The sequence below is a fragment of the Hibiscus syriacus genome, unplaced genomic scaffold (genome assembly GCF_006381635.1).
Source record: "Hibiscus syriacus cultivar Baekdansim isolate YM2019G1 unplaced genomic scaffold, ASM638163v2 tig00116997_pilon, whole genome shotgun sequence".
NCBI lineage: Eukaryota > Viridiplantae > Streptophyta > Magnoliopsida > Malvales > Malvaceae > Hibiscus > Hibiscus syriacus.
In genome coordinates, this window is record NW_024063513.1 from 2,384,344 (window position 1) to 2,443,742 (window position 59,399).

At 35.4% G+C, this 59,399-nt stretch overlaps 3 protein-coding genes, 1 long non-coding RNA gene and 2 pseudogenes across 6 annotated transcripts in view; 4 read left to right on the top strand and 2 right to left on the bottom strand.

Moving 5' to 3' along the window:
* Window positions 1-570, top strand: part of LOC120194205 — a 1,113-nt gene extending 543 nt beyond the window's left edge. Inside the window, exons 2-4 of the long non-coding RNA XR_005522953.1 lie at window positions 1-64; window positions 140-209; window positions 497-570. The exon at window positions 1-64 is cut by the window's left edge and continues 1 nt beyond it. This is a non-coding gene — a long non-coding RNA (uncharacterized LOC120194205). The remainder of the gene's footprint in view (window positions 65-139; window positions 210-496) is intronic.
* Window positions 571-3,997: 3,427 nt separating this feature from the next.
* On the bottom strand, window positions 3,998-5,197 carry LOC120194288 (annotated as a pseudogene).
* Window positions 5,198-5,710: 513 nt separating this feature from the next.
* Window positions 5,711-7,535, top strand: LOC120194170 (glycine-rich RNA-binding protein 4, mitochondrial-like). The gene is made up of 4 exons (XM_039196561.1): window positions 5,711-6,061; window positions 6,186-6,254; window positions 6,329-6,435; window positions 6,555-7,535. Exons 1-4 carry the CDS (start codon window positions 5,899-5,901, stop codon window positions 6,600-6,602), a joined length of 387 nt encoding a protein of 128 aa, XP_039052492.1. The 5' UTR covers window positions 5,711-5,898; the 3' UTR covers window positions 6,603-7,535.
* A 10,390-nt stretch (window positions 7,536-17,925) lies between these two features.
* Window positions 17,926-23,064, bottom strand: LOC120194289 (annotated as a pseudogene).
* On the top strand, window positions 22,972-27,236 carry LOC120194149. Of its 3 annotated transcripts, none has more exons than XM_039196539.1 (10): window positions 22,972-23,110; window positions 23,209-23,259; window positions 24,953-25,069; window positions 25,168-25,593; window positions 25,679-26,112; window positions 26,217-26,241; window positions 26,399-26,458; window positions 26,541-26,630; window positions 26,698-26,808; window positions 26,874-27,236. In XM_039196539.1, exons 1-10 carry the CDS (start codon window positions 23,063-23,065, stop codon window positions 27,180-27,182), a joined length of 1,671 nt encoding a protein of 556 aa, XP_039052470.1. In that variant the 5' UTR covers window positions 22,972-23,062; the 3' UTR covers window positions 27,183-27,236. The 3 variants fall into 3 exon arrangements, with proteins under 3 accessions (XP_039052470.1, XP_039052468.1, XP_039052469.1); XM_039196537.1 differs by having other exon boundaries at window positions 22,976-23,110; window positions 26,217-26,316; XM_039196538.1 differs by having other exon boundaries at window positions 22,976-23,107; window positions 26,217-26,316.
* A 21,901-nt stretch (window positions 27,237-49,137) lies between these two features.
* LOC120194085 (BEL1-like homeodomain protein 4) lies at window positions 49,138-53,593 on the top strand. The gene is made up of 5 exons (XM_039196483.1): window positions 49,138-49,580; window positions 49,698-50,710; window positions 52,094-52,485; window positions 52,571-52,631; window positions 52,804-53,593. Exons 1-5 carry the CDS (start codon window positions 49,286-49,288, stop codon window positions 53,293-53,295), a joined length of 2,253 nt encoding a protein of 750 aa, XP_039052414.1. The 5' UTR covers window positions 49,138-49,285; the 3' UTR covers window positions 53,296-53,593.
* The last annotated feature ends 5,806 nt before the right edge of the window (window positions 53,594-59,399 follow it).

A 59,399-nucleotide genomic window follows, 5' to 3' on the forward strand; every position in this document is an offset into this window, starting at 1 on the left:
CAATAAAGACAAATGTCATTGGCACACTAAACATGCTGGGACTTGCCAAGCGAGTCGGAGCAAGGTTAGGGAATGCTGTTCATTATAAATACATTACCCCTCTACACCGGCTCTACTTAATTGAAATTTTGTGGAACAGGATCTTGCTCATATCTACTTCAGAGGTATACGGAGATCCCTTACCCATCCACAACCAGAATCATACTGGGGTAACGTTAATCCAATCGTTAAGTTTTTTCAATTGAAGTCTGAGCCACTTTTATGAATTCACTCATCTTGCTAGACAGTTTTTGCTTGAAACTTCTGTACTTGTGAAGATAGAATATCTTCTCTAGAAGATAAATTCTTGCCATTAATATATTTAATTTCTTTCCATACGAATCTGCTGTTAGTTGATACTGTGTAATGTCGAATTGGACTTTGGAAGTTGGCTTGTCTGGATGTTTAATATTATGAGAGTATTATTTTGGCACTGAATGCTTCTTTTGTCTTATAGGGGTTCGGAGCTGTTATGATGAAGGGAAAAGTGTGGCTGAGACTCTAATGCTTGATTATCATAGGCAACATGGGATAGGTAAAATTTTCTAGTTTGCCTATACGATGTTATCCTATAATTATTATTCTTGACATTGTCCTTTTATGGTTTATCTAGAGATACGCATTGCTAGAATCTTCAACACATATGGACCACGGATGAACATCGATGATGGATGTGTTGTAAGCAATTTCATCGCTCAAGCACTTTGGTAAATTTTTTCTTTTAATGCGTTGTATGGTTGTTATCAATATCATTGCTCTTCCTTTATTCTTGGTTTTATTGCCAACGAGACAACCATTAGCTTATCAACTACCAGCTTAATTGTAAAACTACAAGACAGCTATTTCCTATATTCTGTTACTTTTTAGTCATCATATGAACACCTTTTCCTTGTTTTTCCACTGAGCTACTGTCTCTCATTTGACATCCCTTTTGCACTTTGTAGTGGTTGTTGAAAATTCAACAGAACATGGGTTGTTAAAGAATTTAGCAGTCGCCTGCTTGAAAAAAAAATTCGGGGGCTGAATTTTGTTGAATTTTTGGCATGAGAAAATTATTTTTAGTCATTGGACTTTAGAGTATTTTCAAATATTAGTTTTTAAGCTTCAACTATAAATATCCTTACCCATTTAGAATCATTCCAAATTATTTCTTTCTCCCAATACTAGAGAGCTTTCTTGTGAGTAGTGATTGTTTTATAAACACCTAGACATTTTCTCTCTTAGTAAAAGATCTGCAGCAGTCCGGAGACGTAGGCATAATTGGCTGAACTCCGTTATCAATTTTCGGGTATTATTTTTCTCGCTTTTATTTCATTAAAGATTTTTTGTACTAGAAAAATCTATATCAACCTCTCAGGAAAGCAACCAGAGGGCATGAAGAATGAAGACTGGGCTCTTCTCGACAGACAGGCCTTCAGAGTTATCCGACTGACGTTATCCCGAAATATTGTTTTCAACATAGCAAAGGAAAAGACCACGGCGGGTATTATAGCGGTTCTCTCTAGTATGTATGAGAAGTCATCGACCTCAAACAAAGTTCACTTGATGAGACGATTATTCAATTTGCGAATGGCGGAAGGGGCATCAGTGGCTCAACACCTAAATGAACTCAACACTATCATAACCCAGTTGAGTTCCGTGGAAATTGATTTCGATGATGAAGTTCGAGCTTTAATTCTTTTATCATCTCTAACAGATAGTTGGAATGTTACTGTTACAGCAGTTAGTAGTTCGTCGGAAAACAGTAAATTGAAATTCGACGATGTTCAGGATCTGATATTGAGCGAAGAAATTCAATGAAGAGAATCGGGTGAAGTATCAACCTCCTCAGCCTTGCACATGGAGTCTAGAGGGAGAACTTCAGAAAGAAATTCAAATCGTGGCATATCCAAATCCAGAACGGGAAAATCAAGAACGGGAAAAAAATTACCTGTTATAATTGTGGTAAGAATGGTCACTTTAAAAGAGATTGCCGAGCACTAAAGAAATATACCGGCGTATAGGAAGCCAACATGACAGATGAGACAGGTGATGCCATGATTCTAAGCGTCAATAATCGAATTGAATCATGGATCTTGGATTCAGGAGCATCTTTCCACTCCACCCCATGCCAAGAAATCATGGAGAAATATGTCAGTGGTGATTTTGGGAAGGTTCATCCAGCTAATGATGAAACCTTGAATATCGTCAGAAAATGAGACATTCGATTAAAATTATCGAACCAGACCACCTGGATGCTGAAAGGAGTGAGACATATTCCTGGTCTCAAAAGAAATTTGATTTCTGTAGGACAACTTGATGAAGAATGATATAGCACAACCTTTTCAGGCTGTGAATGGAAGATTACCAAAGGAGCACTCGTCATTGTTCGTGGTAAGAAGACTGATACTCTCTATGTAACCTCAAATTTAGAGAATATCATTGCAGCCGCAGATGTTGATGGAAAATCAAACCTATGGTACCAAAGGCTTGACCATATGAGCGAGAAAAGGATGAAGACGCTTTTGTCAAAAGGGAAGCTGTCGGATCTAAAGAATGTAGATGTCGGACTATGTGAAGATTGCATCTTTGGCAAACAAAAGAAACTCAATTTTGCAAAGATTGACAAGACACCTAAGGCTGAAAAATTAGAGTTGGTTCATACTGATGTATGGGGATCATCTCCAGTTCCATCTCTTGCAGGCTCATTATATTATGTCACTTTCATCGATGATTCAACAAGGAAGGTGTGAGTTTATTTTCTGAAGAAGAAAAAAAAAATCTTTGATACCTTCAGAAAATGGAAGGTCATGGTGGAAAATGAGACTGGTTTGAAAGTCAAGCGGTTGAGGTCTGACAATGGAGGAGAGTACAGAAACAGTAGATTCAGAGATTTCTGCGCAAACAATTGGATCAAGATGGAGACAACATTTCCCATGACACTACAGCAGAATGGCGTAGCAGAACTCATTAACAGAACTCTGAATGAACGTGCAACTTCTCTGAATGAATGTGCAACTTACCAAATTGCTATGGGCTGAAGCTATCAATACTGCAACTTACATGATCAACCGTGGAAGCTATCAACGTGCCAGAAGCAGAATGATTTAAATTTTATACTGATTTTTTTATATAAATAATTATTCACAGTTATTGTTATATTCTCTTTTATTTAATTGTTTATGTTATCGTTATATTATTTTTTTAAATCTCATATTCCAGTTGTGATAAAGTCAATTATTAATTTGATACTATCGTTATAATTTTTATGTTAGTGTTGATGATACTTATTATTCATCACTAAAAGTAATATTTGTTTATATTTATTTTTTAAATTATTTAGTAGGATTTTTTAAATCATTTTTATTTATGGTCATGTTTTCATTATTTAAAAGTTAGTTTATAAGTAGGGGAAAATGGTTGGGTAGGGTAGCATGATTTGTCTATTTTAGTATTTACTAGATTTTTTTAAGATTATGACTTTGTTATGAATTATTTTAATTTGTTTAACAAATTAACCGCTCTAATTTGTTTAAAAAATTACATTTATTATTTTTCTTAATCATATCCTTTTAAAATATCATTATTATTCCTCCTAAATTTAAAATTATATCAATATATTTTTAAGAATAATAATGAAAATTTTAAGTTTGAAAAATAATTGAAGGTTAGCTTTTTTTATCTACTATCAAATATCAAATAAAATAAGTCTTTTGTAGAATTCAAATTCTTATTTAGAAAAATATATTAAGACCTAATGAAAAAAAGTTTCTAGCCATTCAAAAAATTACTCTCATCCATACCATCGTTTTTTTGGAACAAAGTGCAGCACATCAATTTAAATTATTTAAGAGAATCGCATTGTAGACAAGAGATGGGGGTCGGGGGATTTTGGAATTCTTTAATTCTGTAACTAAATTGCATTGCATACGAGATTATAAGATACAAGAATCATTGACTTATTTATAATGTAGTTTTTTGTCAACGTCGTCGGCAGGAAGAAATGGCGCTCATATCTTTCGAACAAGGAGATTAACGCCAAATTCCGGCTCGGTCAGCAATGCGTATTGAGGCGAGTAGCGATAGCTTGGAGCGATGGTGAGGATGAAGTTGGACACGATGATTGCAAACAACACCTGAAGTTCAGTCATCGCAAAGCTCTGCCCAGGACACTCTCGAGCCCCTAAACCGAATGGAATGTAGGCTTGACAACTTTTGCATGCTCTTCAAATGCCATTGGCAAACCTCTCAGGATCGAACTTTGTTGAATCTGGTCCCCAGAGTTTAGGATCGGTGTGCGATTCTAGCATCCATAACCAAATATTAACCCCTTTCGGGATTTCTACGTCACCCAGCTTCAGATTTTGCAGGCCTGCCTTGAAACAAATGCTGTTGCTGGATAAAGTCGCAACACCTCAAGAACCACCATTTTCAACTGCAATAAACACGAAGAAATTTAGAGTTTTGAGTCCAGAATCTCGAGTCATAGTTATATTACGTACCATTTTCATCTTGTGAAGCATGTCAAAATTCAGCACGCCATTCTCGCACACTTGTGAAACTTCAGCACGGATACGAGTCTGTCATTCAGGATGTAAAGCCAATAAAATCAGTCTCCATATCGCAGAAACTGTGCGGTAACTTCGGACGCAGGGATGCAGATGTCCTTGCAGTTGTCGGCTATGAACTGATCGGCTGTTATAGATGGCTCCAGATTACCTTTCGAACCTTCAATCACCACTTGCAACAAATCTTTACATGCGGTCTCACTCTCAGCGTGCTTCTTTACTATCCCCATAATTATCGAATGAATCTCCTTTTCAATCCTCCAAATCTCTCTATTGTTTTTAGTGGGAAGGTATCTGTGGGGGGAAGATGAATAATCAGGTTGAGCATTGTAATAGATTTTTGAACTCAATTTGGGAGCAAACTACCTGAAGAAAGGGATACCACTAAGTATTGTTGGCGAGCTCATGGCATTAATGAGAGCTAGAGATTTTGGGAATATTTCCATTCCCTTTTGCCACTCATCTCCGAAAACCACTTTCGAAATGACATAAGAAGTGAAGCTTCTTACACAGTCATCCACTCTGATGTCTGCAATCCCACCATTAGCTTCAATTATATCCCCTCATGATTTCACCAGTTCCCCACCGGACTCCACCATTAGCTCCGTCATATCCTACGGCCAAATATCTGGGATGTTTTCCGACGATTTGATATGAGTTGAGATGGTCAAGGTTGTGTGATATTTATAGGAAAGAAAGAAAGATTTTGATTGGATGACGCGTGATTACCCGGATTCGCCACATGGAGATTTGTCGCCATTGGATTAGGAATTTGTATCGACGGATGGAAAGATGCGTGAGGGCTAGTTTTGGTGGGATGTAAAGGCAGAGACGTGGCAGATGTCATTGGCTAATATCATGTAACTTTTTTTTTTGGGGAAGAATAATATTATGGAACTTGGATAGTGACTGAGCTGCGGCTGGGTAGGTTTCGGAATTTAATTTTTTCATGACGAATTTTGCAGCGAAAATCAATTTTCTCCCTCCATTATTTAATTGCTATAATTAAATTTACAATAAGAAAAAGTTAGAAACTTTATAGTAAAAGAAGCGCATATCAGCGAAAAATGTATTAAAAATTGTTTTTATTTGTTTCTTGTGGTGGTTTCTCCCAATTTGATGCTTTGAGCCACCCATGCTTTCGCTTCTTCCGAATTTCTAAAATAAAATAAAAATAAAAACACTGATACGGTAGCGGCCTGATTTTTTTTGTTACTGCTTTTTTTGTTGTCGATTTAATTTGTGTTCTAATTTCGTGATTGCAATGAGTTTTAAAGTTTGCCGACCAACTGTTTGATGAAATGGAATCCTTATGAAAGTGATCATCGGCTTAGTTGTTGACTCCTTATTTGTCAGCTGTCGGCAACCGTACACCATAATGCAGAGTATAAACGGGACAGTTCGTGTTTTTCGTAAATACCCATTGGCTAGATCTCTCTGGGCTCGCAATTCTTGCTCAAAATTATTTGTTGGAGGTCTCAAAAATTTCCTACTCTTTTTCTTGTTCTCTTTATCCGATTTGAAGGGAATGTATGTTTACTACTTTCTTCTGATTTTACTATTATATAATTGGTTTGTGATAAGTTCTATTGACTGTAGGGCTTTCATATGATACCAACGAGACTGTTTTGAAGAATGCTTTTGAAAGGCATGGTGAAATCATTGAAGGTACTTTTCCTGGATATTTATATTTTGACGTGATTTTGTGCTTTGCCAGGTTAAAAAAGTTTGGGCTTTAACAGTTCGTGTTATTGCTCATCATGTGAGTGGGAAATCAAGAGGGTATGGGTTTGTGCGTTTCACTTCTGAATCTTCAGCCATTGCTGCTCTTAAGGAAATGCATTCCCAGGTATGTTTAAAGTAATTAATTCAATAACTCAATTTTAATTCTTGACCCATATACATTTCTATTATGATAAATGAGCAGTTGGGTTGAGATCTGATGTTGCATATAATGGTTGTTTTTAGGTATTGGATGGTCGAAATATTCGGGTTGAATTCGCACGCGAGGGATGATTGATTGGTATTTATCATTCAAGAGGTTTGATTTCTTCCTCGTTGGTAGTTATTGATTTTCATTCAATCAATGTAGGAAAACTTGGTTTCATGTGTTGAGTCTGTGAATTAACTTACCAAATGTCTTTGATGGGGATGACTTCCTATTTGATACCTGAGAACTTTGTAACACATTTTGAACTCTTTTCAAATGAATCAGACCTCCCCAGTTGGATTTGATTCATTTGAACCCATCTCATGCACTAATAAAGTGGATGAAAAAACCTAATCCTCGGAACAACGCAGTTTTTGTAGTATATATATAGTATCATGTGCTTCAAGTCTTTGACAACCAATTTCACTTCAGTTGCTTGTGGTTGAATGCATTTCTCGTTTATTGAAGGCAGAGTTTATATATACCTTACGTTTTGATGATTGCAACTCGTGGCACAGTTTATTATTCTCAACTGTCTCCTCACCATCAGCATATATCAGATATGGTTTTAATTTTGTTATAGCATAGCCATAATTCTGAATCGAATATGATGTTAGCGGCCTTAATTGGGATCCAATTCTGTATTTGAAAGGGAAAAGCAAATTTTCCCTGGATAACTCGGGTGAATGATTTTAGAAATATGACAAAAAGTGTGGGGAGTTGGTACTTATTCTCAATCAGCGTCTCCATAATTCTAATTTTGTGCTGAGGATTATACTTATGTTTTGCCTATGATGTTTGATCTCATGAAATGTCTGTGCAATTGGCTGCCGGCGTTTCCTGTGGGCTAGAACTGGTGCACCAGAGGCAGCGGTACGGCCTTCCCGGTCTTCTCTAATGCCCACATCAGATATGTACCAAGTGTCTCTTGCTGTTCTAAAACTTGCTCTTAATAGGTGAACCCCAGCCTCAGGTGGTTAAGACTCGACATGCTTGAGATCCTTATATATGAATTGAAAGGTCCGAACGATTAACTTTTATTGTGGAATATTAATAAATATGATTTTACCTATGAATTATTTGTTATATATGACGAAATTTAAGATCAAAAGTTGAGTTTGAGTTAAAAAAAATTCAAATAGCAATGCTAAATCTGTAGATTGTACGTTCTGCTTTTGTATGTCAAACATAAAACAAGAATCCCAGCAAGAAAGTTGTAATAATACTAGTTTCAACCATTAATGTTACATTGCTTATGCTAAAGTTTCAGCCGTAAGTTATATAAAAAGCAAGCAAGCAAATGTTTATTTTGAATGTTTATAAGGTAACTCAGGTGTTAAATCTGTCGCTAATACGCTGGAGCCACAATGAACCCCATTCTTAACGAACTGCCAAAAGAGTGTCTAGTTGCCCAACTGATTGAAATTAAGCTACAATTCAACGATCATGATACATCTCAACCTTCACCCCCATCCTCATCTTCACAGTTGAGGCTGCCATCACCTTCGACCTCGAACGTCGTTGATACCAGCATATGGAGAAATTGCAGTTGAGACAGGACTAAGACAATTGATAATGAGTAAGGGAAAGCCGTGTGCTTTAAAGGAATTTTTTATGGTTTGTGGAGAAAGCATCTTCCAAGTAAATACTTCAAGCATGAACTTTATGGGCTATATTATTAACAGGGGTTGGTTTAAATGGTAAACAACTTGATATCGCTTAAGTAAGGCCTCAAGTTTGAGTCTTTGTGTATTCAGAAAATCCCTGATATGAGACTCACCTACCAAAACCAGGTATGCAACGCATGTTGATCCGAATTAGTCAAGAAGAAACCTTGAAATCAGGATGAAAAAAAAGGCAATAAAAAAAACATTATCGGTCATATTAAATATACAGTCCTTTCAACTTTATTTTTAATAGAGAAAATAACCTCAGTGACCAAAAATGCCTTATAATATACGATTTTAATCAACTTTTTTTGGATTTGCCAAAATGACCAACTAAATCGCAATGCGATCGATAATTCGCAACGCGATCTCTGATATCGCAAATCAGTTTCCAGATTCGCAACGAGATTCTGACTATCGCATTGCGATTTCCCAAATTCGCGTTGCGATTACGTAATCGCATTGCGATTTTCCTAATTCGCATTGCGATTTACGTAATCGCATAGCGATTTAGTAAATCACAACGAGATTCTGACTATCGCAATACTGAATTTCAAAATCGCAACTTGATTTCTGAATTCGCAACAGGTTTTAATTTCGCAACACAAATGTTTTGGGTATATAAATACGCAACAGCAGCAACTCATAATCTAAATCCCTAAATCGCAACTCATTACATCTCCATCTATCACTCTCTCCGGCGATATCCGTTCCTATATCCAACGACATCCTTCCCCATCCGGCAACAGGTTTTAGTTTCGCAGCTCGTTTGTTTAGTAAATTAATTTACAATAATGAAATCATCTAATGTTGATCATGTTTGGATAGATTTGTGTTTTGGAGGGTCATGGGAGAATGTTCATGGTGTTTTACAATATATGCCTTTACCCATGAATCTTCAACTAAAACTGTCATTAAAAAAGTTAACTTATGAAACTCTAATGTTACGTGTTGCAAATAAATTGAATTTAGAGCCCCTAAGTGGATTTAGGCTATCTTATCAGAGAAATGGTAAAGTTTATTTGTTAACTGACAATGAAAATGTTGAACGATTCATTGCTTACATTAGTGTTTCAAGTGATGATGTTACATTGTATGTTGTTGAACCTAGAAGTAGTGAAGTTGGGTCAGTAGCGGGTAAGTTTTTCAACCCCAGTTTATGGTGCTCAAAATTTAATGGTTCCACCACAATTTCATCACCAAGCAAATATTGTTTCACCATATTTCCAATACCAAACACAATCTCAAAACCCACAACCTTTCCCTAATCCAAATCCCAATCAACTTTCAGCACCAAATTCCGATTTTCGTATTGACCAGTTAGACGAAGATGAGCCAACAAAAAAAATTGTGAGTACTAGTCAGTATTCGAAATTTGATCTTGGTCAATACCCGGACTTTGATCTTGGTCAATACTCGGATTTTGATGATTTTTCAGAAGAAGAAACAGACCATGTGTGTAATGATTTTGATATTGGTCAATACCCGAATTTTGATGATGAAACAGCCGTTGCCGAGAAAGATGTTGTTGATGATAATGAGGAGAAAGTTACGACTGTAAATGAACATGTTGAACATCCATTCTGTAATTCATATAACACTGAAGAATAAAAAGAAGAAGAAGAAATCCCCAAAGAAAAGTCCCCGAAGAAAATGCCACGGGAGTATAACTGGAATATGCCAGAATTACTTCAGATACCGGAAGAAGAGTTGGTAAAGATAGCAATTGATTGTCACACAAAAATTATTCGTATCAAGAAAGATGATTGTTTTGATACAAAGGATGACTTGAAGATAGCTTTGTATACGAAATGTGTGGAAGATGGCTATCAACTAAAAGTTAACAAATCAAGCAAAGATCGTTTCGAAACAAGGTGTATGATTGACAAAAACTGTATGTGGCGTATGATTGCAAAGAGGATAAAAGATTGCGAAATGTTTCAAGTTAGGACTTTTATTGATAAACATACATGTTCAAGAACCCAAGTTTTTCCTCACCATAGACAGGCAAAAAAAAAGGTGTTGGGTGATTTTCTAGCTGAGTTAATGTTTTTGAATGGTAGGGTATATCGGGGACATGAAATTATGACTGACATGAATGCTCGGTTCAAGATTAGTATCTCATATTCTCAAGCTTGGAGAGCCAAATGTTATGCCTTGGAATTGTTGAGGGGGTCGCCAGAAGCATCGTTTGCCCAACTGCCGGCTTATTGTTACAATTTAAAGCTGAAAAATCCTGGGTCGGTAACTCATATCAAAACAGATAGAGATGGACGCTTTGAGTTGCTGTTTATCGCCATTGGTGCTGCGGTTAGTAAATCAATATAATTTTGTTGACTCATTTTTGTTAGTTACATGCATTTCACATTTAAATGATTATATTTCTTGTGTATATGATTTTGTAGATTCGTTCGTTTATTAATTGCATGCGCCCAGTTATTATAGTCGACGGAGCACATTTAAAAGGTCGATACCTTGGAGTAAACTTATTAGCAGTAGCCATGGATGCTAACAATGGGATACTGCCAATAGCTTACGGGGTTGGAAAATCTGAAACCTCTGATTCATGGACATGGTTTATGGGGCATCTTAGGAATTGCATAGATCCTATTAGCAATCTGACAATCATATCCGATAGGGCAAACTCAATTGACAACGCTGTTAGAAGGTGTTTCCCAGATGCTTTTCATGGACTTTGTGGTGTTCATTTGTATAAAAATCTAAAATCAATGTCTGCTGGTATAAAAAATCACAAATGGACATACTGGAAGGCTGTAAAGCTTATCGGGAAGTGGATTTTAATAAGTATATAAACTGTTTAAGACGTGTTTTGCCTCAGTCTGCTCAAACACTAGAAGATGTCGGGTTTGAAAGATGGTCAAGAGTATATCAACTTGGAGCAAGATATGGTTTTATAACGTCTAATAGTGCAGAATCAATCAACGCTCTAAGTCGTCATTCTCGGAAATTACCCATTACTATGTTAATGGAGTTTTTTCGAGCCTCTATTCAACAGTGGTACTACAAGAAAAGAAACCATGCATGTATTATTTCTTTAAATTCGTAACTTATCATATATTTTACTAAGTATTATTTATTTAAATTTACAGGAACATTGGAACATCGTGTTACACCATGACAGAAAAAAAGATAACGAAACGTGTTGTGAAGTCAACGTCATGGAGAGTTGAACCATGTTCAAACACTTTGTTTGAAGTACTGGATAATAACTTAAATGGGCTTGTCGATCTAAATGCAAAGACATGTAGTTGTATGAAATGGCAAACATCTGGTTATCCGTGTGGCCATGTTATAAAAGTTTCTCTTCATCTAAACCAAGATTATTCAAGCGCATACGTTATGGATTGCTACACTACAGAAGTATATCAACAGACTTATGGCGAGATTGTCTACCCTATTCCACATCCTTCTGAGTGGGACATACCAGATGACTTACAAATAGTTTTGCCACCAGCCATGGACAGAAGGCTACCTGACCGACCAAAAAGTCACGATCGTATACCGTCTAAGGGTGAAGAGAAGAAGAGATCGATATGTAGTCGGTGCAAGGAAAGTGGTCATACAAGGTTGACATGTGGATCACCAGTGCCATCACAATCATCTTTTCCTCTACCAAAATATGGATCCTCATCAAAATTCAAAGCTCATATGGTGTCAAGCAAAAGGCAATCAAAATTGCAATCATCTTTAAAATCACAATCAAAACCGGCTTCACCTTTTGGGACTGTTAACTTAGGTGATTTTTAAATGCAAACGTTTTATTATGTAGATTTTATGTGTGAACTTTTAACATTTTTAGTTAGGCATGTATTAGTAACTTGAATTTGAAAATTGCTATGACCTGTTTAGTTGTTATCACTTATTAGGCATTCATTTGACTATCGCAACACGGAAATGACGTTCGCAATCATCTTAATGTCTATCGCAACGCAAAAATGACTATCGCAATGCGAAATGAAAATCGCAACGAGAGAATCGCAATACGAAATGAAAATCGCAACGAGGGAATCGCAAAGCGAAATGAAAATCGCAATGCGAATTTAGTTTCGCGTTGCGATTCCCTCGTTGCGATTTTCATTTCGCATTGCGATAGTCATTTTTGCCTTCAACATAATGCAGATTGAAATCAACAAAATCAACCATTACATTTCAATCAATTAAACAAGCACAAATAAGAATTATGTTCACATCAATTAAACAAATCAACTTTTACAAATCATCTTTTACAAATCAATTAAACAATCAAAAAATAAGCAATAATTCTTATTTCCTCATCTACTATTGAATCATCTTTTGCAGCCATACATCATTTTCACGCAGCTCACTTCTGAGATTAACCTGCATAAACCAAACATTTGCTCAAACAACACTTTCTACACATCTAAAACCTACAAATAGCAAATTATTGAATTCTAGGTACTTAACCAAACATTTTCAAACCAAAAGCCTATAAACTTACCAATTGTTTATGGACATTTTTATAACGCGGATGCAGGTAGGCAGCGTCTCGTATATATCGATCTAGCCATATAATACCGAAACCACAAGCCTACTGCAGCTCTATCTCTATCGGTGGGAGGTAGATACTTTATACTTCCTGTGATCAAACGCTCCAACGCCAAGCATACGAGAGGACCACAATCCCCTCTGGGTCCTTTCGTTTGTTGTGGTGCGGTCTCGTCTCTGCTAACTGTAATATTGAGCTTCTTTGGCTTCTTATTTCCAGAACGAGTTCAATAATTTATCGCATCCAAGAATTTAGCCAAATGAGAGCTTCATCCCTTAATAATATCTCTTAAATCAGCCAATGATATGTAATTTATCATGCTGTCATATACTATTGCCTTAAGGGATGGGAGCTGAAGCTCGACGAGAAGCCAATGTTTACGTTCCAAAACAGGGATAAACACCTGCAATCATAAGTAATAATTCATTCATTTGCGCACTTATTTATGAATACCTTTAAACTCAATCTAAAATAAATACTAACCTTATCGACCTCCCACCATGCAGGATAAAGTTTAGCTTGTCCATTGCCCAACGCAAATGATTCATCTCTTTGATTCTTCAAGTGAACGGCGTTAAAAGACGTCGATATAATTGTATATCGTGTATTTCTTTTATTTTCCTTAAGTTTCCTAATTATTAGAAGACGTGACACCTACGCATCGATATGCTGTTTTACAAAAAAATACATATATTAGTAACTTACATAAATTTAAAAAAAAATCAAATTGAAATATAAGAAAAATATAAGACTTAGCCCTCCATCGAAATAGCCATTGTCTTCGACCCCTAATAATACGCCCCACCAAGACCGATCAAGCAACAAATAGATATCATCGTTGAGCTTGCATATGTCAGTGAAACACCCCTGGCTCCCCTCATGTAGATAAAAATCAACTGCGATCTTAGCCCAAAGGGTGTTATCCAGAATTGTGTCTGGTAGTTATCTCCTATCCACTTCAGATACCGGTATGGTACTGGCCGGTAACTCATACGAGAGCCAACTCTCATCCATCATGTCCGGCACGTCAGAGGGTTTCTCAAGAATCTTACATATGACGTCATGTGAATCGGGCTCTTGAATGGTGGGAGGGACCTCTTCAACGATGACAGTGGCCTCTTGAACGGTGGGAGGGGACTCTCGAGGAATGATAGGGGCCTCTTCAACGACAGGAGTGGACTCTTGAGGGATGACAGGCGAGTTGGGCCTCTTCTTGCGGTGTCTTCGCACTATTGGGGTGTACGGAGACTTAATAGCACGTGCACGCCGTCTGATGCGTGAACTCTGTCGTGCAAGAAAAACCCGACGTAAAGCATCCACCTTATCGGGCCGCTAAATAATTAAATACAAAAATCAGTAAATAAACAGACATGATAGTTAAACAGTGAAAACAAAGACAAATATGTTTCAAACTTGCATTGAATTCACCCAAGTCATTATTCTATCACAGTTCACAAAATGCATCAGATAACAAAGGCAAATATGTTTCAAACTTGCAACACTGTCAACTTAGTATTTGTATTTGTCTATTGGTTGAAGTAATGCAATTCATTCAATTTCAATTTGCAGAAGAATAATAGTTTCTGGAACTTAAAATCGCAACGTGAAAAATGACTATCGCAACGCGAAATGAAAATCGCAACGAGAGAATGAAAATCGCAACGCGAAATGAAAATCGCAACGCGAAATAAAAATCGCAACGAGAGAATCGCAATGCGAAATTAAAATCGCAACGCGATTATAGTTTCGCGTTGCGATTTTGTCGTTGCGATTTTTATTTTGCGTTGCGATTCTCTCGTTGCGATTTTCGTTTCGCGTTGCGATTTTCCTTCTCTCGTTGCGATTTTCATTTCAACCAAAAGACAAAACAGTGTTGCTAAAATATAGATTCAAGAATAAACTATTTCTTCTTCTTCTACAAATTGAAACTTGAATGGATTGTATTACTTCAACTAAAAGACAAAACAAAGACAAATACTAACTTCAGAGTATTAAAGAATACACAGTTTAGCAGAATTGACAGCAAACGAACAAATTTACTTTCAACCAAAAGACAAAAAAAAGACAAATACTAACTTCACAATGTTAAAGAATACACAGTTTAGCAGAATTGGCAGCAACCGAACAAATTTACTTTCAACCAAAAGACAAAACAAAGACAAATACTAACTTTACAGTGTTAAAGAATACACAGTTTAACAGAATTGGCAGCAACCGAATAAATTTACTTCAACCAAAAGACAAAACAAAAGACAAATACTAACTTCACAGTGTTAATAAACAGTTTAGCAGTATTGGCAGCAACCGAATAAATTTACTAAGCAATCTAAGTGAAATGGTTAATCTAAGTGAAATTACGAGTAAATTTATCATCAAGTTAAATATGGAAAATCTTAAACTTACCTCGTTGCGTAGAGTATGAACCTCATTCTGCAACGATACTACCATCTCACGTAGAGCGGCAACCTCACCACGTAAAGTAGACACCTCCACACGCCATGCACCATCGTTATCGCGTAGAGTACCGATCTCCTCACACAAGACATTGACCTCATCACGTAACTCCCTTGACTCATCCCGTGGAGGTGGAGGTGGAGAACAGGGAGATAGAATTCATGGCATCTTTGCCGCTCGCCTATCATGAGGTGATGGTGGAGAAGAGGCTCGATGATGTGACGGGATAGATGATGGCTCTCGTTGTAGAGGTGTATAGTCGGGTCGATCAGGTGATGGCTCTGGGTGAGGTGATGGCTCTCGAAGTGGAGGAAGTGGAGGCTGCTCATCATTCGTGCCATCAAGAAAACACTGACTAGCTTGCCACCAATCAGTGGCAAGCTCAGCCTCCGTGGGTGTCAGTCTCATTAATGGAGTATTGACCTCCTAAAAATATAAAAACTCAAACAAAGTTAAACATCTACTATTAATAACTTGTTTATATATGATATTATTTGTGTTAACTTACATTATTTATTGTCGCATATGGTATTAAGTCTTCCCAATCCAACAGACGTTTCCTCTTCCAGGAAATAGCCCTAAGAATATCATTTGAAGTTTTTAATGCATATGTCCGCATGCTGGGGAAAGCCTCGAATATCCAAATCTACAAACAATATAATAACAAACATTAGTAATTGTTAAATAATTAATTATAATTTTGAAAACATTATATAGAAATTCTTACCTTAAAGGCCCAAACAAAGCCTGACAAAGTGTATTTCGACCCATCGCCACGCAAACTTTTGCGGTCATCAAAGGCAGACGACAACTTAGTCCAAGTAGCTTTCCATATATATGAACCCCACGAAAACAGATTCCATGCATTTAGGTCCTCTACCAATAATATTAGCTCCTGAGGAATAGGTTGTCTGGCCTCTCTGCCTAAAAAGCCGGTATACAAAAGTAGCAGAAAGCATACTCGGACAACATCGACGTCATTCATCCGAGTAAAACCATCTTTCTTATTAAACAATTTCTTCAGGTCGTCGACGTGTAAGTTCGACTTCTCTATTGACTCATCAGGAAAAACCCTGGATAACCATGATGGGCGGGTGATATGACGAGTGTACCGGCCTACATCATCATGTCCGAATCGTAGACCAGTGATTAAGCAGAACTCCTTCCACCCAAAACAAGTATACGCCGGTGGAAAATGAAACCATATCTCTTCCTCACCACGTTGTATACTATCGGGTAGATCGCTAGTCATGGTATGAAGCCACAAATGGGTCAAATTAGCATCTCCACCCGGATGTTGTACTCTCAGCCATGGCCCGAAGCAGGTTTCCTCAAACAATTTTCTTTGTGCAGGTGAAAGCTTCGAAGCAATTGTAGTGGCTAGGCTAACTTTATTCCTTAATGTCAATGAAGCCGAAAAAAATTTCTACAAAAACAATAAACATACCAAGTTAGATATACCAAAAACTAAACTGTGAAGATATACCAAAAACAATAAACATAAATAGTAGTTTATTCTTGAAACTAAAATTTGCAACACTGTTTTGTCTTTTGGTTGAAATGAAAATCGCAACGAGAGAATGAAAATTGCAATGCGGAAATGACTATCGCAACGAGAGAATCGCAACGCGAAATGAAAATCGCAACGAGAGAATCGCAACGCGAAATGAAAATCGCAATGCGATTTTGGTTTCGCGTTGCGATTATCTCGTTGCGATTTTCATTTCGCGTTGCGATTTTCATTTCGCGTTGCGATTTTCATTTCGCGTTGCGATTTTCATTTCGCGTTGCGATTTTCATTTCTCTCGTTGCGATAGTCATTTTCGTGTTGCGATTTTCATTTTCATGTTGCGATTTTAAGTTTAGAAACTATTCTTCTTCTGCATTACTTCAACCAAAAGACAAAACAAAGACAAATACTAACTTCACAGGGTTAAAGACTAAACAGTTTAGCAGTATTGGCAGCAATCGAATGAATTTAATAAGAAATCTAAGTGAAATGATTAATCTATTATTGAAATTACCAGTAAACTTATCATCAATTTCAATATGAAAAACCTAAAATAATGCAAAATTTTTAAAATAAAAATAATTAAAAAAACTAACCCTCGGAGGTTGATTTTTCATTTCTAAATGATTGTGAGGGATTTCTGACCGTGAATGGTTGTGAGGGATTTCGCCGGCGATGGGGACGGAAATCTTCGGAGATGGGGACGGATTTCGCCGTAGAGAGTGAGAGATGGAGATGGGACTGAGTTGTGATTTTAGGTTTTAGGTTATGAGTTGCGATTACGAGATATACTGTGGACGGTTCAGTTTCCGATATATTAAGAAATTCGTGTTTGGAATTTGAAAAAAAAAATATGCGTTAATACGAATGACACTATGTAAATCGCATTGCAATAGTCAGAATCGCGTTGCGAATCTGGAAACTGATTTGCGATACCGGAGATCGCGTTGCGAATTATCGATCGCATTGCGATTTAGTTGGTCATTTTGGCGAATCCAAAAAAAGTTGGTTAAAACCGTATATTATAAGACATTTTTTGTCACTGAGGTTATTTTTTCTTTTTAATATGATTATAATGGTAAATGGGGGTAATTGATACACTAACCAGAAACCCTGGGAATTGGCATATTTCGAATTTTTTATTGAATTTCTATTGCTTTCCGCCACGCCATCACGGTATTAACTTGGATAATTAAACAAACAAGCGAGGGTTGGGATTGATTTTGAATATAGTATTACAGTAGGTCAGTAAATAGCAGCAAACAAACAAAAATAAATTCATGCCCAAACGATATTACCCATAAACTTAAGAGCTGGAACACCTCGTATCTCTAAATCAACTAGAGGTGCTTCAATTATCCTCAAGTTGGCAAGTTCTGGGTCATTGCGGATCATCTCAATGGCACGCATTTGCTCCTGTAAACACAGATTTCAGCTAAATGCACAGCTTTTACACATGATACTGGACCACCAACTTCGCATACAAAGCTGAAGAAGAAGAAGAGAGAGACATATATTACCTTCCTTTTCGTAGTGCAAAACTTGCAATCGGATACAGATGGAGGTAAAATCTGATTAACGAAAAGCTTGTGAACTGGTACAAATTCTTTCCTCAAAGATGCATGCAGCCTAGACGACTCATTGACTGCCATTACCTGCATTAATGAACCAATTAGAGATCAAACAACACATTGAGCAATTTAAAATTAAACTTCATTCTACTTGGTTTTGGCTTTGATAAAGCCAGCCAGCATAGAGGTAGTTTTTAAGTGTTTTGGAGAATAATGTATATATATATATATGCATTTTTAGTAGTTCTACAATTCAAATGGTAGTCGGAGTCTTGCTAACCATATTCCAACTTAGATACAAGTACATTACTTCGTCAACGAGCTAAGCAAATATTTTATTATCTAATCAGCACGAATAAAGAACACTAGTAGAAATTTTCATTGATCACTAGATACAGGGAAAGGTAGGATAGACATCAAAAGTTACATCATGTCGACAAGAAGGTGAACTCAAGGTGTTACCGATGGTATGGTTACTATAACAAACTCAGTGGTATTGGAATCCCGGAAAAGGTCTCGCACTTTTATCATCCTCTTCCTCATTAGCTGTAGTTTGTCAGGCTACGTATACCAGAAAAGCATGGTTAGAATTTAAATACATACCAAATCGTTCCAAAGAGACATTTGAGCTTACCACATCCTGCCGTTCTTCTGCTTTTCCAATAACAGATTTTATGGCTGAAGTTGCTGAAGCTATTTTCTTTTTGAACTGATCAAAAGACGGTTTTATAAAATATATCAGAAGTTTGTTATATTACATGTACGATCTTTACAATACTCGTAAATTATAGCAAAGTGAAAAGATAAACTGATTTGATTGGGATCCATATAGTAATGAGTTCAGAATAACTGTACTGGAACTTCCAAGCAAAAGTGTCATTTTATACCTTCATAATTTTCCCAATTGATGCATCCAAGAAGTCAGGCAAGGACAAAAACCGAAGTGTATGGCCCTGTAAAATACTGAATAAAAAATCTAGCAATGTACAAACTTCAAATTCAGTTGAGCATGCTAAATATCGAAAGCAATTAAGAGACCACTGACCGTGGGTGCAGTATCAATCACTATCCTGCTAAACATACTGTACTGTGGCGATTCAACAAATAGCATCACCTACAAAGCAGCTGCAGGTTTAGGATAAAAAAGGTCTCAAATGAAGGTAAGAATAAAAAACTAGAAGTAATTGGAAACGGATCAAATAATGTACATGCCTTGGAAATTGCTATAGCTTCATCTAAACCTGCCGGAGGCGTATCCAATAGCTCTCCTAGTTTTAGATCCCCCAAGGCCCCAACTATGAAGTAGTAACAAAAAAATGTAAGGTACAGCAATCAATGAACAAATCTCAAACAAAATTGAAAAAAAAAAAGGCAAAATGGATCAGAACTAGGTACAAGGGGACTATACATGGACCAGAATGCCCCCCCCCAGGAAGCTAACAAATGTTTCAATATCTTTCGTAATCTTTAAATTGCTTTAAAGGAAGCGAAAGCTAACAAATGTTTCAATATCTTTCGTAATCTTTAAATTGCTTTAAAGGAAGCGAAAGGGCTTTACTTTTTCTTTTCTTTAATCTACTTCAGGAACCAAAACAAAGTCCACTCTCAAAATCTTGGTTAGAATAGAAAACTAAAAGCAAAAGTGTAAATCAAATCATCGCTATGACACAAGTCCATTTCCTTGACCATTATTCCGTTCGTCAGAATGATAGTCACGGCTTCTAAATGTAATGCAATCGACTGATAGTGTGCAAGACTTGTATCTAGGGATTTAAATAGTATTCGCGGCTTCGTTTTCGGTCACGTCACGTTTGATCTTGATTGTAGATATAACGGATATTATCGAGGTTACTGCGGGTGCCGCGGTCGTAAATTATTTTAAATTTCGCACAACTTATCTTAAAATATAATAATTATAATTATAGCCATAAAGAATCATTTTTTAATGATTTTTAGAATGCTTTCTAAGCAAAAATTACACACACATATATAATATATAGTTTAACTAAATAGAAGATTTTAAAAATCCGGTAATAGGATAAAATAATTAATTAATGATAACATTGTGAATATATTACTATTTAAATTACTAAAATTAGGACTAAATTAAATTACATTCTAAACTAAGGATTAAAATTCTAAAAAATGGGAGGAGTAGCAAATTAATATATACTTTTAAAATATATTTTAAAACTTACTTTAAAAAAAACAAAAAATGAAAAAATGCCTGAGTGTGTGCGGAACGACCCACGTAGTCTAATTTTTTTTAATTAAAAAATCAACATATACTTTAATAACACAGAAGAAAAATCTAGAAATTCTCTAATTCTCTTCTCGATGGAGTTCTATGTTGTCTCCTCATTTCTTCCTACCTTACTTTCTTAAGGTTTTGAGATAATCAACAGCCAAAAAAACTCCAAATCCATGACTTGTTCTAGCTTAGAAGAGAGACTTAAGCACCTAAAGTTTATGATACCAGCAATTTCCACTTCAACGAGATCCACAAAACAGATAAAGTTTTGTTTTTCTTTTTTACTTTTTCATTTATTTTTTCTTTTTGAATCTACATGTATGTATCAAAAACTGAGATTTAAAAAGAAAGAAAAAACGAGGTTTGACAATGATGAACACAAAAAAATCATCTTTCTTAAGTTATTTTTTATAGTAACAGTAGAATAACGCTTATAGCATTCTGTGATCGTGATCGGCGCTTTTCGCCGTTATCTGTTAAATTGCGGGTGCGATGGACCACTATCAACCTGAATCTAGTATCCATTCATCAATAGCGGTTTCGGACTGTGGCGCGACTGCGAAATAGCGGGCGCTATAGCGTTTGCGTCCCACTATTTAAAACCCTGCTTGTATCCACCTGATCATCAAGCATCCCAATGCCCATGTTATTCATAAAAATCTTTGACAGCACTCCCACCAATCTTTTGACTTGCAGATTGAAATTCCTCTTTAGCTTTGTCTGGATTTATCTGTTATAGTGCTAAGGTTTAAAAATTTGCATCACATGATGAGCTAATGTGAAAAAATTCAACCTTAAACCATACATACCTCAAGGGCCAACAAAGGAGAATTCAGTCCATCGATAGGAACAAGATTCCCTCCAGCCAAATCCTAGAGATAATGAACAAAGCAGATTGTTGAAGAAGGGTCCCATAAACTAACTTCCATTATTGACCATTTTCTGTATAGAGCTAAAAAAAACAGAAACATATATTGATACCTGGGCAAAAGAGTCACTTAGCAGGATCAGTTGAGATGGCAATGGTAGGGTGGCCATGGTCTGCAAATTTTACAGCAAGGGAAGCAGCACAGCTTGTTTTCCCCACGCCTCCTTTCCCGCCTAGGAAGTAATACTTAAGCTGCGGTCCAATTATCATCTCATCAAACCTAGCAGCTGGATCAACAACAGTTGCCACACATCTCACTGCAATGAAGAACATGTACGCAAATATGTCATTCTAACTAATTCAAAGGCAATTTTACTGAACTTCATTATGCCTTGGAATATAATTTGCAAGAATACCAAGTAAGCTTAATTGGAATATCCCATTAATGGTCTCCACACAATACCATAGAAATTATCACAGTACAGTTCCCGTATGTATGATCTAGCCCTAACCGAGGAACCAAAACGAATTTAAGACTGCTGACGAATATTTGAGACAGCAAAAGGCAATGAAAAAAAATGCAAGCTTTTCCCATTTTATCAACAGGAAAAACAACCCACTACAATCAAACACCAAATGAATCACTTATGGTCACTGGGTAGTGGGGTAAACAGAATATAGAGTAGCACAAAGGAGAAACAGGGTTACCTAGAAAAGGTGCAGTGTTTGGTACAGAAGTAAAAAATGCTGTGATTCTATGAGAAGGGATGTTTTGGGGTTTGGGTATGTAATGGGACATCGTATTGGGAATTAAGTTTGGTGGAATAAGTGAAAGAGAGCGAAAACAACGAGTTAGCATCTTAGAACTGGAAATGGATGATATAAAAACCCTGGGAAATCTCAGAAATTCAAATGGAAGAGAAATTGACCACACTGAGTAATGATGCAGAGGAGGCATGCCCCGGAGCAGCAGTAGCTTCAAGTGAGGGTTTTGTTTGAGTTTTAGGACTTGAAGAATCGCCACATGTCAAAACTATGAGCACGCTGACTTCACTAAAGCTCCATTCTTTTATTATTTATCGTAAATTCGATAAATTTAATAAAAACTCTGAAAAAATAGTATAAATGCATTCATTAGTCTTTAATAAGTTTTTCCATTTAAAAGATGTCGCCATCCAGGGTTCAGAATTCTCAATTTCAAGGTACAACCGCAAAGCAATCCTGAAAAGACCACGATTGCAAGCTACGTTAAAGCAAGTGAAAAAATCGAAAGACCACTTACTGCTTTTCTTTTCTTTTGTGAAGTTCTGGAAGCTGCATGACGTCCTACTCACAACTGAGACGGTTAGCCCAATTCCAGAATTCAACCTCTCCCTGAAAGCTCCACTTCATCTTTACCTGCACAGTTTATTTTCCCCCTATATTCCCACTGTTTCAATTCTTCAAATAAGAATACGTCAACCACCAACCACAGCCACTCTTTCTTTGGGTCTAAGCTTCGGTCTTATATTCCCACTGTTTCAATTCTTCAAATAAGAATACGTCAACCTCTCTCTAAAAGCTCCACTTCATCTTTACCTGCACAGTTTCTTTCCCTCCTATATTCCCACAGCTTGAGAACGTCAAACTTTCTGTTATTTAATGTTTCTTCAAGGGATTGATTGCTGGGGTTGAATCGAACAAGGTATTCTGTATTCATGGCCACCCAACCAGACCAGTCTGTTAATAACATATCCTTGGAGGTTGTAAGTTTGGCTTTTGTAATGCCTCGTTTCATTGTTTTGGCCTAATATTGCTTCTCTTGGAGTCTGATCTTTTCCTTTTGCCCGGTGATTCATGTTAGAGGAAAAAGAAGCTTAGTGGACAGCAAAAGAAAGAGGCACTTGAAAGAGAGGTATGTGATTTATCTGCAAGTGTACAAATAAATGATTATGATCCATCATCCATGTTTAAAAGACGCACATCCATCCCAATAAATGTATGTTTAATTGCAATAAATTGATCATTACTGATAGTGCACTGCAAAACGTGGATTCCCTGACTCAAGGGAGTGTGATTTAAAAACTCGTTCATATGCATCTCAGATTAATCATGGTTTATTTATTTCTCGCTTTTCAACTTCTAGTTCTCCCCGGGAACTCGATGATGAGTTTCTTATTAGGTACTCAAAGGGTTTGGTGTAGCCATTATCACTTGTTTCTCCTAAAAAAACTGTTAGACGCAACAATGTGGACGTTGCGTACATTTGCTATTTTTGCAAAACTTCCAAATAAAAATGGCATACCTAATAAATGAATGACTAAATTATCATATTTTCCTTGTAATTTAAAAAGTTTTAATTTTAACGCTAAACTTTTGACATTGTTTTTTTTTATCATTTGACTTGATACTGACATGTACTAGGATCGAAGCTAAAAAATAGTTTTATCTAATCGTATTCTTTATTAAAATTAGAGTTTTTTCATCCCTTTTAACACTAAAAAAATTATCATTCTTTGACGTCTTTTACTATCATCCTAAGTATCGATAAACTCTTCTTATCATCCTCCACCGTTATATCAATTTAGATTTTTCTAAAATCTCTTAAAAACTCATTAAACATATAAAAGTCATCAATTTTCATTTTTGAGATGTTTGTTCAAAAAATTGAACAATGAAAAATATTATTCGAGAAGATGAATAATAGAACTCGATAAACTAGTATGATTGAACAATCGTCAAAGGAGATCATAGCTTTAGAACGTCAAACTTTTAGATGATTTTACATTGATTTTGAATAGGTTTCATGAAAAAATAATCCGAGAATAGGAAATACAAGTAGAACATTTTGGCATTAGTCTTATCACAAATAACGACATATGATAATTGACTAACAACGATAAAAAAAAGTTGATGATTTTTTTACAAGAAAATGGGAAAGAAACGGTCACGTATCACGCCATTAACAATTTAATATTCTAATGAAAAAATTAATGTCTAAAGTTTAGGGCTAAAATTAAAATATTTTAATATTCAATGATATAATCAATACACAAATTAAAATATAGTGACTAACAAAATGGTTTATCATAAATAAAATACGAAAGCAATATAATAAATATGACATTATATAATTAAAACACGTCACTTTCGTGTTTAAGATACAAAATTTATATGACTATCAAAGATAACACGAGAAACACTACGTACATACACATTGATTACTACATTTCAGTATGTATGGCAAAACCCATCTGCCTGGCAATTAATACACAACTGGTAATGGCTTTGTCCCTGCTCCCGGAAGAGGCAGCAATATGCGAGGATCATCTCTTCTCTACCTCTTTTAGACCTTTTCTTGTGGCCCATAATTTTTTTAAGATGAAATGGCTTTTTGAGTCACTTTAAAGCTCTGCAAATGATTCATATATATATTGTAATCAATGGTGTGTCTGGTGGTTAGGCAAATTATGTGGCATGTCATGATTTAAAGTTAAAGATACACACATTCCTTCTTGTTTCGATAAAGTTTTCTTTCGGTTGGCGCAACTAAAAAATATGCATTGGACTGATCATGTTGATGTTTTTTTCCTCTTGTATTTGTATAGGTCTCCATGCTTCAGAGAATGCTAAATCAAGAAGAAAATATGCATGAGATTCTGACACGAGTGCATCATCAACAGGCTGGCTCTTCCATCTCTATTCCCAACTTTCTCCCTCCAAAGGTAACCCTTGCTTTCTCTTCTCCCTGCATGCATGTTTTGAGGGCATATTTGATAAACAGCTGAGTAATCCGTTGTTCATCTGGCTTGAAATTCTGCAGACGAAGGAGCTGTTGGCAGAGCTGGCTATTGTTGAGGGTGAGATAGCTCGTTTAGAAGCCCAAATAAGCCAACTTCAACTCTGTCTGAAGCAGGAAAAGGAAGTCACCAAGGAAGCAAGATCGAAACAATGGCAGCCTGGGAGTCTGATGAGTTACCTTCATGGTAACCCAAGCCCCATTAATCAAGGTGTTCAGGAAAAGGTGGTTTTTGATACAAAGGCACTGCATTTCATTAGCAAAGCTATCAAAGGCGATTATACTCTTAGTGACTTCAGTTTGAACGAGAGAATGGACTCCAGATTGCTTTCCGATCAGAAAGAAAACCAGTTCCAGGGAGAGGTTAAATTTCAAGACAGGGTTCCGAGGAAAAGTAGTTTGTTGAAGGCAGCTTCGCCTTTGCGAGACCCTCGACATCCATCTCCCAAGGTAAAGCCTCCTTTGATCCCTGACAAGCCTACTATGAAGGTTTTTGAATTACATTTTGTATATCATGAACTTCTGTTTTGTTCAGATAAGGGAACGTATCCCGGAGTCGAATTGGGACCTGCCGCCGAAATCCCTATCTAGTACACTGCTTTCGGAAGAGAACAGCCAGAATTGGCATCCGAACAAGGTATCGGAGAATATCATGAAATGTTTGAACTTCATTTTTGTTAGGCTACTTAGAACGTCAAGAGCAATGGAACTGGAGAAATCAGGCCCTATTACAAGGTTCATGGGCACTCCCTTAAGCTCGAGAAGCTTTAGGGTAGAAGGTACTCTGAATCCGAAGTTAAGCGTTGGGTCACAGAAGGAATCAAGGCAACAAGACCCGTATGGTATCTTCGATATGGAAGAATCTATCCCAAGGGACATTGGCCCTTACAAGAACCTGGTCATATTTGCTTCAAGCCCTATGGACCCCAAATGCATTTCAAGTTCTGTTCCTTTACTTAAAAAGCTAAGGTCTGATGTAGTACTTTTTATGAACAAACAGAATTGCATTTAGTCCTTCTGCAAGAGAGTAACGAAGGGCAATGTCTGTTTAATTCTCTGTTTTCCATCTGCAGGGTCCTGATGAGCAATCTCCAGAAGGTAGACCTGAGATGGTTAACTTACCAGCAAAAATTAGCATTCTGGATCAACATGTACAATGCCTGTATCATGCATGTATAGTATGGAAAATAATTCACTTTTCTTTCTTCTCTTTCCCCTCATTTTATATATCTACTGGTTGGTTTTACTACTGCAGGGATATCTCCAATACGGTGTGCCTAATTCCCCAGAAAAGTTTTTGACACTGATGAACAAGGTACTTTCCAAATTATTTTCCCAGTTTGTTCTGTAGGGAATTGGAAACTTGATGGATATCAAACTTTTGGCATGAGTTTCAGGCAACTCTCAACGTTGGAGGCAACACGATAAGTGCTCAAGCAATGGAGCACTATATTTTGAGGAAACCAGCACCTTCAAACACGAAAGAGGTACGCAAAAACTGTTCTGCTTCTGTTTCTCCAACTTATCCGAACTTAAAAGTATGATGCTTATCAGAAGGGTGACAAGGAAGATCAAGAAGCCATTGTCCGCAAACTTTATGAACTCCAGCTTATGGATCCAAATGTCACATTTGCTCTGAGCTGCGGAACTCGATCTTCTCCAGCGGTAAGTCTAGCTAATTAATCTTACAATTGAAATCTACCAGACCCTCAAACAAACTTCATTGGCAGGTGAGAATATACACGGCTGATGGAGTTGCAGCTGAGCTGGAGAAATCAAAACTGGAATACCTGCAAGCCTCAATAGCGGTGACCAACACAAAAAAGATTGCACTCCCTGAGCTTCTGCTTCGGAACATGTATGATTTTTCAGTTGATATGAACTCGTTGGTCCAGTGGGTTTGTCAGCAGTTGCCAACGTCTGGCTCACTGAGGAAATCCATGGTGGACTGCTTCAGGAGCCACAACAGCGGCAAGGTATCCATCACCGTCGAGAAAATACCATATGACTTTGAATTCCAGTATCTGTTGTCCATATAAACAACATTGTTCCCATTTTTCCTTTGTTTTGCATCAAATAAAACATGAAATTTAAAGAGAAAATGAACAAAACAGCTGAAATAAGATGAAGACAAAATCAATTTACAAAGATCGACTTGATTTTTCTTTCTGAATTACAGCGATAGGCCGACAGAAATATAATTGTCAATTTGTCATCTTCATAATATCTGTCAGCGTTATTTTTATATAATGAAATGATGAGATTGAATAATTCAGAAAGTATGTGAAGACACTAGTTTTTTTTTACATTTGGTTTTTTATTATTATTATTATTAATATTATTATTAATATTATTAATTTTATTATATTACAGGCCCAAATTACACAAGTCAGAGCCCAATTACAAATGGGTCCTGATGACCCAAATTGGTCCAAATCCATCAGAAAACCCTAAACCCAATTTAGGGTTTGTATCATCTAACCCTAACCGCCTCAGCATCACAGCCGTTGGATCTGAGAGATCCAACGGCCCACACTCATCCAGAACAAACCCTAGGGTAATGATACCCTAGGGACCACGCGGCCGCCGTTCGCCAACCTCAACTTCTGCTGCCACGACGCCAACAGAAACTTCCAGAGATCCCAACACAGCCGTCCACGTCGCAGCTATGGGGTGAGTCACCACATAGCTCGATGACTCACCAAACTCCACTCTTTTACCCGGTCTGAGACAAGCGCTGGTGATGGCTATAAAGCCACCACCGAACCTACAAAGAGAAACAGAGGCAACCAACAACCACAGAACAACCAAACAGAGAGCAAATATACAAAAAAAAAATAGAGACCAACTCACAACAACCAGCAATCAAACCGAGAAGAGAGAAGGAAGAGTTTACCTTACTGGAGAACCCCAAACAACACCTGAGAACCAAAAATACCGAAGGTATTTTTCTTAGATCTAGGAAAATCCATAACTTTTTAGGATAAAATAAGGGTGAAATCGGGTTTAGGGTACTTGGATATAGGGTTTAGGAAATTTTGGCGTTTTCCAACCACCGGAAACGGCGGCCGGCGGTGGGGATTACGGCGGCAGACGGCTGCCGCCCGGTAGCCGGCTTCCCTCCGATGAGGGAAGCTAGAGAGAAGCGAGAGAGTTTAAACTCTCTCGGTTTAGAGAGAGGAAGAAAATGAGAGAAATGAGAGCTTGCCCTTCGGGCCAGCCGGTTAGGGGCTTAAATAGCCCTCCCCAAACGACGCCGTTTTGAGGAGGGGTCTGTCCGTAATTAACTAAAAGTTAAACCCTTTCCGCAGCCATCCTAATTTGTAATCCTTAAATTTTAGTCACTAAATCAATATATAATCCTTTTAATTCGGTTCTTTAATTTTAATTTTATTTATTTTAGTCCTTTATATTAAAATAATATTTTAGGATAAATATCATATTTAGTCCTTTAATTTTAATAATTGATATTTTAAACCCCGAACAACATATTTCAATTTATTTTAATTTGATATATGAATTTTATATAATTTTATTTTAGTCACCAAATTAATAAATAAGGAGAATAGCATGTTTAATCCCTGTAATTTTAAATAATTACTTACGAATTAGGTATTTAATTTTATTAGATTATAATTTAGTCACTAATTTTAAATATTTTCATTTATTATAAAGTTTTACTGCTTTTAAATATATAGTTCTAATTTTATTTTTATTATTGTTTATTTATGTTTTAATTTTACTTGTTTATATTTAAATATTATATTTATTATTATTATATAGTCATATAAATATATATAATAAATAATAATTTATATTAAATCTTAATTTGATTTTACATAAATTATTTTTTTTATCATATTTTAATATTTATTTATTTTCCAATATCAAAGAAAATGGCAGTCTTAATACAACTGGATGTCCTATTCTGGTATTTTAAAATTAAATATTATAAAAAATTTATAATTTAATTTTATTTAAATTATTATAATATTTATTAATATCGAAGAAAAAAGCTGTCTTAAGGCACCTAGAAGTTCTTTTATGATATTTCTAAATAAGTAAATATCTTATTTATGTTTAATATATTTTCTTAAAAATATTTGAATTAAATAGGATTATAAATTAAATATATTTTGAATTTTTAATAATAGAGACAATTTATAATTAAAAAGTACCAATTTTGGGCGTTGTAGGGGTGCTAATCCTTCCCTAAACGTAACTGACCAAAAATCCCTTTTTATTATTAAAAAGAACGAATTTTTGGTTATAAACGCAGATCAGTTCATCTTTTAACTGATGTTTTCTTAAAACTCTTTTAAAAGATAATTTTTAGGTATTCGACCTACCTAACCCAAAAGGCCGATGGCGACTCCCAAATTATATTAAAAAAAACCATTTATTAAACATCACTTTTCCCGCCAAGTAAAAAAATTCGTGCCCGGACGAAAACCGGTTACGACAGTATGATTTAATAAATTTCAACCTATATGTAGCTTGATGCTATGATTAAATAAACCCAGTCTTATTATGACCATAATCGAGACCGTGAGGGAGATCCGTAGCGATTAGCATTCATGGCCTTTTTTAGTCCGTAGAGATTAGCATTTTTAAATGCCTGAACAGTAACGACCGTTAAATTTGACTGTTAAGTGTCACGTGTTGAACCATGATAATTTTAAGAATTTATTTTAAAATTTTAAAATAAAAAAAATTATATTAAAAAAACCCCAAATTCCCACCCCGCATGCTCAGCAGCAGCCACCCCTTCCCCTTTCCCCCTTTCATGGTCATCAATCGGTCATCCATAACAGTCAGTGCCATCGGTGTTAGCACCGGCGTCGACTTTTGATTAAATCTCCGTTGGCCTTTGGCCGTAAGTTGCCACCGTTTTCCATGGAGAAGCGATCGAAGTTTCATCGGATTTTAAACGTTCGAAGTTCTGCTCAAAACCTATCCTCGCCGCCGCTTCGTCGATACTCCTCCGGCGTTCCACCTAAAAGTGTAGCTAAGAAAATGTTAGGTATCAATTTTTAACGAAAAATTCTTTAGAGACACCAAATTTTTTCTTGAGGTAAAGTTAGGGGTGTTCATTCGGTTAATTCGGCGGCCGATCCGACCGAACTACCATTTTCGAATTAACCGAACTTTTTTTTTCTTTAACCGTTAACCGAACCAAACTTTTTTTCGAAAATATTAACCGAACCAAATAAATTTCGGTTAATTCGGTTAATTTTCGAATTAACCGAAATTTTTTAGAATTTTAGAATTTAATATTTTTTAATTAAAAAAACAATTTACAATTAATTTAAATAATATCTAATTATAAATAATATCTAATTAATTTGATTCAAACATTTTGCATTTAGTTTTGATATTATTTTAATTAATTAATATTGATTTGAGTTTTAAATGGATTTTAAATGGATTGGGCCTCTTAATATAATTATATTTAAAGGTTAATTCGGTTAATTAACCGATTTCGAACCGAATTAACCGTTAAACGAATTCTAAAAAAATTCTTAACCGTTCCCCGACCGAATTAATTCTATGACCGACCGAATTAACCGAACTAATTTGATTCGATCGGTTAATTCGATTAAAATCGAATTTTGAACACCCCTAGATAAAGTTTATACAATTATTTTTACATTAAGCATAAAAAAAAGGTTGAAACAAACTTCGTTATGTAAAACCAATAAGCTTTTAAAACCAGTGCAAATATAGAGAGTGATGAATATAGAAATATTTTTCAGGATAGAGACAAATACATTAAACACATACAAGTTTTAAATAGAATGAGTACAAATAAAATTTCAGTGTGGACATCATTTGCAAAATAAATAACTAATCAAAAAAACTCAAATTCCATAATAGAAAGGAAAATTTTAGGGTATGCACCAATAAAAAAATAAGTAACTAATAAAAGAAAGATTTCAAGATGGATCGATTTCAAAACGGATACGTACCGATCCTAATCACCAAGTTGTGGCTCCACCGATTATAGATAATAGATGGACCTAATGGCAAGACTTACTTATTATCCAAATAAATGAATATGTTATGCCTAGAAACCTTTTAAACCCCTGCACGAAATAGAAAGAGCATAAACCCAATTTTATAATAAATGATATATATAGACCAAATTTGCTTGAGCTATACATTTCATTGCCTAATAAGAAAGTAAGCAGAACTTATTAGTTGCTTCACTTTCGTCTTTTATTATTCTCGTAGACAGAACTATAATTTTATATTATGGAGTGATAACTTCAGAATTTATATTAAACTTTTAGTAGTGTGAAGTTAAAAAAAACTAAGATAATTCGAAAAAATATATATCCAAACTGCATGAAAATTTAATATTTTTAGGAATACGATCGAGTCACAATATCACTTTGTCCATGCTGAGTATTCTTTTCCCTGCCCCTATTCCTTCTAGGCGCACATCATAAAACCATGTAGCCGATGAATACTATCCTATTTCACCTCGCACTTGCCGGCCCAGCACCCCTCGAAACCTTGGAACGTGCCAATGCAAATGCAATTTTATTTCTTCGGCAAATATTTGATTGTCCATCTTGCTCCCCACCAAGACCAAGATCAGCATGACCCACACTATCACTATAAGCTTTCTTCTTGGTTTTATATTATGACTTTGCTGAATCTGTACGTGGTTATCATTTTTTGAATGTGTTAGGCAAGTTTTCTTTTATGAAAGGCCAACTACGGGACGCCCTTTCATACCATCAAGTATTTGAATGGTAATCCAAACTCCCAATTGAAAATTAATGCATGCATGTACTGTATACGTGTGTTTGCATTGTAACACGTTCAGTATTTTGATTTTTATATTTTAAAATAAATTAAAAAAACTAATACTTTTTTTTCCAAAATTGAAAAAAAACTGTTAATTTTATAAAATTGAACTATTTGAACAATGACGTGATACTTGTAATCACAATACATTCACACATGAATAAATCTACCTCAGTGATTAAAATAATCCTTTTTAGACATCCATTTTTATTAAAAAAATAGTATTAAAATAGTGAGAGTAAAATAATGTTTATATTTCTCGTTTTTATTAAAAAAGAGTATTAAAATTTTAGACATCCATTTTTATATTTCTAGATCCACTGTTAATCAAAAATAGTGTTGACAGATTTGAATCACGTGATTATGGAATCAATTCTATTTTCCTTTTGTTGAAAAAACAGTACCAAAATTATTGAATCAGAATAGTATTTGATTCCCCCAAATCATACAATTAAAGTAAGTAACAACCTTCGTGATCAGCATATGCCCCTCAAGGTGATTGTTCAATGTAATTAGTATTGCAATATATGATGTTCTTTCACTCCAATTATTTAATTCCTTGTTTGATTGCAATCAGTACTATCTAATTGTGATAAATTATTAAAATAATATCTTTCTATTCTTTTAATTAATATAATATTTAAAAAGTTTTACTTTTCATGATTGTATTTCTTATCACATAAAATAAAAACACGCTTATATGGTAATACTTTTTGCAATGCTCTTTCGCACGAAAGTGTCAATGCTTAAGTGACAGATTAGATAAAAAATATATAAATTATATTTATATTATACACTTTCTTGAGAAAAAAGTATTTCAAAAGATGTTATCACTTTCATGTAGACGCGTTTTTATCTTGTGATAAAAATAAGTGTTATTTGAAAATTAAATATTTTTAATGATATTTTAATAAAAAATTTAAAAAATATTTTTAATTAATTAGTAGTATCTTATTTATTGATCGTTTAATCATCAGATTTTGCATATATTTATTATAGGATAACTCTTTTAACTTAATTTGCTCCATATATAAACGTAATAATTTGAATATCTAATCTTGCTTAAAAAATTAAATGTCTCAAAAAATTATTCTAATAATTTAGCCGTGTAATTGTCTCTTGCAACCGGTAATTCGCACTGAAAATTTGGCTACATTGGCCAACCAAACTTCATATAAAGGTAAAAACTAGTAGTTGCTAGCAATTCAATTCGAGGTGTTTTCACTCCCTTTTCGTGTACGAGTTACGCATGGCCAACACCGTGCTAGTTTAGTGGTTTCAATGAAAGGGCACATCTCACACGTAGAGAGGAGTCCAGTCAATTGAGTGGGCAACAGAGCTGCTGAAGGGCAAGGCAGCTACGTTATTATTCCCCCCAAAAGATAAAAACAAAGTTGTGGGCATCAAATGATGTGACCACCATAAATGGAGAGGAGACAACCCTTACAACATAAAAAAAGGAAACTTAGGGACCCTAAAAACCCACCTTCTGCGCACCGCCCAACTAGCTCAGGCTGATGTCAATGTTCAAGTGCTATCGTCAACCTGCCCATTGTTCCTTTAGCAGTTGCGTTTCTTTTTAACTGTTATTTTATTATATTTACGTGGGTAAACTATTTAAATGGTCACTAATATTTGAGTAAATTTTTGTTTTCCCTACTAAAATTTTAAAAGTAACGAAATGGTCACTAAAGTTATTGTTTTATAACAAATTGGACATTCAACAGTTAACTGCCGTTACCCAGTAACATAAAACTGTTATGGCATATTAAACTAACTTGTTTGATATTGTTTAGTCACGTAGGACGAGAGTTGACCTTCCTTTTGACTCCATCTTGTCTTTTTTGCAATTACATTTTTTCTCTCTTCTCCCCCTTCCTTCTATGAAAGTTTTCACAAGCATTTTAAGGCCCAACAACACCTTTTAAACATTATGCAATTCACCTTTTAAGCATATTGATTAAAAATTGGGTGAATTTATTCGAAGATTATTAAATTGTATATATTTTCTATGAATTTTCAAATCTTCGTACCTTTTTATTTAAACGTTCAATGGTGACATTAAGGTGACCAAACCAATATCCTTCAAAATCTGTTGCTGTTAGTTGGACCTTTTGTAGATTTGACATGCTTAAAGCTTCATTGCAAAATCTCTTCAATCTAAGACATTAACTCGCAATTACTTGATCCGATGATGGAAATTTGAATGTGTTATTCCCTGAACAGAAGCTTATGAGACTTTACAAACAATTGCAACTCCTTGAAAATAATCTCATCGGGTGTTGCTTCATATTCATCGCATACAATTAGTTCTCTATTATGAAGCAAGGGGTGTAGGCATTATGAAAAGAGGAACTACACAATCTGTCTATTATGAAGCATTTCAGTTCCACAACTTAAATACGTTATTTTGATAATAAAAAAGAACGAAAGAAAGGGTTGTCAGTAAGATCTTATTTTCAGTCTTCCTCTCACATTACAAGGCACCAAACACTCCTTCCCAAAAACCGATACCGATAATAGCATATAGAGCATATAATGCGTGAACTATATTCACATTATAAGGCACCGACCTTTAATGACCATTCGTATAGTTTACATTCAATTTTGTTGCTTGAACTATATTCACATCAAACAGTTTTGTACATATTATTTTCAATGTAATATATATCAAGGGTTCTTGCTGTGTTGATAAAATTCAAATCCCAGACAGAAATGGCAAAAGATTTTATTTGGATTTATAGCAAATCAAAATCACTTTTACAGGTATATATGTATTACAGTTCAATGTTTTGCAAGTATTTCTTGATGTAATTTTCTTTGTATGATTTAACCCTTTCGTTTTTTTTTTCAATATATGAATCAGTTGCAAGTAGATAGGTATATTCCATGTTTGACATCATATCACTTCAGGGAACATACAATGCAGTAATGTTGGTGGGTGAGATTACATGACATGAAATCTAAGCCTTAAACTGTTGAATTATTATATGTTAAATTAAATGAATATGGGGTGTTGGCCTCTGTGATAGTCTCAAAATGACAACGCTGTTAATCTCTTTGATTAGACTGTTGTTCAGGAGAATAGCAGTGGGGGCGTGAACTTTGATAACAAATGGCTGGATATCTTTAGTAATTGAAATCGAACGTCAGAGATGAGCTCTACAAATTTGGTTTAAATGATGATGCATGTTTATGATAGAGGCTGAAAGGAAATACAAATTTGGCCGTACAGGCAGGAGGTGACGGGCTTTTATTCCCTTCAATTACTGATTGTTTTTTTTTTATCGGTAATCAGTAAGAGAGAAGAGTTTACAAGCAAAAGATATCTGTGGCGGTCAGCATTTAAAGCGGGAGGGAAGGGGCTGTGGCAGCAGTTTCTAGGATAAACCGCTTGCTCATCTCATCTACACTTTTCCTTATGGCTCACAGAACTGTGTTCCATGAATTCCTATCCAATCAATGACTTCCATTTGGGAGCAAAGTATTAGTACTATTTTATTATAAAAAGGACCATCTATATTTTTTTAGTTTTTTTACCAAGAGATTATTTGTCTGAGAACAATTCAAAATTTTTAGAAAGTCATATATGATTGATTGAGCTGTTTTCATAATATTCTTCGCATTGATTAAATTTTCTAAAAATTATTACATCAATTTGAGTTGTGCCTATGTCTTGAACTATGATCGAATAATAAAAAATACGAAAAAATATCTCTTTTCTATTGATTCCAAAAAGCAATTTTTTGCGCTAAAATAATCAAAATATAACTCATCAGTAGTAGTAAACTCATAAAATAGGGAAATTAATAAAATAAATTGACAATTTAAAACGCTAATCATAAATATACTAAAATCACATTATAATTGGTTGCTTGTATAGGGTGTTTACTTGCTGTTGGCTATTAATTTAGGCTATAAATGGAAATTTTCATCTATCCCCGGAACCGGAAGAGTTGATTATTCGGATCTTATAATTCGAGCGAACTCGGTGATTGCAGTTTAATGGGATGTCGGATGACTTTCATAATTAAAATTAGGTTTAAGTTTAAATTAAAAATAAATTTCTAAATTATATTTATTTTTATTCTAGGTATTTAAATTATTTTTTATCAAATTAGATACTTAAATTATTATATTTCATTATTTTAAGTCATAATATTTTTAGTTAAAAAATATTTTTCAACAAATAAGATGTTGATATGTCATATAAAGTTAGGCATTTGTTTTGATAAAAAATATTTTAAGAGTTTAAAGTAAAAATATATATAGTTTAGTGACTTATTTTAACTAAAAAAATAATTAAGAAGCTTAAAATAATTACATATAATAATTTAATTATCTAATTTGAAAAAAATAAATTAGATAATTAAAAAATAATTGTCAACACACTTTTTCGTTCTACTAGGATTCAAACTCCTAAAAATATGATAGAATTTTGCTAGGATTCAAACTCCTAAAAATATGATAGAGTTCTACTATTATTTAAACTCCTAAAGATAGGATCCACAAGCATTATAAATAGTCATTGTAACTCACTATTGTATCACATTCAGAGAGGATATACGAAATACCAAGCAAAAAATTACAAGCAACTCGTAGCCATTTTTCGAAGCATTTATATTTTGAAAGGTAAAGTTCATACCTTCGCATGTTATTTTTCCTTACCCTTGCTGTGTTTTGATTTTGAAAGAAAACTGAGAGAAGTGTTTTTGGCTGATGAACGGGGGCGTTTTTGAGATATATTTTTGTAGATCTAGTCCCCGAGGCTTGTATTTTTGAAAAACTATTCGGATTTTTATAAACGGGTCGTGTGGATCCGCGTGTTTTGTCGTTTTTTTTCTTCGATTGGCTTTTAATTTTGACCCCTAATTCATTTTTTATTTTAATTTAACTCTTATTATTTATATGAATATATTTTATTATATTATATTATTTATTTATTATAATTTTTTTTTATTTTTCTTTGCGTTATATTATATTATTTTCCTATTATTATATATATATATATATATATATTATATTATTATTTTTTATATATGTTTACTTATTTACTATGTTTTTTTATTATATTTTCCTAACGTTATATATATATATATATATTCTTACTTTATTTTATTTTATATTTCTATGATTACTATTTTTTTAGTTAATATTATATGTATATTTATTTTTCATTTATTTATTATTATTATTAATATTTAGTATTTTATTATATTATACATAATATTTTATATTTTTTATATATATTTTTTATTATTTTATTTATACTATTTATTTATTTTCATTATATTTTTAGTTTCTTTGCTCTTATTATTATTTTTCTTTTTTTTTAAAAAAAACACTTTACCTTTTTTATTCTTTTTGTATATAAATTTTATCTTCATTTATTTTATTTTATTCAATTTCATTTTTTTTCATCCAATTATTTTATGTTTATTATTATTGGTTTCATTTATTTATTTGGTTTACTCTTTAGTTTTGTTACTTTCTTTTATTATTATTATTTTCTTTTAAAATCTTATTTTTAAGGGTAATTCCGTAAACTCATTAAGGGTAAGTAATTCGGATCAAATTTTACCTTTTAATTTAACTTTAAATTTTCTTAATCAAGGACAACTGGAAATTACGTAGTACCGAAAGGACGGTTCAAGGGTGCTAATCCTTCCTTAACCGTAACCGACTCCCGAACCCGACACATCTTTGGAAAGACGCAGATCAGGTAAGAAATAGGGTATCCGATCAACCCATTTGTTTTAAATAAATGATCGGTGGCGACTCCAATCCACATTTTTCAAGTCGAAGCCTAATCTTAGGGCCCAACCAAAAGACGGTTACGATAGCTTGGCGACTCCGCTGGGGAGACAGGTAAGTGAGTCAGGCTAAGGTAATTTTCAGTTGTCTTTTTAATGAAAAGGGTAAGTTTAAATTTTAAGGTAACATTCCGATCCTTATTACTTACTTTTGATTATATTTTCGAGTAAATAGTTGTACTAACCGTTTTTAATGATTTCGGCCCTTAAAGATTTTTCATCTAAGGCTCTAAACCCGAGCTCCAAACCCTACTTTAAGTGGGGGTTCATATACCTTATGTCTTCGTGTGAATTTATTCACCGTGCGGGAATAAGGGAATGTGTCCCCTCGAGTTTAACTTAGTCCACACAAGCCTGTGATGGGTTTAGGACTAAGGGTCTGGCAAGCCCAAGGGGGCACCGGCAAGGAGAACTCGGGTACCATTTTTAGAACCTAAACTGGGAGACCATGGAGAATTAGAGCCTACCCCGAAACCACATTTCTGAAACCTAGGATATTTTTACCTTAACCATGTCTTTTTTTTTCCTTTCGTCATTTATTTATTTATTTATTTATTTTACTAACATTTCTGCCTTTGTGTTTGTTTTTTTAGCATTTGCATCATAACAATAGGCTATTGATCCTTAAAAAGCATTTGTTACACACAAAATAATCTGAATTAATGGAAAAATGTGTTGTAATACAAGAGATTAAGAACGCCGAGGCACGACTATGGTCCGAGATGACTCAGAAAGAGAATGAAGATAGTCTTCAGGGGAACTACGTGTCAGAGCTGGTTAGCTATGCCTCTGTCAGCATGAAACAGAATGATGTCCAAGAGTTGCGAAACATTTGGGTCAGTTGGAAGAATGAAAGAAAGCAGAAGTTCAGCCAACGATATGGTGATATTGCCCTCTTACTTCATGTTAAGACTGATGAGCCCCTGCTCCGAGCACTGATTCAATTCTAGAACCCGGGATATAGTTGCTTCACCTTTAACCGGGAGGACATGGTGCCCACTATCGAAGAGTATACCACACTACTGCACTGCGAAAGCATCGGACTAGAGAAGGCATATATCAAACATATCAAGGGTCAGCCTTTTAAGAACGGATTGGCCAAGATTGCAGGGGTTGATGAAAAGTGGGTGACTGATCGACTCCGACATAAAGGTAGAGGGGAATGAATCGAGTGGATCCATATAAAGCAACTAATGAAGAACTACCCTGATGAATGGAAGACTATAGATCTTTTTGCACTGGGTCTGTACGTTTGATTATCTTTCCGAATACCTTGGGGTACATCGACGCAGCCGTAGTAGAACTATTTGAAAAACTTCCAAGGCGAGTCAACCCAGTGCCGACCATCTTAGCCGAGACCTTTCGGTCTCTTAATCATTGCAGAAAAACTGGTGGAGGAAGGTTCATTGGATGTGTTCAGCTCCTTCAAGTCTGGATTCATAGCCACTTCTGGAAGACTAACGGGGTTGCCTACCACCGATTCAACACTACATATTCACCATTGGGAGAGTTAATCACTATGAAATGGCATGAAGGCGCTTCGAAGGAAGAATGGATGAAGGTCTTCACTCATCTTCAGGACCGGGATATTACTTGGAGAGCCCCCTGGTTGTTTCTTAGTGACGTTCTTTTTTGATTTGGGGATTTTGACACTATGATCTTACTTGGACTTTGGGGTGCAGTTGTGTATGCTCCATTGTTGGCACTTAGATAATATGGGGCACGTCAGTTTATCCCAGGAACATACGAATTATCTACATCAGAGTTTGTGTATCACGGTGACAGTAATAAGAAGAGGATCAAAGAGGCCGCCGAGTCATGGAAGAAAGTATCCTGGATGGATATCGTGGCTGCCAGAGATATGCTTACTCCGGATTATATGGAGTGGCGAAGATTGAGAAAGAATGATAGCATCTCGATGCCAGACTGTGAAGACACCCGGACCATGGAGGAACATCTCAGGCCTGTCCCTTCTGAACTTGAGATAGTCAAGGCAGAGTTTGAAGCTGTGAATAATGAGCTGAAACAGAGAGTTAAGGAACTTGAAGCTGAACGTTATCAATGGAAACTAGATGTCGATTCTCAGAAAGATATAGCAGACAAATTGGAAAGGGAGCAGAAAAGAGCCTATTTTGAGCTTAAAGACTTGAGAAAGGGGTACCAAGATAAAGTCAATGATAACTCCTGAGAATCCAACGCCTGAGAATCCAAATGGCTGATCTGGAGAAACAACATGAGAAAGATGGTAAAACAATATCTTCAAAAAGAAAGCGAGTGAGCTTCAGATAGTGCCATTCGACGGGGATTGCAGTGGCGTTTTCGTTGGGAGCAAACACAACAAAGGGTGAAGGCCAGAGACGCAGTCATCCGAGATTTCCTGGATCAAGTACAGAAGGCAGCTCGCCATCTACACGGCCTGGCAAGGGAAACTGGAGTGGTCCAACAAGGCATACAACCAGTGACAGATGAAAACAGAAGACTTGTTAACCTGATGGAAGTTGTTCGGGGTCTAGATGATTTAGTCCGAATATACCTTTAATTCTTTTTATGTCTCTTACAAGATAAAACATTTTTGTCGAAATAAGGATTATTTATAATAATGGGCACTTTTCTGGATCAATGCCTCGAACATTTCATGCATTTTTTTTATTTTGCGTTGTGCATCTACATTTCATTTTTAAGCATTTTCATAAATATAAAATTTCTTCATGGAGGATTAGATGAAGTGGTTTTAACCACATGACACCACGTGGAAGCAAGATTGTAACATCAAAAGAAAAAAACTGAAAACAATACAGTGGGAGCCTGATCAGCTGATTGCATGACAAATCCTGCCAGGATGATCTAAGAAAAGAATACCCATATCCTAAGGGTTACGATGTATAAACTGTTAGCTGTTACCACACAAGAAGCCCCAAACATTCCTCTGAAAACTTTAAGGCGCATGCCGAAGAAGGGGGCATGGCATATACCATTTGCACTTAGAGGATTGTTTTGTTTGAACACGTCTTTGATCTTTCATGTTTGCTTAATCTTTTAAATGATTGAATTTATGCTGTTTTCTAAGGTGGAGCAATTGAACAAATTTTAATCTTTAGTTCTTCGAATATTAAATGAATTAATGATTCTTTTAATTCTTCAAGAATTATAGATTTTTGACATATGGAAAGATTAAACCTTTCTTACCCTGTCTCAAACCCCATAATAAAATACCTTGATTCTTTGCCCAAAACAACTCGTGGTCATTACCAAAAGACGAAATTTTGACATTACCTCCTTTTGAAATTCTTGAACATTGCCTTTATCTTTTTGATACACTCATACCTTTCTTTGAGTCAATAAGATCACACCACTGTCTTTTTTAGACTCAAAAATAACATTTCTTACCATTAAAACCCAAGGCATTGAGTTGTTCATTTTAACATGAGCATTCTTCTAAAGAACCAATTTGGGGCATCTCGAGGGGAGCCTGAACATTGAGACATCTGGGAAAAAAGAAGAAAAATTCATTCGAAATAATTCTATCATACATTAATTACACTGTTTTCATGTGAATAGAATTAATCTTGAAAATCTATCCCCCTGGATACCTCTTATGTGAAGATTTACATGTATGAAATGGTGAACGACTTTCTTTCTTTATCCCTTCACAACAGGAGAAAAAATATATCCCTTGTGTCCCCTTTTGAGCCTGTAGTATTTTTCTTATGATTCAACCCTAACAAAGGATCACCCTCCACACTGGGGGGCAAGGTGGAAGAAATATGCTCACATGAGCGAAGACATTGATTCAGATGAGATACCAAAAGGTGAACCAAATGCCAAATGCGAAGATTCAATCAGAACAAAAAGGGCAAAAACAAAAATGAAAATAAGCAAAAAAGAACAAAACAAAAAAAGAACAAAAATCAAAAAGAAAAAGGGACAAAAAAGCACATGCAAAGATTCCCTAAAGACAAATGGCACATCAAGCTTCAAACTATGAGATTGATCAAGCACAATCATTCCCGAATCACTGAATCACTTCACTCGAAGATCATAGAGCATCAAGAGAGAGAAACATTTTACGCAAGATTGAAGGCATCAGAATGAATTGATCCTTGGTTCAACACCCTGAAACACTTATTTGGGCCTATTTATCCTTTTCTTTCATAACCATTAACCCTGGCCTACATTACGTGCCTTAAAAGTCCCTTCTAATCATACATAGATTTATAACCAAAAGAGAATATCTTCAGATTTCATCCCGCCCATCATGATTAATATTTGTTTGCAAAAAACAATGTAATTAATGCATGGAAGAGAAAAATAACAAAGGGGGGTTCAAGACGTAAATCCTGAATAACGTCTTGAAACCAAAGGAGGATTCGAGTTGAAAACCTGAAAAGGCGGCTCGAATATAAAAATTGTGCAACTGAGGCGGTCACACAAATTCTTTGATAAGGAATCGCACAATCCAAATGTGACTATGAAAGCTGGGAGTCGGAGAACACTTCTAGTAGAGTAGCATGCAAGCTACCCCCATCAAACCTTTGAGCATCAAATGCCAAACCTTTGACCAAACACAATAACCTGAGACCTTTTATTCTTTCCTTACTTAACCATTTATCAAAAATAGCTTTGATCTTGACATGTTTCAAATAGCTATAATTTATTGAAGGATTAACATTGTAATTAAACATTTGATATGCAATGAACTTTAGTTTTATGATTCGTCTCAATTGTAAAACCGTGAAAAAGACAATATTTCCAAAAATTTTGATTAAACATTTTTCGAAACTCTTTATTGATATTTTCATAACTTTGAAAATAAAAGAGAAAGAAAAACATTTTTTTCAAACAAGACAATCTCTCTAGAATGGATCTTGGTAAATAACATATGACTATTAGACACAAAACTCATGCTCAGAATCAATGCTGAAGCAAGAAATGAGGAACATTTGGGGCATCTTTGGAGATTCAACATCAAATATTGGGTCATTTTTGGATATTGGGGCATCATTTGGGGATTCAACATCCTAATGCAAATTATCATACCTTTTTCAGGAGATAAAATATAACTAATTCATGTTACATGCATCTTATGTATACATTTTAGAGCATCATATTTATCATTTTCCACATACATAATTTTTTGCAGCTTTTAGAGTCAAGTTTCAACTTCAAGGCGAAGGATACTCGATTCAAAAGCACCTTTAAATATTCATGTTGGTTGCTTAACTCAGCAGCAAGAAGCTACACTTCGACCAACTCGACAGATTGAAAGTTTCTCTCGAAACAAAACAGTTTGCTCGAGAGTGGATTTCAACTTCACGACGAAGGATATCTAGCTCGAAGCCAAACTTTACAATAAAGGGGTCTCCACGGTTTCAACTTCACGACGAAGGGAATTGTGTCCACCCGCAACATACAATACTTGGATTTCAACTTCACGACAAATGATATTCAAGTCAAGGCTCAACTTTACAACGAAGTGGCTATCCACGATTTCAACTCCACGACGGAGGATATCGTGCCACTTAGGGATGGCAAACGAGTACAGTTTCGTGGATTCCGCATCGCATCCGCTCCAATTGGAGCGGGGATGGGTATAATTTTAGCGGGTAGTGGGCGGGTGTGGATTTATAAAATGGCACCCGTCATGGGTGGTGGGCGGGTAATGGGTTTGAGACATTACCCGCCCCGTATCCGCCCCGCATCCGCCCGCCCCGCATCCGCCCACCCAGCTAAATATCTATTAAATTTTGGACCATTATGAATTTAGATGTAATTTTAGAGACTAATTTATAAATTTTAATATTGTATAATATATTACATATAATTTATCCAAATATTAAGGATATTTAGTCTTTAATCTGATCTTTAATTAGGGAAATATTCAGCTATTTGATTAAACCCATAATCCACTAACCACGTCACTTTCCATGTTCTTTAGCCCATGATGCCTATCCAAACACAAATAGCCGTACTATAAGCATTAACATCAAAAGTAGCAGTTTCCATGTTCTTTAGCCCCTCAAAACCCATATTAGGCGCACTATGAGCATTAACATCGAAAGCAACACAACAATCCAGCTCTGCGACTACATGCTCCCTACAATCTATCTTCATAACATTCGTAGAGCTACTCTGACAAATTGAAGCATGCGCTGCTACCCCATCACGAACTGTATGGGAACCAACTCCAACATCCTATTAGTTTGCTGTCAGGCGGGTCTAGATGTGTATGTCGCTAGTGGGTAGAGGGTGTGGGGATGTATTTGAAAATGTACCCGCGTGGGTGGGTGTGGATTTGAAAATTTGTACCCATCATGGGTGGTGGGTGGGTGGTGGATTGAAAAATATTAGGTGGGTATGGGGATGGGGGAGGGGGTATCCGCACCCGACCCGCCCGTTTGCCATCCCTAGTGCCACTCGAGACAACACAAGTTCAACTTCACAACGAAGGGACGGCTGGTTGTCAACAAACAACTTCCCAAATTCAGAGCCAATTTCAACTTCACAGCGAAGGATATTGGACCCCATACAACACAAGTTCAACTTCACGACGAAGGGACCGCTGGTTGTCAACAAACAACTTCTCAATTTCAGAGCCAATTTCAACTTCACAACGAAGGATATTGGACTCCAGACAACGCAAGTTCAACTTCACGACGAAGGGACCGCTGGTTGTTAATAAACAATTTCCCAATTTCAGAGCCAATTTCAACTTCACAACGAAGGATATTGGACTCAAGACAACGCAAGTTCAACTTCATGACGAAGGGACCGCTGGTTGTCAATAAATAACTTCCCAATTTCATAGCCAATTTCAACTTCACAGCGAAGGATATTGGACTCCAGACAACGCAAGTTCAACTTCACGACGAAGGGACCGCTGGTTGTCAACAAACAACTTCTCAATTTCAGAGCCAATTTCAACTTCACAGCGAAGGATATTGGACTCGAGACAACGAAAGTTCAACTTCACGACGAAGGGACCGCTGGTTGTCAACAAATAATTTCCCAATTTAGGAGCCAATTTCAACTTCATAGCGAAAGATATTGGACTCCAGACAACGCAAGTTCAACTTCACGACGAAGGGACCGCCGGTTGTCAACAAACAATTTCCCAATTTCAAAGCCAATTTCAACTTCACAGCGAAGGATATTGGACTCCAGACAACGCAAGTTCAACTTCACGACGAAGGGACCGCTGGTTGTCAACAAACAACTTCTCAATTTCAGAGCCAATTTCAACTTCACAACGAAGGATATTGGACTCCAGACAACGCAAGTTCAATTTCACGACGAAGGGACCGCTGGTTGTCAATAAATAACTTCCCAATTTCAGAGCCAATTTCAACTTCACAGCGAAGGATATTGGACTCAAGACAACGCAAGTTCAACTTCACGACGAAGGGACCGCTGGTTGTCAACAAACAATTTCCCAATTTCGGAGCCAATTTCAACTTCACAACAAAGGATATTGGACTCGAGACAACACAAGTTCAACTTCACAATGAAGGGACGACTGGTTGTCAACAAACAATTTCCCGATTCCAGAGCCAATTTTAACTTCACGACGGAGGATATTGGACTCGGAACAATGCTACTTACTTGGATTTCAACTTCACGACGAAGGATATCCAATTTCAAGCTCAACTTCACGACGAAGGGGCCACCCGCGATTTCAACTTCACGACGAAGGGAATCATGAACACAAGCATCATCCATCTTTAGATTGGATTTCAACTTCACGACGAGGGATATCCAACTCAAAGAAGGATTATCTGTCAACAAAGACCTTCGAGTTCGACTACGCTCAGTTCCAAGTCACATCATTTACAGCATAACTCAAGGCTAGAAGGGTTATCTGCCATCAAAATTGTCGAGTTCGATTTCATTCAGCTCGATGACACATCAATCGCACTACTTTCCGGTTGCAGTCGAGGTTTTCAAGTCGAGAAGAGGACCTGGGTTAGCCATGCCTAAGTGACAAGCAACCATTTTCAAGCAGCATAGCTTAAGTCAAGAAAAAGCTATCTGTCAATGAAGATTTTTTAGTTCGATTCTGATCCATGATCTTTAAACCGAGAAGAAGACCGAAGGGCAACGGGAAGCCACGTGTTGATTCAAATTCCGAACTACGGCTTCAATTTCATATAATTTCAAGATGAACTCGACTTCACGATGGAAGAGTCATCCTTAACTCAATTCGACAGGGAGTTATTGAAACATCAGAGTCAATTTTCAACTCCACTGAACGAAAAGTGTGTTTTTTAATCTTTGCTCTATCCCCGTTACACGACTATGGACAAAGAGGGGCAGCTGTCAACACATCTTTTCGTCCTACTAGGATTCAAACTCCTAAAAATAGGATAGAATTTTGCTAGGATTCAAACTCCTAAAAATAGGATAGAGTTCTACTATTATTTAAACTCCTAAAGATAGGATCCACAAACATTATAAATAGTCATGGTAACTCACTATTGTAACACATTCGGAGAGGATATACGAAATACCAAGCAAAAAATTACAAGCAACTCGTAGCCATTTTTCGAAGCATTTATATTTTGAAAGGTAAAGTTCATACCTTCGCATGTTATTTTTCCTTACTCTTGCTGTGTTTTGATTTCGAAAGAAAACTGAGAGAAGTGTTTTTGGCCGATGAACGGGGGCGTTTTCGAGATCTATTTTTGTAGATCTAGTCCCCGAGGCTTGTGTTTTTGAAAAACTATTCGGATTTTTATAAACGGGTCGTGTGGATCCGCGTGTTTTGTCGTTTTTTTCTTCGATTGGCTTTTAATTTTGACCCCTAATTCATTTTTTATTTTAATTTAACCCTTATTATTTATATATATATTTTTACATATATTTTATTTATTTATTATAATTTTTTTTCATTTTTCTTTGCGTTATATTATATTATTTTCCTATTATTATATATATATTATATTATTATTTTTTTTATCTATGTTTACTTATTTACTATGTTTTTTTACTATATTTTCCTAACGTTATATATATATATTATTACTTTATTTTATTTTATATTTCTATGATTACTATTTTTTTAGTTAATATTATATGTATATTTATTTTTCATTTATTTATTATTATTATTAATATTTAGTATTTTATTATATTATACATACATTTTTATATTTGTATATATATATTTTTATTATTTTATTTATACTATTTATTTAAATTTTTAGTTTCTTTGCTCTTATTATTATTATTTTTTTTAAAAATACTTTACCTTTTTTATTCTTGTTGTATATATATTTTATCTTCATTTATTTTATTTTATTCAATTTCATTTTTTTTCTATCCAATTATTTTATCTTTATTATTATTGGTTTCATTTATTTCTTTGGTTTACTCTTTAATTTTGTTACTTTCTTTTATTATTTTATTTTATTTTAAAATCTTATTTTTTAATGGAATTTCCGTAAACTCATTAAAGGTAAGTAATTCGGATTAAATTTTACCTTTTAATTTAACTTGCAATTTTCTTAATCAAAGACAACTGGAAATTACATAGTACCGAAAGGACGGTTCAAGGGTGCTAATCTTTCATTGACCGTAACCGACTCCTGAACCTGACACATCTTTGGAAATACGCAGATCAGGTAAGAAATAGGGTATCCGATCAACCCATTTGTTTTAAATAAATGATCGGTGGCGACTCAAATCCGCATTTTTCAAGTTGAAACCCAATTCCGGGGCCCAACCGAAAGACGGTGGCGACAATAATATTTTTTAATTATTATTTTTAATTTAAGCCTTAAAATTATTAAATTATTGCAAAGTTGTAAAAGGTTGCATTATTTAAGGTGAGATCAGACTCTTAAAACAATGATTTGATAGGTAATTAAAGGGATTAAGTCAAGGGTAAACCCGCCCCACGTATTTAGCTTTACGCTTGAAAAATTAGGTTAAAAGGGACCCTACGAGGGGACATGCAGTTCGTATCCCTTCACCTTTCTCCGTTGCATTTGACGTTTCTCTTCCTGTCTTTCATCTTTCCAAAGCTACAACCATGTTTAAATATTTCTCCCCCGGACTATTTATTTTCTCCCAGCATTTTTCTTGCTAGAAACCTCCCAACACGTTAGAAAATTTCCTCTCGTATTTGAGTTCTAAAGATTTTTTTTGAGGAGTTAGCCTATTTTTATGAACAGCTATTACAAATTATAGTTTGTAGTTTGGCGAGCTGTTGGTTCTTCTTCTTGGTTGGTGAATGTTGTGTTCAGTCTTCAGCCTCCTTTTCGTATTTTTTAGTTGAACCTACAGAATCATGACACAGGTTGAAATTTTTTGCATTATGAAATATATTTTCATTTCTTTTATATATATAGTGCTTCTTATTGTTCCACATGAAGCAGTTTCTACTGAAACAGTTATACACACAAATTACGTTCACTGGAAAATATCAAGGAGAAAGCTTCTCTTGATCTTATTTCATGAAAAACAGCTTTTAAAATTGGAGTGTTTTCAGTAGCTTGAAAGTTATAGGAGGCTAGGGCCCTGGGTTCGTCCACTTAGATAACTTAGGGTTTTCGGAGATTTATGTGGAGTTGATGCTTGCTTTTGTACTTTTGGTGTTTAGCCTTTATCTGGAAAACATCTAGCTTTCTTTGTTTCTCTGTAAGCCTCCGATCTGATCTCTGACTCGAGTTTACTTTCTTTGCCTTGTTTCATTTATTTGTTTTGTCTTTTTTTCTCCTATTTTGGGAAGGCTTCAGTTTTGGTTTGGAGCATCATGTGAAGCACTGATAATAGTTAAGCGTTGGCTAGTTTGGATCTGAAGATTGTTTCTAACAGTCTAAGAAAACAATAGAGATGACTATCCAGCTCAGTTAGTAGAAGATAATGTTCTTAACTTTGAGATCGTGAGATCAAGTCCCACAGGTATTTCATAATTCGGAGTTTTCTTGTAGGAAAACTGTTCTCTATTGAAAGCAGGCTACTATTTTATCTCTTCTTACCCTAGGAACAAGGGACAGCCGGTCTAAGAAAACAATAAAATGAAACAACTTAAAAAAAAAACTGTGGAAGCTTTCACAAGTGAAGTAAATTTGCTTGCAAAGCTGTAGCTTTCGCTTTCCATGACTTTTCTTGTCACTAGGTATTTCTATTTTGGATTCGCCAGTAAAAAATCTTATCTGCACTGTTGTTTCAACTTCACATGAATTTCTGTTCAGTTTGAGGGCACTTCTTGTCATTCATCAAACCTCTCTCTCTTCCTTCTATGTCTTAGCTTTCATAGGTAGTTTATTTATTTATTTATTTATTTATTGTGTCTGAGATGTGGTTCTCTGCTTAAACAAGTATTGCTACCTATAAAACATCTTTGTCAATTTTTCTGGTGCTTTTTGCAGATCATAGATCTTGGAAATTGAATATTAAACTCGTTCAATTGCGTCGTTTTCCTGCTGGAAGCTGAACTGGCGTTGCATGAGTTTCTGGGATGGGCTAATCCACAGAATCTTAGTTAAATCAAAGGCGCGAGTGTCTTCTTAGTTATGGATATGAGCAAGTTTAGACCTGAATCGCATGTGGCACAGCAAAGCCTACGAGATAACCTGAGGGTTCCGCAAGCGGCGGACTTCCCCAACAGCATAAACCCAGATCTTATTCAAGTAAGAAGTGATAGAAATGACCATCTGCTATTCGATCCAGATGTTTTTTCTTCAGGCATCTTTCACGGCTCCTCAAGCTCCAATGTTTTTACTGCTCAAAGTGGTGCAATCCTACATCTGGAATTACAAACAGCTCAAGAACACAGGCAAATGCTTGATGAGGAATCGTCGCTTTCAGGTATTTCACATTCATATTTATCCAAAATCAAGGCTTCATCTAACGTCTCCGGTGGACCACATGGTTGTGGCAACTGGAAGAGTGTTGATTCACAGCATGCTTTTGATTGGATGGTAGGTTATGCAAGTGGATTAGCTGGTAGTGAAAGCAATCAGGACCCTTGGTTTGTTGGTGAAGTCATGTCAAATAATGCAAGGGCAAGCAGCATATCTGCAGCCACGCAATATCTGAAGCCAAGTTATGGGAATTTGCAATTTGTTTCACCTTCACTTTATCAGAATTCTCAACTGGGTTTCCTTTCTACAGCTTCCATCGGCACTCAGGAACTTGAAGTTGCATCTCACGAACGCCAAAGTGTCAGAGAAGCTGAGCAAGGTTCAAGAATGGATTTCTGTGGGAATCAAGCAAATCCTTTGCCATGTGGAGACGCCGGTGCTTGGATGAATCGACCACTGGTGGAGCACTCTCAACAGTGGTGTGGTGAAATGGAGTATTTGGCATGCAAGAGAAGCGTAGACGTAAGGGCTGCTGCGAGTGATACTGCTACTACCCAAGGGCTAGTTCTTTCTCTTTCATCCAACCCAACATCTAAAATTTGTGGTGCGGATGCGGTTCAATTCACAGAGGACGAGTATGGTTATGATGGCTTTCACTCAAGGCCTGGTGAACTCAAGGAACTACAAGATTCAAAAACATTAAATATGGGTAATTTTTGTTCGATGCAGAAACCATTTTTAGCAGGTAAAGCCAACGGAAAATCCCTTCACGACGCTGGTGGAATTTCTACTCATTACGTTCATCGTCAAACGATCCCCATTGGCCCCTTTACTGGATATGCAACTATTCTTGAGAATTCAAGGTTTTTGATGCCAGCACAAGCGCTTTTGGATGAATTCTGTCATGTGACCAAATCTAATCCCTCTAAAGTTTGTGACACATCCGAGGGGGCCTCCCGTGATGCTATTGGTTCGGGTTCGGCTGGTGCTCCTAATAAAGTTGATATGGAGGCTGGAACTAGCAAGGGAAATAACTTAGGGGCCTCGTCCTCTACTTTTTACTGTTCTAATGAATCTTGTAGACCTGATCAGTATCAACAGAAGAAGGCAAAGCTTGCATACATGCAGGAGGAGGTTGGTAATCGTTTCTCCTTTCCCATTTATAAATTGTTTTGCATTTAATTTTGTGTTTTCAATGAACGTTAATTAGGGATACTATGCCCAATGTTAGTTTATTTATGCCATGTACAGTGCTCACTGAGCTTGTTAACTGCATTTGAATGGAAGCGCTAAGCTTTCAAGTACTTATGTGATAATCTAGCGGATGGCTAATTAATATTATTTTCATTTTTAATTGGCCTCATTCACATTTTGCTATCATTTGAGTTGATAATAGACAATTCTCCACCAATCAAACTAGTTGGGGCTTGGGATTTGTTATAAATCTCGTCTAGCTAAGCATTGTCTTTTCAAACACAAATACGGCTGTGGATGGCATGTCGCCTTTTCAGTAAGAGCTGCTGATGTTAAAGCATGTAGTTCGAGTACTCCCACCCCAAGCAATGCATCTCAATTATTGTATTGATCATCCTTTGAATATAGTTTTCCCTAAACTACTTTATTTATGTATGCCGCTTGATGATACGAGTATAGCATATTTTACTGGATTTGGTGCCACATTTATGTAAATGGTTCTTGCACCTAATGTTTGCCTGCATAAATTAATAAATGTTTTTCATGGATTGGTATCTACAAGTCCTCTTTTCTTGTTATTTTGACCTCTTGCTTGGTAGAAATTAAGTTTCTTCAATTGAGAGCTCATGGTATGTGAAAATTATCTAACTACTAAGCTGTAGTAGTTTAGCGAAGGGGATCAATGTTAGTGTTTTTACTAATTAGAAAATTGCCACTCTTTTCTTATATTCTTGTGTCAGACTGCTTTGCAAGTATTGAAACAACAAGAACAGTAGCCTGCATCGAATAACTTATATGTTTAGTCGTAGGCAAGGACTAATCATGAGTCAGAGGGTATATATTTTCCATTATCTTGCCTTACCTTCAAATCAAGTTACATTTTCAATTAACAGAACAATGCAGACCACTCCTTCAAAGCTACTTTATTATCAATAAGCTGTACTCTTGCTGTTGTTGAGGGCCCCGTGATAGGTTGTAATAATAGGTCATGCAGTTGCCATAACACCCATGTTTAGTATCATTGTTACTATTGATTTAACTAGTTAATTTGGTCCATTTGCTTGGTCAGATTAATGATAATGAAGACTACAGTAAATTGCTGTTATCCAATAATTTCCATTATCTTTTCCTTGTTCCGAATCATTATTGTTATTGGAGTTAATCCAAACTGCATCAGTTTTCATCATGGTAAATTTAATTCTGTGAATCATCTTAATTTTAACTAAGGATCCTATGTTGTCTTTATCATTTGTTGTTGTTGGGTAATACTATTTCAAGTTTAATATGATGATTAACATGTATTATGTTTCTTGGGATGAAAAGGTTTGCAGAAGATACAAGCTATACCATCAGCAGATGCAAATGGTGGTTTCTTCTTTTGAATCTGTAGTTGGTCTTGGTGCTGCATCGCCCTACTTTTCCTTGGCTTTGAAGACGGTAGCAAAGAAGTTCCGATGCCTACGGAATGCTATTTTAGGTCAGATTAGGCACATATCTAGAGCCCTTGGGGAAGACTTATTGTCCCCAACTACTGGTACTAGCAGTAGTAAAGGTGATATAAATATGTCTAGGCTCAAATATGCGGGTCAGAATTCTGGTGGGGTTAACATGGGGTTACTTGAACCCCAACAACATGGCTGGAGGCCCCAGAGAGGACTACCGGAACGTTCGGTAGCGATTCTTAGAGCTTGGCTCTTTGAACATTTTCTTCACCCGTAAGTCTCACTTGTCTTCTTTCTATTTTTGTTCTCATAAATGTGTAATCTGATGTGATGTTCTCTCTATTTGCTTTTCTTGTAGGTACCCCACTGACACGGATAAGCACATATTGGCCATTCAAACTGGTCTATCTCGAAATCAGGTGGGCTATCTGCTCTTCTTGTTTGTTTAATTATTTAGACCAACACTGTTTATGTGATCCAATTAGAATTTAGTACAGATTAATATTTCAACTGAAGCATCTTTCGTTAGATTTGCAAAGATTATGTCCTGTAAATATCTAGCTTTCATGATGTTTTGATTTGTTAATGCAGGTATCTAACTGGTTCATAAATGCGCGTGTCCGGGTTTGGAAACCAATGGTGGAGGAGATACATATGCTTGAAAGCAAAGGTTTGGCAGAAGGAAATCAGAATTTGAGCAAAAGTGATGGCAAATATACCAGTGAAGGATGTACCATTCGGCCTAACGAAGACCAATCTATCAACACATCTGTCAAGCAAGTGGCTTGCTCCGATATTCGAGTAGCTGACATTGCGGGTGATGCACATGATGTGCAACTTTGGAATCATGAGAAACGTTCAAGGATAGACTTTGATATCACAACAAACATGGAGGGTCCATTGATGGGTGTGCCATTCGAGCAAAACAGGCTGGAGAATGTGGGGCTCGGAGCTGTGTCACTAACCTTAGGACTTAGGCATGGTGTGGAAAGTGCACAACAGCAGCAGCAACAATATCAACAACAGGAGCATCATCTGAGGAGGCAATTTGGAGGTCAATTGATTCATGACTTTGCCGGTTGAGCATACATTTATCTTATTGTAGTAGAAATGAGTGCGTAATGTGCTAGCTGTTCTTTGCGGCAATTTTCTTAAATGCAGCAACAAAAAATCCAGCTAGTACAAGGTTTCAGGTTACTTGGACATTATTAGTGTTGAATGAAAATGACTGCAACACGACCTCGTTGCTGAACGATAGTTACATGGCGAGAGCAATCATTTGGAAATTAGAAGGAATAAACGTGTGATGTCGATTTGTAATACAGTTTGTTAGAAGCTGTTTGGATTTGTCATGGTAGGGTATAATTAAAGCACAAATGTATAAAACAATTTTTGGTTTCACTTCTAATGGCTGCTTAATAATTTGGGCTTGCTTTACGAGAAAATGGCCCCATATGTGAAATAAGAAGGCCATCCAAGTTATGAGACCCAAGGCATGCAAAGCCTAGGAATATTTTGGCGGTTGATGTAAATTTGGCCATCTCATGCAAACAGCAATACGTTTAGCCGTGTGCATGCATGCATGCAATATTTTCCGAACCCTACATATATATTATAACAACATATATAACCATATATACATATATGTAAAACAGAACAGGAATACAAGATACACTCCACCACATAGAAGCTAATTAAGATATATCTAGAAACACCTAATTAAGCACGATATATCACATGATCATCATCAATAATTATTCCATATACCATCACCGTATATCAGAACTGCTCAGATTATTTTACCCGCTTCCATCTCCGCTATCACTACCACCAGGATAGTTATTGAAATCATGCCTGGGAAGATGATGATGGTTGTCCACACTGCTAGACGGATAGCCGGCTCTGACAGCGCCACCATTATCAAGCATGGTTCGTCCATGCTTGACCTCTTCTTCTACTATTATATCCTTTTGATTTGCAGCCAAGCAGCAACTCACCATCATCAGTATTGCTAAAACAAGACCCATAAGCTTCATTCTTGCCATTGTTTTTTTTAGATCTACAAAAATCAACAAAGTGAGATATTAAACCAGCTATTATTATATGTCTCAAATAATTTTGCGATACATTAACTTACCCAAGTAGAGAAAATGGATAGAGTGAGCAAATAGCCTTTGGGAGAGCCAGGAGGAGAGAAAAGCTAAGGTTTATATAGGGAGACAATTAGGTTTAGGGTTGATGTTCATTGACATTAGAGGGGATTAAATATAAATTTGGTGATGGGATCTCCACCAGACGAGGCAACATTAAGTGGGATGACCGTATTGTTTTCATACAAAATTTTAAAATAATATATCAAAAATGATTAAATTGAAAGAAACATTTTATCCACACTGGCAATCGCCAAGTAGCCATAAAAATTGGAGAATTCCATATTAGGAGTGGATTTACCGTTATCAGTGGGTGTTCTATTGCTACTGCCTGGTGATTCATGATGTCAAATTAGGATAGCGACCTTAAAAAATTGTAAAGCTGAAGTTTCTTGAAGCTTAAACATAAGAGCTGAGGTTTTTTCCCCCGGAGAAACTTGATCTAAACTTAGGACTAACATTTTTTTTATGTAATAATATCAAGATTATTAAAATATAAAATTATTTTATATATTAATAGACAAGAGATAAGATCACGAATGCAGTGTAAACCTTTTAAGCTTTACATATTTTTTTAAATAGTTGGATGAGTAAAAATGATAATTAAGACAACAATTAAAGAAGTTTTAATGAAAAATAATAATAGATTTCAATTTAAAATTTTATATCACCCATTAAACTCAATTAATCTAATGATCTAAAAAAAGTATAAAATCTAAAAGTTTTATATTATATAAGTTGATCCTAAGTTATAAATAAATTATTTATCTAAGCATGTCTAAACAAATAAAGAATCGTATTAAGTGAGACCAAAGGCCATTGGTTATTGGTTGCAGGAATGAATTGAGGGTAGACGGATTGGGGCAGCTGTTTCCTTTAAAAAATTTAAATTCTATTATAATTTTAGTTTTTTTATTGATAATTTGATTTCATCTTTTAAAATTTTATATGCTCGTTCCTTCTAAAATTCTAAATGATAGATTTTAATATAAAATTTTACATCCGTCCCTCACTATAACCACGGTGTAGGCTAATGTTGGATAGTGCAGGGATATCTATGGGAATGTGAATAGCACGTTAGGACTTAGTAGTACATCATAGGAGTGATTGTTATGTGCGACAGTTGGAGTTTGCTTAACACCAAGTAGGGCAATCACTCAGCTTGGCGAGAATGATGGAGGGGTTGTGCAATAACCAACCTCACATTAAATTCACCATGTTTACCAGGGTGTATTTGGTTTGGTCCGGTTAACCAAATTACATAAAAAACTGTAGTTTTTCGATTCGGTTTGATTTTGTGGTTTTTGATTGGTCATTTTTTTTTCAGACTTAACATTCAAATAAAACAAACTTAAAGCTTGATTCCAAATATATAAATTTAAATTTATTAAATTTATTAATAGTTTTAAATTCTTATTTATTTTAGTTTTTCTTATAATAAATTAAAAATAAATTTATTTTGAATAATTATTTTCTTTTATTTTTCTATTTCGTTTTGATTCGTAACAAACATTTTCCATATGTAAAAATCAAAACCGAACCGAATTGTATAATTATATTTTTATATCAAACCGAAACTGAACCGCAAAATTAAAAATCCAAACTGAATCATATAATTTGATTCGAATCAGTTTTTTTATTTTCTTGGTTTTGTTGCTCAACCCTAATGTTTACATAGAAGCAAAAAGAGTTGCTCACATGATGACTAAAAGAACAACCTGCCAAGTGCTAATTTAGGATTTAGCACAACTGAAGTTACACGAGCTAGCATTTAGTTTAACTCCATGATAGTTATGTGAGTTGCTCGCAGGGACAATTACAAAGATCAGAGACGGGTTCAATTTTTTTTTGTCTAATAACATTTTAGATCCTCTCAATTTAGATATTTGTCAAATTAAATCTTGATCACCTAATTTTTGGATTCAAAAACCTATTAAATTCATGTTAATTTTAAAGTTTGAATAATTTAACTCCTTCGATGTTTGATCCTAATTTCATCCATAATTGCTCAATGCAAACACGAAGGCATTATGTCACATGCTGATTCTCAAAATTTTCTAGAAATTATTAAATATCATCCACAAGTTATATATAAAAAAATATCACTTTCAATCTACAAAGTGAAGTGTAATGGGGTGTAATTATTGCAGCCAATTGCAATGCAATGCTACTTGATCAATGGTCTTGTAGAACTTGGGAGGATTTGGTTCAAACAAATATTCCACCTTATTGGACACATTACTGTTGTTTTTTTTTTAATAAAAGACAACGCAAAAGCAAATAAAATATATATGGCCAGATCTCCATCATTCTACTATTATAAATTTTTATTCGTCAATTACGACATGATACAATTACTGATATTTCAAGTACAATTCTGAGGTCGAAGCACTAAAACTTACTGGCCTTTACAAAATATATTCATGCATAAATGGGGAAAAACTGCATAACGATGAAGCAAATTAGCATTTTTCTTTTCCACTTGTCGTGGATTGACTTAAACTCGGTGCAAGAGGAAGAGACGTTGATGTTATCTAGTTGTGTTTAGCTGGCCTTGAATACATCAAATCCAAGGATTGTCAAATGGCAATTTCAGTTAATTGAAGTGGTGTAGTATCACTCATCAGCAATGTTGATTTTATCATGAGCAATTATTATACCTCTAATCTTACCACTAATAGGCTCAGGTTGCCTTTAATTATTGTAATGTATGAATTTTGTTACTAATAAGAATATTGACACTAGTTCCCAAAATCATCTACTCTCTGGGTTTCGTATTCAAGGGACTAATATATCTATTGAATCTGTTGATGGATTGGATTAATCCTTGTCGAATGTTGCAATGCATCAAGAGAAATTTCATCCACTAGTTTAAATTATCGGACCCAAATCTTGTATGCTATATCCTACGGCCTTACCTCTCTTGGTTCTCTATCCTATGTGAGGGTGGATCACGCTTGACAGAGGTGATCCTCACCTTAGAATTTAAATATTTTTATTAATAATTTGTTTTTATCTTTTAAAATTTTGTAAATTCAATTCTTAACTTAAAATATTAAGTATGTCGTCTCTAATCATATGATTTGACCCTTTTGAGCCTCTATAAAGGAATCCAGGAACTAATATGCCCTCATCATATGGCCTTATCCTTCTTGGTTCTCTATCCTATTGCCTTACCCCTCTCGGTTCTCTATAGAGTAGATCAGGCTGTAATCTGGCCCCATCCTATGGCCTTACCCCTCTTGGTTCTCTATAGAGGAGCTGAGATCAAATTGCACATCTATCAAGGGACATGTCCACATTCTCATAATCCATAAATGCGTTCAAGAATTCTCGAAGTCAACTTTGTAAAATTATTTTTCTTCATGATGTACGTCATGAACATGGCATACTCACAAAAAGGAAAGAATTATTTTGATAAAAATAGAATTAAAATGTTGAAAATTAAAATAATTTTAAAAAAGTATGGTTCTATCCAAATAAAGTTTACCTAGATAAAATTAAAATGTTGAAAATTAAAATGATTTAAAAATAGAATTTCACATATATTATTTTGATAAGAATTAAAACGTTGAGGACTAAAGTAATTAAAATAGTAATAAAATTTCATTCAAATAAAGATTATCATGATAAAATTAAAACGTTGAATATTAAAATGATTAAAAGGTAGGGACCAAAATAACACAACATTAAAGATTAAGGATGAATTATAACATTATTGTTTTCAGCACTTTAGTTGCTGGATGACAAGAGTTACAAAATGTAAACGATTGTGTGTGCGTGCTAGTGGAGGAGTTAAATATATAATAAAATCATTGAAGAAGTTAGTTCAACTAATTAAGATATAGAATTCGCATTTATTTATTAATTGTGCTGGTACAGTTCCACCGCGAAAAGAGATTCGCTGGGAATATGGAAACTTACAAACCAATTTTTACTTGCAAATGGTGTTGTAGGAGCTTGAAGTCAAGCAATAGGTTAAGAACTCATATTTCAGCATGTAGGACATAAAATGGCAACAAGAACTCACCTACCTTCCCTGTACCATGCACATTTCATGGGAACCAGATGGCTGGCAACTCTGACATGATAATTAATATTAAAAGGTTTTTCAATGTGACCAAAAGTCCAAAGAACCGCTTATATATATACTGGAAATGAAATGGGGTCAAATAAAGTATGCAATTGATTAACAGAGAAGCTTCCAAAACTTTCAACATTAATATATATATATATATATTCTACACTCCTGCTTGCTCGATTAAGGCGGACGGTGATGACACCTGCTTATTTTTTATTATTTTTTAACCACTCGTGGGTTGTTTTGTTTAGTATAAACTTGTTTCATTTTTTACCTACGCATGAAATTGGAATATATGAGTGTGAACCATATACTTTTCATTGTCTTCCCAAGAAAATAAAAATTATTAAAGCTCTTCAAATTCATACCAAATCTGGCTGTGGCTGACTAATGGTGTATAGCCTTCCTCAAAGGCAAATACAAGTTTTTGATTTTTCTTTCGAACGTGATGTAATATATAGTTGTAGTTTCATATTCCCAACGATTAGTGGCGGATTCATTGAGGGTCGAGGGTGGACACCTGTACATCTTAAAATTCGAATTTTATTTTATTAGTCACCTCATTTTATTAATAGTGTTCGTCTTGAAATTTTGTTGTGTCCACCTTAAAATTCAAATTTTTCTTCAATTAGTCACTGATTTTATTGATGATGCCCACCTGGAATTTTATTTATGCCCACCCCATTCAAAAATTTTAAGGTAGACTACATCAGATACCACCGAACTTTGGACGATGTATCGTTTATACATTTAACTTTTAATGTTGTCAATTATAGCACTAAATATTGATTTTCGTTTCATTTATACCACTGGACCATTAAATCGTTAACAAACCAAATCAAAACATCGTCGTTTTGGTGACGATAGCCATCAACCACATCGATAGTCGTTAGTCACGTCATTGTGACGTTAACGATTTAATGGTTTAGTGGTATAATTGAAACTAAAATAAAAAT

What these genes read in the sequence shown, in the direction of transcription:
- LOC120194085 (XM_039196483.1), top strand. Translation starts at nt 49,286, where the DNA reads ATGGATATGAGCAAGTTTAGACCTGAATCGCATGTGGCACAGCAAAGC. An exon ending in TTGCATACATGCAGGAGGAG is followed by an intron (nt 50,711 to 52,093) that starts GTTGGTAATCGT and finishes TGGGATGAAAAG; the next exon opens with GTTTGCAGAAGATACAAGCT. An exon ending in TTTGAACATTTTCTTCACCC is followed by an intron (nt 52,486 to 52,570) that starts GTAAGTCTCACT and finishes CTTTTCTTGTAG; the next exon opens with GTACCCCACTGACACGGATA.
- LOC120194170 (XM_039196561.1), top strand. Translation starts at nt 5,899, where the DNA reads ATGAAAGTGATCATCGGCTTAGTTGTTGACTCCTTATTTGTCAGCTGT. An exon ending in CTCAAAATTATTTGTTGGAG is followed by an intron (nt 6,062 to 6,185) that starts GTCTCAAAAATT and finishes TATTGACTGTAG; the next exon opens with GGCTTTCATATGATACCAAC. An exon ending in TTAAGGAAATGCATTCCCAG is followed by an intron (nt 6,436 to 6,554) that starts GTATGTTTAAAG and finishes GGTTGTTTTTAG; the next exon opens with GTATTGGATGGTCGAAATAT.
- LOC120194149 (XM_039196537.1), top strand. Translation starts at nt 23,063, where the DNA reads ATGGCCACCCAACCAGACCAGTCTGTTAATAACATATCCTTGGAGGTT. An exon ending in CTCGACATCCATCTCCCAAG is followed by an intron (nt 25,594 to 25,678) that starts GTAAAGCCTCCT and finishes TGTTTTGTTCAG; the next exon opens with ATAAGGGAACGTATCCCGGA. An exon ending in CCTTTACTTAAAAAGCTAAG is followed by an intron (nt 26,113 to 26,216) that starts GTCTGATGTAGT and finishes TTCCATCTGCAG; the next exon opens with GGTCCTGATGAGCAATCTCC.